The sequence below is a fragment of the Plutella xylostella genome, chromosome 14 (assembly GCF_932276165.1).
Source record: "Plutella xylostella chromosome 14, ilPluXylo3.1, whole genome shotgun sequence".
NCBI lineage: Eukaryota > Metazoa > Arthropoda > Insecta > Lepidoptera > Plutellidae > Plutella > Plutella xylostella.
Genome location: NC_063994.1, coordinates 2,998,834 through 3,064,171, shown reverse-complemented (window position 1 = coordinate 3,064,171; position 65,338 = coordinate 2,998,834). Strand labels below are relative to the sequence as shown.

General features: G+C 38.1%; 3 protein-coding genes and 1 long non-coding RNA gene across 4 annotated transcripts; 2 read left to right on the top strand and 2 right to left on the bottom strand.

Annotated features, from left to right (window-relative positions):
• Positions 1-9,731: 9,731 nt before the first annotated feature.
• Positions 9,732-19,903, bottom strand: LOC125489481. Its single transcript, XR_007267034.1, has 3 exons — positions 19,888-19,903; positions 16,671-16,675; positions 9,732-9,837 (listed from the first exon to the last, which is right to left on the bottom strand). It is a non-coding gene; the product is annotated as an uncharacterized LOC125489481 (long non-coding RNA).
• A 3,239-nt stretch (positions 19,904-23,142) lies between these two features.
• Positions 23,143-23,988, top strand: LOC119690774. Its single transcript, XM_038106509.2, has one exon. It carries the CDS (start codon positions 23,143-23,145, stop codon positions 23,986-23,988), a length of 846 nt encoding a protein of 281 aa, XP_037962437.2.
• Positions 23,989-39,920: 15,932 nt separating this feature from the next.
• Positions 39,921-44,688, top strand: LOC105391754. The gene is made up of 2 exons (XM_038110667.2): positions 39,921-41,354; positions 41,755-44,688. Exons 1-2 carry the CDS (start codon positions 40,317-40,319, stop codon positions 41,767-41,769), a joined length of 1,053 nt encoding a protein of 350 aa, XP_037966595.1. The 5' UTR covers positions 39,921-40,316; the 3' UTR covers positions 41,770-44,688.
• Positions 44,689-50,598: 5,910 nt separating this feature from the next.
• On the bottom strand, positions 50,599-51,639 carry LOC125489517. Its single transcript, XM_048625529.1, has one exon. It carries the CDS (start codon positions 51,637-51,639, stop codon positions 50,599-50,601), a length of 1,041 nt encoding a protein of 346 aa, XP_048481486.1.
• Between the last annotated feature and the right edge of the window lie 13,699 nt (positions 51,640-65,338).

Below are 65,338 nucleotides of genomic sequence, written 5' to 3'. Positions count from 1 at the left end.
ATTTTCAAGTAGTGATTTGAGGGTAAGTATAATTTTTAATTACACTGGTAAGCACCAGGAAAGAGTAGAAATTAATATGGGTGCCACTTTTCTCCATACTCGGAACCCGATTAGCTTTCTAAACAAATGTAGTATTTACTTACTTGTAGAAAGGTAACTACAGGTATTAAAGTGTAGATACTAAGGGTATACTAAGCCGAAAGGGGATGATTCAACTCAAAGGGTCATTCTGAACAACTTTTGTTCTACGAGATTGCAAATTCGCGAAAAAAAATATTCGTTTTCCATGGTAAAAAGTCACGTGTCATCAAAGTTTCTATGAAAAAGGTTTTTTTTTGTTAATTTTTAAAACTCGTAGAACAAAAGTTCAGAATGACCCCCTGTCTCACTTGTTTTTACCCGACTGCTGAAGGAGGAGGGTAATATTTTTCGATTGTATGTTTGTAAGTATATTTTTTGGTGGCAGAATAATATTTTTTCATATTTTTAGAGTTTCGTACCTCAAAAGGAAAAAAGCAACCGTTATAAGATCTCTTTGTTGTCCGTCTGTCTGACTGACTGTCTGTCACTGCCCTTTTTCTCAGAAACGGGTAAAGATATCAAGCTGATATTTCGCATAGATATGAGGAGTACCCAAAAAAAATTGGGGTACTCCCTCTCCCATACAAGTTAATTGGGGCTGATATTTTTTCCGGTTATTTTGATGGTGTAGGTAGGGTATCGCTGAATAGGTCTTTTAATATAATAGGTATAAAAAAGGTTAAAATATAATTATTTGGCTTTTACCCTTAAATTTGGGGACCACACCATAGACAAATCCTAATTTAAAAAATGATTTCAATAGATGGCGTGTTTTTATGTTGGGTAACTCAGAATAAGAAGTGATGATATCTCAGAATAATAATGGTTAATGGTGCTATTCCGCTAAGCATCGAAACTGGTGGGACGCTAATGAAAAGTGGTCATGGAAATGCACCAGGGTAGACCCTGCTCCTAGAACAAGGCATGAGTTTGTGATTTGTGTGCGTGAAAAGCGAGGATGGAAACTTTGAATATTTTCTTGATTTTTTTATTATTGATGCAATAACATATAATTAGTATTATTCTGAGTTACCCACCGAAGTCACCCCGTGGCAGGTTGACTAGATAGGTACTTTTGCAAATCACGCCATATATCGTTGTTGTTTTATTAGTGGCTACTGTCTATAGAAGAAATTCCGTCATTGACAATTTTACGTTACGAATGAATTTAGTAAACCCAGTAAACCTAACTAATCCAGAGAAAACCTAAAATATCTTTCTCTCTCTCTTTGAAAAACATACTTAATAGCCCAAACTCGATTCTATTCTATTCTCTGTGGGGGTGTAAGTACCTGCACCTGGCTCTCTCGAGTGGAACCTTTGTGCATATCCCCAAGGTCTAAACTGCGTTCCTAAGCTTGAACCATTTCCCACCACGCTGGTCCACTGCGGGTTGGTGGGTTCACATATCTAGATGTACTAAATCTAGATATGCAGGTTTCCTCACGATGTTTTCCTTCACCGTTAGAGCGATGGTATACATTGTACTTAAGTTAAAAGAACTCATTGGTACATGTCAGCGCCGTGATTCGAACCCGCATCTCTTGCGTGAGAAGCGGGCGCTTACCCGACTGAGCTACCACCGCGCCCAAACTCGATGCTTTTAGCTATTAAATCTTTGAAATAAAAGTCAGTCACCTCCGTGTTACTGCCCTCATCAGATCCTCACGAGACCATGCCTCAACCAGCACCATGAGACTGTGTTTTTGAATCCTAACCTAATCTTCCTACATATTGTCATCACTTAGATCCATTCACTATATTCCTGCTCCTCATCCCAGGGCCGTGGGGACCGGAGGCACGTCAGCTTTTTAAAGACATTAGAAGGGCTAGTACGGGGCGCATTTAAGACGTGACAAGAGTTTTGCATCGCGCTCACTCACATCGCGCTGCCTCAAGAGAGAGCGGGACGGAGAAATCTTGTCACGTCTTAATAGCGACCTGTGCTACAGGGCCAGCAGCAGACTAATAGAAGTCTCAAGGGACCCTAGGGCTGGCACTTACCTATCACAAAGGCTAAGCATCGCTATATAGCGGGGTAACGCGGCCAGCGTCTTGGGTACCCTACCCGACAGTGGCAGCGATCTGGCCAGCATCTTCTTTTTAGTTTAATTTTAATTTTATATTAGTTAGTTTTAGTTAGGCATTAATAATTATAATTTAATCAAGAAGTACCATGGACTTAACTAATAAAAACCGGCCAAGTGCGAGTCGGGCTCGCGCACAAAGGGTTCCGTAGCAGCAAATATAATATTACAGTTAAATCAACCTATCTCAAAAACTATAAGAGATACTTTGATCAAACCAAAAATCGTTGAAAGAGTTAATTAGCATGCATCACCTCTATTTTTTTTAGAATTTTATACCCCGTAGTTATAAAAATAGAGGGGGGGGACATACTTTTTACGACTTTGAGAGCTGATATCTCAAAAACCGTTCACTTTAAGAAAAATGTTTTTTAGAAAACTTTATATCATTTTAAAAGACCTTTCCATTGATACCCCACACGGGTATGTACATCGAAAAAAAAAATTTCATCCCTCAGTTACATGTATGGGGGGCCCCACCCCCAATTCTTTTTTTTACTATTTAGTGTCATATTTTTGTAGCGGTTCATACAACACATATTCCCATCAAATTTCATCACTGTAGTACTTATAGTTTCCGAGTAAATCGGCTGTGACAGACGGACAGACGGACAGACGGACAGACGGACATGAAGAAACTATAAGGGTTCCGTTTTTGCCATTTTGGCTACGGAACCCTAAAAAACATTATCATTTAATTTATTGAATATAGTATAAGAATTATGCTTCCTCAATTTCAAATCAAATTATGTTGGTGTCATAAAAGTTGAAAAAGTGCCATGACAACCAATGTGCAGTGATTTCGTGTCTGTACACAATTAGATCGCGAGCTGTCAGTGCCGCCTAAACCGACGTGACCCTTCTTTGGAGGCCAGCGGCCGACTGAGTCAAACGTCGCTTGTGTTTATGATTTTATAACACAGAAAGCCGCCATAGATATTTGTATGAAGATTTGAGGGAAAAAAATTGCTCAAGTTTGGGATTAATTTACACAAAATAGGTGTGTGTTTATTAAAAAACAAGGTATTTAGCGCCTAGTCCAAGCATTTATCTTTATAATTTGATAAGAATCATATGAAAATTCTTGATAATTACGACACAGTTGTTACAATACGGGAGTGTGATTTACTGGTTTTTCGTAATTAATTTAAAGTTATCCATAAGCATTTACTTAAATTCGAATGATTCAGCACCTAGCTAGACTCTTCGGCTACCTGTGTGATTTTTTTCAAGGCTGTAGAGCATCATTTACTACATAATTCTATGACAATGCCAACCCTCGATTGCCTATTGCTGACCCTTAATGTTTTTCGAAGTTCGAAGATGATTTGAAAGAATCTTGTATACAGCGATGTCGTGATTTACAGTGAGGTTTAAAAATTGTCGATGAAAATCTTTCCATTACTTCATTAGGTATACTAGCATTTCCGGGCCAGGATAAAAAGTGGCCAGGGAGTCAATTGTATATTTTACACAATTATATGTATACGTAGGTAATTTGTATCTATTTATGTAATAACAATAATAATATGTGGGGACATCTCACACACGGTTAGCCGAGCTCAATATAGGCAGAGACTGTAATATCGGTGTCGGACAGCTGATACACCAGATACATATTACAATTTTGGGGCATAGTTTACTGTTAGTTTAACTTATACTAGCATAACGTTAGAAGTGGATTCCGTAAACAAATTTGCTTAGATTTAGGGTTGTACGTTAAAATATTTCAACACTGCTCTCATCGCATAGACTATATCCTGAAGGCTATGCGGCTGCATCAGTAAAAAGCATGTCTTCCAGTATGCCCTATACTGCTACTGCTATAGCTTTCTACAGGGTGTTGCAAAATTGGTATACTAAGCCGAAACATACATGTGCAGCATGGTATATCTAAGCCCAAAACTAAAATCAGAATTTGAAAATTCGCGAAAAAAAAAATTCATTTTCCATAGAAACTTTGTTGGTCACGTGACTTTTACTATGGAAAAAAAAATTATACCCTTTTTGCAACACCCTGTATAGCTTTAGGGCGTATATATAACTATATATTTTTTCTATATAAAGGAAAAGCTGGTTACCAGCGCCGTTAGCTTTTTCTATGGATTATTTTCTTGTGCTTATCAACGCTGCCGCTGGTTCGTCAAATGTATAAAACTTACAGATCGGAGCATTAAGCTATTACACTCACGGGCAATGAAATGGTTCCACTGAGAAAAGCACCAAATTACTTATCAACTGAAAAGGCTAGCTTTATGACGCCTTCTGCAACATTCAAGTAGGTTCATTTAACAGGGCATCACGATATTACCAACTAAAAACGGTAATATTTTGTTCAAATTTTAAATTAAACGTTTAAAACCGGCCAAGTGCGAGTCGGGCTCGCGCACAAAGAGTTCCGTAGCAAATTACAGTTAAATCAACCTATCTCAAAAACTATAAGAGATACTTTGATCAAACCAAAAATCGTTGAAAGAGTTAATTAGCATGCATCACCTCTATTTTTTTTAGAATTTTATACCCCGTAGTTATAAAAATAGAGGGGGGGGACATACTTTTTACGACTTTGAGAGCTGATATCTCAAAAACCGTTCACTTTAAGAAAAATGTTTTTTAGAAAACTTTATATCATTTTAAAAGACCTTTCCATTGATACCCCACACGGGTATGTACATCGAAAAAAAAAATTTCATCCCTCAGTTACATGTATGGGGGGCCCCACCCACAATTCTTTTTTTTACTATTTAGTGTCATATTTTTGTAGCGGTTCATACAACACATATTCCCATCACACATATTCGACATCCCAGGGGTGTCGTGGTGTGTTTAGTAGCAGTACCTTTCCAGAATTGCCGGTCGGCTTGCTTTGCTTTGCTTTCCTTCTCTAGGCCTGCTTTGCTTTGTGAGTGGTAGTTGCTGACTGGGCTACAAACCTCCATAATCTCTTCACTAGTGGCTCCAAGTAGCTGTCGTGCACGCAGCGGCCACACCCTGGTAAACCGCGTCGACCCGCGGGCTAAACCTAGTGAAGGGGACTGTGCACACTCCGGTGGACGCAGTTATTTAGGGTGATCCCCCGATTAGTGCATGAAGACTATGTTGGTGTAGGAGGCGGGCACCGTCAGTATGACATACGTTCCGGCTGCTATGGCGATGTAGCGAAGCAACGTGATATGCTCAGGGCGCATGCTGGGATCTATTTAAGTGCATGCGGCCAATCACTGCAACCTCACCTTCCCATCAGTCGTATCGGCTCCCCGATCCACTGGTATCAGGAAGGTGAAGTCGAGAGAGGGGGTTTGCACCAGCGCAAATGCTTGCCCACTAAAAATGTTCACGCGCGGATGACTCTTGCAACACAAAGTGGATTACGAGACTAAAAGTCCTGCGGCGATCGGGTGCTGGTGGTGAGGTAAGGGCCTTGGTGGGTCAGTGCTTTAGCTGGCACTCGGCACGTAGGCGGTCAGACGAGAGTGGTCGCTCCCGAAATCGACTGAGGCGGGAGGACGGGTTCGGCAGCACGTCTGATGACAGAGCAGCCCTATTTAGGATCGCACTGCTCTCCCCAATCCGGGGAGGGGCCTAGAAAAGGTGGCCTATACATTGTCCGTCTCACCTCTGCTCAGATGTCATACCGCGGGCATCTGTCACCAACTCTTATGCGGTCGAAATAAGAAACATGGAAAACAACTAACAATCGGAGCATGGAATGTTCGGACACTCCTGGATAATGAATCCAACCTATGTCCAGAAAGGAAAACTGCTTTAATTGCAAGAGAGCTGTCCCGGTACAACATTGATATAGCTGCAATTAGTGAAACCCATCTTAACGAAAGTGGAGAGCTGCGCGAAGAACTGGGTGGATATACCTACTACTGGATCGGAAAACCATCTGGGGAGAAGGCAGCAAGTGGAGTAGGATTTGCTATCCGGAACCAGATTGCGAAGTCTCTAGTGGAAGTACCTAAGGGAATTAATCACCGCGTGATGACACTTCGTCTTCAAATCTCATCTTCGAAGCACATGCATCTTGTTAGCGCTTACGCTCCCACTCTCAAGGCCTCAGATGAAGATAAGATTAAATTCTACCAAGATCTACGCCACGTTCTAGAAAGAGTTCCACCACAGGACAAAATCATGCTGCTAGGTGATTTTAATGCTCGTGTCGGCACGGACTATGATGCATGGGAGGGGGTCCTCGGACGGCATGGGGTTGGGAATTGCAACACCAATGGGCTTGATCTCCTGACTCTGTGTATGGAGTTTGACCTCTGTCTCACCAATACATTTTTCCGGATGCAAGACAAATATAAGACAACGTGGATGCACCCTAGATCAAAGCACTGGCACCTCATAGATTATGTCATTGTTCGTAAAAAGGACCTTAAAGATGTTCTGATCACAAGAGCAATGAGAGGCGCACAGGGCTGGACAGATCATCGCCTAATTAGGTCAAAACTTAAACTGTCATACAAACCACCTCGAAGAGCAGCTCACAAAACACCAGCAAGACTAGCATTTACAAGACTCGTTCACAGCAAAGAACTTCAACAAGCGCTTGATACTGATTTCGGTGCCAAGGTGGTCGATATAAACTGCTCGTCTGTAAATGATGGTTGGTCTTCGCTAGCATCGAACCTTCATGGTAGTGCTACAAGAGTCATCGGTAAACCTGAACGGAAACACCAAGATTGGTTCGACAACTCCGACACAGAAATCCGAAAACTCGTGGAAGATTATAGAAAATCTCTCAATAACCGATCAAATAATAACGATCGTCAAGCGGTTCACCGCCAGCTCAAGGCAAAAGTGCGTCAGCTGAAAGATAAATGGTGGACAGATAAAGCCAACGAACTGCAGCATTTTGCTGATACAAACCAAACAGGTAAATTCTTCGAAGGCCTACAGACTGTCTTCGGTCCTAGATCAAAAAGGACAGCACCGATATTCTCGCAGGATAAGAGTTGCCGACTGACCGAACAAAAAGATATCCTAGCCCGCTGGGCGGAACACTTCAATGAGGTCTTGAACCCTATTGCGCAGACTACTGACATGTCTTATATAGATGCCCTCGAATGTCTACCAACGAGTGAAAATCTTGCTCATCCACCAACCTTTCAAGAGTTCCATCTGGCAACCAAACGTCTCAAAAACGCCAAAGCACCTGGAAATGACAGTCTACCTTCAGAAGTGTTTAAATATGGTGGCCCAAATATTAAAAACAAATTGTTTGAGCTCATAAAGAAAATCTGGCAGTCTGAAGTAGTGCCACAGGACTGGAAAGATGCCTCCATCTGTAAACTTTATAAAGGCAAGGGCGAAATATCTGACTGTGGCTCTTACAGAGGCATCTCCCTTCTCTGTACTGCTGGAAAGGTGCTAGCACATATAATTAATACCCGCCTTAGCAAACTCGCAGAAAAAATACTTCCAGAGACTCAGTGTGGCTTCCGCCCGTATAGGGGTACTGTAGACGGCATATTTGTAGTTAAACAAATACAGGAAAAAAGCCAAGAACAGAACCAACCCCTATATATGTGCTTCGTCGATTTGGAAAAAGCATTCGACCGTGTGCCGCGCAATGCTCTCTGGACCGTACTAAGGAAAGCTGGCTGTCCTGAGAAATTCATTAATATAATCAGACAGTTCCATGATAACATGAATGCCAAGGTCCAACATGAAGCCGAATTCTCAGATCCTTTTCCAGTGTCTAGCGGGGTTAAACAGGGTTGTGTTATGGCGCCAACACTATTTGCAATATATTTTGCGGCTGTTATGAACGATGCACTGAAACAATGCAATGACAAAATAGAACTCACTGTTAGGACAGACAAAAGCGTGTTTGATCTCTCTCGATTCAGGGCAAAAACTAAAATTCGCAAGCTCTCTGTCATGGAAGTCCTCTATGCCGACGATGTGTGCCTGATGACAGACTGTCTAGAATCGCTTCAGAGATGCATGGATTCTCTGCACAACTCTTGTTGTAAATTTGGCTTGGTCATAAGCGTATCAAAGACACAAGTCCTTAAACAACCACCTAGAGGTCTTGACGCCAACCGCTCGTCAGTACAACTGTGCGGAAAACCCCTAAAAGAAGTGACCAAATTTCAATACCTTGGTAGCCAAATCAGAGATGACAACAGCCTCGCGTCGGAAATACCTGGACGCATAGCTAAGGCAGCAGCCACTTTCGGCAAATTAAATAGTCGTGTTTGGAAGTCACATGACCTTAAACTGCAGACTAAACTTTTGGTGTACAAAGCGCTTATTCTTCCCATCTTACTGTACGCTGCAGAAACCTGGTGCCTCTACAAACCAGACATTAGAAAACTGGATACATTCCATATGAGATGTCTGCGCTGTATTCTGCGCATCAAGTGGCAAGACAAGATCCCGAATACCGACATTCTTCGTCGTACTAACATGCCTGGCATGGAGGCCATGTTGATGAAGAGCCAGCTCAGATGGTGTGGACACGTCAGGCGTATGGAAGACTGCAGACTACCTAAAGCCGTGCTCTACTCAGAGCTCAGTCGCGGGAAACGGAACCGTGGCGGGCAGTACCTGCGCTACAAAGACGTGCTCAAGCGTCACCTCGTTGCTTGTGGCATATCACCGGACAGTTGGGAGGAACTAGCTGAGATGAGGCCAGAGTGGCGTAACTCTGTCCACAAAGGCTTAGAAAATTTTGAAAAGTCTCGACTTCAAGACCTTGACGTGAAACGCCACTCTCGGAAGACACGCCCTAAGCCCTCCTACAACTATACATACAACAGGAGGGGACAGCTCTACTGTGCTCAGTGTGACAGGGTGTTCAAGACGAAGTTCGGACTTGCCAGCCACATAAGAGCACATAACAGAGTGTAGCAAGAGTCGCTGTTGTCGGATACGACGAAGAGGACATCATCATCATCATTCCCATCAAATTTCATCACTGTAGTACTTATAGTTTCCGAGTAAATCGGCTGTGACAGACGGACAGACGGACAGACGGACATGACGAAACTATAAGGGTTCCGTTTTTGCCATTTTGGCTACGGAAACCTAAAAATTGGGGTCGTTTGGTGTCGGCATTTTGTGAGTGAAACTTTTACATTGCCCGTGAGTGTATTACGTTATACAATTTTTTTTATTGTTCTTAGGGCCAAATTCACGGGTTGCATGGAAATCTAAGTTTTATTAAACTACGATTTCATTAATCACGATTGCCGATTTCATCTAACTGCGTTTAGAGTAACTTGAAATTCATCGGTGATATTTTAATCTCGTTTACGTCACCGGTGTTTCAGCTACAGACGAGCCAGCAACACTGAAATGCGTTTAGTTATTGCGTCGCGCCGTACATATTTTTTGCGTATTTTGATTTCGAGCAATGGAGTAATAAAACGTTTTGACACATTATAAAACAAAAAAATAATATATGTCGTTGTCAAAGCGTTGATACTTGCTCAGTGGTTCGTTTATGACGTTTGACAATTACAGCTTTCTATAACTGCGTTTAGCAACGCTAACTGGCCAATTTATAGCAGTTACAGCTGTAACTGCGTTTTGCTCTAATCTTGGTTAATATTGGTCGGTGAAAATCGAAATGAGCGTATAAGCTCGTTTAGAGCATAAACTGCGTTTTCGATCCTTCTAACGACGTTTAATTACTTCGGTGAATTTGGCCCTTAGCGTGCATAGCTTAGCTTCTGTGGACACCCAGCCTACAGTCGGCTAATAACATGTTACGAGTATAATTCCCCCGCATAGTTGGTTGCGGGCTTTTGCCAAGTATTTAAACATTGCGCTGCGTAAGTGATTTATGAGGACTATGCCGTATGCTCGCGCGGCAATGTACAGCTAACTTTGTTTTGCAACGGCATTATTGCGATGCGACTAAGTATGAAGTTAATAACCTACCTGAATAACCAATACCTAACTGTTTTTTTAATCTAAGTTAAGTTGTAAGTTAAGTAGCTTCCTTTATAAATGAAGCTGTAGGTAAATTATAAATAATGCACCAGCTCAAAACAAAGTATAAATTAAGTGAAGTAGAAGTCAGTGACATGATTAAAAGTTTAATTTAAACAAGATTTAAATGAACGAGTTCAGAAACTTGTTACTTTATAAAAACATAAACTAAATCTATGTTATACTACAGTGAGTCGGGCGCATTGCCACAGAATAAAGTTTTAAATAAAAATGTAAGTATTCTGAGGAAACTCTGAGCAAAGTTGCCGTTGAGTTTAATAAAACATGCCTGAATAAGATGAGCTTTGCGATTTTTATTCCAATCATGAAACTTCTTTCACGGCTCGCGCGTAATTTTCAACCTTCTTTGATCAAACTTTTTCTTTTTAATATCTTCAACATCTATGGTAACTTTCCCCTGTACCTGATTCACTGTGGAGCAAGGAACATACATAAGTACTTCTCTCTGTAGAGTACCTACGTTACCTTCTTATATATTTTTAGTAGGTAGGTACATAAATAATATTTGCTCTTGTCAATAATGGATAAAATAAGCATTAATGTTATGCCATTCTCTTACTTTCCAACTCTCTGCAAACATTAACAGTGCTGTGTATAGAGTGAAATTTTATCAGTGATTATGCAAAAGCGATTAAAAAGTTGTCAGTAGGTATGTCAAGTAATAAGGGTAACGACTATACCTATAACCATAGATTATAAGTAGTATTATATGCTATAACTAACGAATGTAGTTGCATAATATTTTACAGAAGACAATTTTTTTACCTACCCACATAGTACCTACTTACATCTATAACTAGTATCACGAAGCTCCAGTCAGCTACATTAATATTATTGCGCTATACGTATACTTTATTTAAAAGAAACTCAGCTCCATCGCCGTTAGGTCTCTCTCTTGAAAACTTTAATTAGTTGAAAGCAAACAGTCGGTCGAGTCGCTAAAGAAACGAAAACTGTGGAAGAAACGTTGTTACCAATTAATTACACTCCAACTTATTTATAAATACACACATTACGCTGCAAAATAGAGTGCATGAAGAGAGATGAGAAGTGTGACTTTATTCATTTAATAGTGTGCCTACGAATTCGGTGCACTTTTAGTGAACGCAGTGCTGGGTGCTGGAGGAGTCATGGAGTATTTGTCATAAATATTTATTTATTTATATAAGGCACATCAACAGTACATGTAACAATACACTTATAAAAGAAAGGCTAGAGAGGTACTTATCAATAACATGTACCAATTCAGACATGCTCAACACTTGTTAGGCACATAACAAAACATAAAAATAATCGCAATAAAAAATACAGTTTAGTATTCCAAAAAAAAGAAAAAAGAAAAAAAAAGAAAATATCATAATAATAATATGTGGGGACGTCTCACACACATCTATCTAGGCTAAAATTAGGCAAAGATTGTAATATGGGTATCGTACAGCTGATATTATACCTACCTGCATGGATGCATTGATATATATTAAAGCCCAAGACTCGGTTATAAATATCTGTCTTTAAACAAATAAGTATCTGCCCCAACGGGGAATCGTACCCGGGACCTTTGGTATAGCGGTCAGGGTCAGTAACCGGTACATCATACGGTTGTCATCATACTGTATGTACACACGGCAACGTCAAATGGTCGGCAGGGCACACTAACGTAGTGTATGTGTGCACACTAACGTTGTCTATGTGTGCATAAACGCAGAAATCGGTTTACACACCAGTAACAAACCACACACACACACAACAGCACAAACGAGTTCGCGCGTAGGCAAACGCCCGTATACCAGCTGTGACATAAAAATATCAACCGGTAGTGTTAGTGAAATAGTTATAAAATTGATGTGAAGCAAAATTTCACTACCTGTGTCTATACACTTCGTAGCTCATTGGTAGAATGTTAGACTAATGAAACATAGGTCGTGAGTTCGAGTCCACGGATGGTCATTTTTATTTAACTTAATTCAAATTTTGCGTTAATTTAAACGCTGTTGAGTATAAAATTAATATATTTGAAACTGACAAATGACTACAAGCTGCATAGCTGTCGACTATTTCTCTTCGCCAAAAATATATGATTCGTTCTTCATTTGAGAATTAAAACCATTCTACCCTCATACAATATGAATAAACGAAATTTGTTTTTAGTTTTAGTGACAATTCACCTCTGCGTCTGCAAAGTGATTCACTTTGTGATTTGTCAATTTAATTAATTACTCTTCGCAGTCAGTATGGAAAGTCACTTAACCATGTTCAAAAAGGCGGAGATAATCGTATTTATATGAACAAAACATTACAATTAGTGAAATCGCAAGACGTTTAACGGTAAGTAACATAGAATTGTAAATATTTTATTTGACTGTTAGAATATTTGTATTTGTATAAGCTAAGTATTTGTTTTTTTTTGTTTGCAGAGGAGAACTGTTCAATTATGGGTTCACCGATACGCAGATTCGGGACATGTCGACAGTAGTCGTCTATACGGATGCATCACCACGCCATCGAGATATCGTAGCTGCACATAGCGCTGATCCGTTCTGCAGCACCCGTTCTACGGCCACAACACATAATCTATCCCTACAAACCGTACGGGTTCACTTGCGTGCTGCTGGGTTGCGGTGTCGGAAGCCGACGAAGAAAATTGCTCTAACCGATCAGATCCGACGATGTCGAAACAGAGTGCGTTTTGCGACTGACTATTTTAAACTTTGATTGGTGCAACAATGTGGTGATATTTAGTGATGAAAAGTCCTTTAAATCAGACAAGGATGGACGTAAGACATTATGGCGAAAAAGTGGTGAAAATTATCATTATTGGGGTTAGCTCAGTAATTTTTATTTTTCCATTTGTATAAGATTTTAGTTATTTTGTTAAAGACTTATTATTATTTACAATTATGGGTAAGCCAATGTGTTAATGATGTTATTGTTACTGAGGTTGGAATAAGTTATCTTATTTCTAGCTAATTAACATGTTGATTCATATAACTAATGACTTGCCTATTTACTTTAGTAAAACAGCCAGTCCATCCTTTTCTGATGTTTGTTATGATTTAAAACTGCTATTTGAAAATTTTCCTTATTAATATAAACTACAACTATGTTTTAAAACGAAAAACAACAAAAACGTAACATCCTTAATGTTTATGTTACGGCAAGAATAAATTTGGTAATTTTAACAATTAATAACTTGTTTCATTTACTTTCTGTGTTGCTTTTATTCGTATATACTACAATACTATTATTAACCATCTTAAAAAATAAATTAAATCTATAAAAAAAAACAAAAAAGGAATATTGTAAGTTCAGTGGGATTTGAACCACCATACCTATTATTGTATTCTTGTGTCATACCAACTGAGCCATTCAATCTATTACAATGCCTTGCAAAATTTTGCTTCATATCATAAAAACAATGAATCACTGTCACTGGCACAACTACATGCTTACAATATCCGTGTGTGGGTTGCCCAGAACTAAATAATTACGTCGACGTCGCTGACACACACATACACTACCTACGTTAGTGTGCCCTGCCAACCATTTAACGTTGCCGTGTGTACCTATTAGATGGGAGTCAGCTTCCTACATAATATCAAAACAGCACTTCTCCCGTGAAAGAGGCAGAAACATACTCACAAACTTTACACTTATAATATTAGTAGCATGTAAAATGTAACATACCTTATACATAATAATATGTACCTAAACATATATGGTTATAATAGGAGCTATACGCTATAGGTATGTCTCATCAAACCCATTCCGGGGGACATCAAAACTGAACAACTCACACATCGGAAACACCTATTAGCTGTATGTGGGAAAGTTTCACCGAAACACAAAAGAAAGTAAACAGGGAATAGAGTTAGCTTGACCATTTTCGGCTGATCAGAGTTTCCGATCGGATCACATCTGAGTGATCAGATCTCACACGGCCATCCATACTATCAATGCCCAAAATTAAACGAATAGATAGGCCTTATACGTTTGATGTTACTCTACCCTATCTAGGTAATCGTCCACCTATTTGTATCGTTCGTATCGGACATAGCATGTATAGTGCGACAAACTTATCTGTTCCGGTGAGAGCTAACTAAATTGATTAATATCTCATTATTAAGTAATGAATTATGTATTGTTAAGGATTAGATGGGTTTTATAATACCGCAAGGGCGAATTACTACTATGAGCAATCTAAAAATCTTATAGAATGAAGAAATATTAGACATTTACGTGAGCTCTCACCGGAACAGATAAGTTTGTGGCACTATACAAGTATTGTTTGTGTAGAAATCTACACATAGAATAATTTACTGTATGTGATGCATCTGTTGCATACAATGCCGAAAGGTTGCTTATCTATTCGTTAACGATGAGTATTCATCCTTTTAACTTTCTGTCAGTATATAATTATTTTATTTATTTAATTATTTATTGCACAAATATATAATAAATGCACAAAAGGTGGCCTTAATGCCAATAGCATTTTCTACCAGCCAACGTACGGCTACGATTATCCGCTCCTCAAGCACTTAATGATGAACATGATCAGTTGGCACCTTATTTAGTTCGTTTAAAAGTTAGAAGGGATCACGTGGTTTCGGCCAGAATAGGGGCGCCGCACCGCACCCAACTAATATAACAAAGTTCCTCACCGACTTGTTATTTATCTAATTCCTGGCTGGACGCTTTGTTTTAGGACTATACACAACGAAATTTGTTCAACTAGCTCGCGGATAACGTGTTACATAGTTATAAGTTATAACTAGTGGCGCTTGAAGTTGGGTGGGAGACATTATTCGCCAAGTAAGTAGGTAATATGCAGTTTATTGTACTGCTTCTTCGTAGATAAGAACAGTTTCGTATATTTCCAAAAGAAATATGACTTTGCCATTCGTAGAATTTATATAAGTACCCTTTATTTAAAAAAAACCTGTAAGTATTAATTATATCACTGAAATCCGATAGCCGCGCGGCTCTGCACACTCCAACTATGTGTGAGAATTCATTAGACAGGTTAGTTCCCGATTTAGCCGTAAGACTTCAGTGGTGGTGGGGATTCTATATTTACAAGACCTTTTTTCGCAGCTACAGACACAAAGTAGTGAGACAAAAAGTACAGTACAGTAGTTAGAAATAGTTTTGGATTTTAATTCGTTCTTAATAATGTCCACCATCTCCCACTAGGCCAGCGTGGTGGACTTGGCCTAAACCCTTCCTTCATTGAAAGGAGATCCGTGCCCCAGCGCAGCAGTGGGGACGTGATGTGAATGATTATATGATAAGAGATAATTAAATCATCAAAAATTGGTGAGTTCTACCCCTTACAAACAAAAAATAGAAACGCAACCTGTGTGACCGACAACACACAAAAAAGTTGTGTCTCAAAAACAGATTTCCGAAAACTAGAACAAAAGCAAGAGTCACTTTACTACAGTCCGCTCACTATTAGTAATGAAATATGGAACTAACTAAAGACAAAAGAGTCGTACACTAGTTGCAGGTGGCGCCACTAGCAACTGTAGATTTATTTAATTTTAACTCTTTGGTGATTGGTGTATTAACTTCAAAATGCAATTCAACTTTGCCCTATCTTCCTGTCTGTGACATCTTCAGTAATTTTATTGTGTTCAGGTATAACAACTAGTTTTTTGTTTAGGTATTTTATAAACATAACACCAAAGTTTTTGATATAGGTTGAAATATTATACTAAGTATTCTATAAGATTCGTAGATATTGACTATTTGGGTTTTAGCTATCAATTCATTATCTTATTTTTCTGATCGCTGGTACTATTACAGTTTTATTAGATACTTAATTACTATTACATTTAATGAGCATTACACTAGCGAAATTTTCATTAGTTTTCATAGTTACTGGACACGTGTCAGTGCCCAGTCTATAGTCACCAATAACTCGCTTTGCAGGACGCACCGATAGCGTCTGTCACACTCACAATGGACGGAAAAATAAAAACACCACTTTTATCGAACAAATTGTAAAAGAGAGGCTTCCCTCTGTCATGCCTGGATATCGGCCGTCAAATGCTGCCCTGTAAAAGCAATGTTTAGGCTGAGGCTTTTTGGTGTTCGCACGAAACACATTTCTATGAGAATTATAAAAGTCTCACCGGGAACATTATAGGTTCATCTTTGAGCATTACATTACAACATGACTCCGACTGACAAGCAATTGCGTGTAATGTAAATTAGTATTATTACAAGGTGCGCATTTTAATGCTAGTTCATCATCCTTCACTTATGTAACGTTACATTAAGTGCCAATATCTCCATAGTGGGTTAGATCGTAACCAGGGAAAGGTTGATTAATTATACGTCATCTTCATATTAAATTCTTGACGGATGTGTCAAAAGTCAAGCAATAATCCCTGGTTATGCTCTAACCCACTATGGAGAAATGGACACCAAGTATACGCCAATGCTACCGGTGAGGGAGAGAAGAAATGCTTTACGACTTTTAGAACCTTACCTGCTTTAAGACCATTTAGTTTTCATAGTAAAAACCTTAACTATTTGTAATATTTTATTTATTATATGGGAAGCTTAATCAAATTATGGCAAGTTATAATTTACTGACAAATCATGTCTCGTTTAATGCAAAATAGATAAAACTTTATGCTGCAACTCCATTAAAAAATCATTATCCTATTGATTATAAACTTTGATGATGATGTAAAGATAAATAATGTCATGTATAGTGCAGTCATAGATTAATCACAGTGAACGTTTATTTAAGTCTGCCTACCTACACATAAATGTACGGTCATGCGCAGAGAAACCTGACCCCCCTCTCATAGTAACAATGTTTCTTAGAGTACCTACTGTACAAAACTATCATGATTCGGTATGAATACCTAAATTTTGATTGGTAGTTTATCATTTTGAAGTAAAGTAGGTACCTATGTAGAAAATTTAATCGTCAGGCCTTTACGAGAATAAATTGCTTTAAACATTGCTTCTGACGACCGAATGACGTAGTGGTTAGTGACCCTGACTACTGAGCCGAAGGTCCCGGGTTCGATTCCCGGCTGGGGCAGATATTTGTTTAAAGACATATATTTGTACTCGGGTCTTGGGTGTTGATATTTATATTTAGTATCTATCTATCTATGTATTTGTGTAAATATATCAGCTGTCCGACACCCATAACACAGGTTCTGCCTAGCTTGGGGTCGGATGGCCGTGTGTGAGATGTCCCCACATATTTATTTATTTTTCTATTGGTCACTCTTGGGTATAGACCTCCTTTAAAACTCAGTAAAGTAGGTATTTTTATTCCACACGTAGATTTATTCAGCGTCATGATCACAAATAAAAATACTAAATGAAACCCTATCCTGCCCACTACAAATATTTATTATTTTGTCAAGCGCCATTTTTATTCCGCCTAGCGCGCGGTTTATTCCCGTTTATTTTGCATCAACAAAGCAAGTGCTATCTAAAATTCGTTTCCCAATAGTTGTCTATTAATATTTAACACAAACAATCCGCGGAAACCGTCCGTACAGACAGACCGACAGTTTTGACATGTAAATAGCGCTTCTGCACGCGAATTTACGGTTCCTCTTTTTGAATGCTGTGTTGAAGTATTGAATTTTGTTAGAGTTTGTCGCCCGATTTTAATTCTGAGTGTCTGCGTTTTCTCAATTTTGCGATTGTGATGTGGCAACACACACACACTCACGCCTTGTACTAATGTACTCCCTTGCGGGGTAGGCAGAGGTGCATTGCTGCACCCACTTTTCGCCACAGTGTTATGTTAGTCCCAATGTAATAGGGGGCGGGCCTATTGCCATTTTACGGGCACATCCAAGACCCGAGAACAAATATCTGTGTTTAAACAAATGTGGCAAAAACTTACTTAAATTAAATTATACACTTATATGTTAAGTAGCCTGCATGTATGATATAGATACCTGCCATCAAATAAGAATTCAAGGACTGGAATGCTTTGCTATTCCATAATTATTACATACACAATTACACATGAAGTTAACAATTTACACCATTTCATCGGATCAACTGGGTAAGACCACGCTTTTTTTTCTGTGCCCGGATTCATGAAGGAGTACGAGAAACGTTTCACAACAAACCCTACCCTGATTCAGCGTCAACAATGGCATGGATCCTACCGATCCAGGCACACCAGACAGCAACGAGCGACCCGGCAGGCGCCCGATGCAAATCACTGAATAATCCCTTTGTTCGAATACAGTTAGTCCGGTAAGGACCGCGATTGTCGACGACTCCCACTAATTTACACTTCTGTTTCACAAAATGTACCGGAATAGAGAAAAATAAGTAAACAAATAATAATATGGTGAATACCGTTTCATGTATTATATTATACCTTATTCAAACAAAAACCAACAAGACAGCGACTAAAGTCCGTTTTTAATCTCAGATACTAAATTGACAGATTCTGAATGGTTCACCAACAGTCGACTGTCCCGCGATTAATCTTAAAAATATATTAATAAACCCGCATATTCGGAGAAAGAAATAGATGTTGGTTATGGAACATCGTGAAAATGGTTCAACTGTGTCGATGAACGATTTATCGTCGAACACTAATCCGTAAACAATTAAGTAGGTACCATTACCAGCTCACTAGTTCATAAGAGCTAACCACCTATAGGTACTCTTTACTTTATCAGAACTTCTCGATTGGTTCTGAAAGTTTTAGGCCACAAACTATAGGCTCACATATTTATTACAGCTCCATTACCGTATCTTGTGGGCTAGACCCTCCAACATCAGCGAACAATCGCCATTAGCCTCCAGATCACGAGTTATGAAGTAGCCCATTGCCATTGTAATAAGTTAGTGTATTAATGTGGAGAGATCTAACCGATGCACGCGCAATACGCTACTGAAAAATTATAGGCTTTTTGACAGATATTTAGGCTGGTCAACCAATAGGGTTGCAGAAAACCACGGTGTTGTTTTTATTGCTGATTTTTTCCATTGCTCGTCGCTTCCGCTCCGCTTTAGTAGACGGGCAGCCTTATGTAACTATGGTATCTACATGATAATATTATATAAGTACTTAGTAATTTTCCTAGCCATGTAAAAACCTACTTCCGGTATATTTATTTATAAGTCCTGTATAAGACAGTTTTATAGAGACTTTGATAAGATCAATCTCGCGCTCCAAACATACCTACAATGCACTATGGCGCTCCTAGACTCTAGACACGTAGTTAAGTATGTTAACAAACCCCCAGATAGCCAACTATGTACGCGGCGCAGCGAAAGTTTGACCGTAAAATTAGGTATAACCCCGCGAAGATCACTCAAGTTCAGAAAGGAATTTATGTTTTATGAGGAAAAATTGCCGGCAGTCCGGACTCACTCCTGGCATACGAAAGCAGGTAGACTGAGGTCAAGTTAGATGTGGTGAAATAATTTTGTACAAAAATATTTTAAATTGCGGAGGAGCGCAATCGTTGGACAAAATATAAGGAGGATACCTATATTTATATTAATTGTATGTGCATACCGGTAGCTGCATCGCTTCCTGTATTCTATGTATAGAAATTTACACAAATCCGTCCACTTCATCGGCATTGCTGAAACCGTTTCTTCATACACTTTGCGATACGTACCTACAGTATGAGAATTGCCACGGCATTTCATTGTATGTCTACTTAACACTCGCACTATAAACAGTGTGTGGATCAGGTTCCAGTTCCCGTTATAAATGTCAATAAGTACCTACTTATATTTATCATAATCAATTTCTAATTAGATTTGATTAAACGGCGGTGTTAAATCTATTTCCACCGGTATGCGGTATGTGATAGAATGCGAGAATAAATTTATTCAACCCCAGTTCGAGCGCAGATTAGCGTGCGGAGTGCGAGTTTTTACTCCGTTCGAGTAGTGACGTACATTGGCTTTCTAATCTGTGGTGGCGAGTAAACTAGTATGGTGCGGGAGAGTCGCCACCACGGTTCACGCGCTGCCCTAGCTCCGCGCCTTATAAATTGAAGTCGATTTTCACTGCTCGATCGGTAATGAACAACCTACACTAGGCTCTCCGACGTCAGTAGTGCAGGATATATTCTACCGGAGCATAGGAATGCAGTTTGTTCCTGGGCACATTCAATGCATAGAATCCGGACCTCTCCTCTCAGGTATCGTGGTTACTCTCAGAGGAGCCAGATTTCTTTGGCCCAAATTGTACAGCCAAGAACAAATCTCTACCATCCTATAAAATATGTACGATACATCCCCTGGTAAATAAACTCTTTGCATTTTTCATAAATGTGTATTTTTTGTTTATGGTATTTGCAACCACATAGCATTAAGGGTTCATATTATGCTTACGTTATTTAATAAATTAAAATTAGTAACTAATAGTTTGAAACTATCCTACACTGATCATAAAAAGATTCATAATCATTTAAGTTATGATTATGAACCTCTAAACTTCGTTAAATTCGTTCGTTGTCAAACGGCCAAATAAAACAAGAAAGAGGTTTGAACTTCACAAATCCACCACAGAGTTCCATTAAGCCTCCATTGATTAACTCGCCCGACCATAGAGCCGGACCCCAACCTTTTTCTACTCTTTGTTTATCTTTAAGAAAGTTGGAAACAAGTTCTGGCACCCCTGTTAGTACATGTAGGTAGTTCGATTGCTTTTTCACAGCAAATGTTGGTAAATTAAGTGTAAAGTTTAGAATGCTTGCCCTGTTTATCAATTTACATAATAACATTAATAAGTGTAGGTAGTAAAAATTAATTAAGTACTCGATGTTGAGTATGACCCTAATCTAAAAGACATTAGGGGTCAACATCCAGGTTGCCTCAATATCTTAAAACAATCTGAGTAGTATCTTGATGACGACTATTATACCCCATTTACACTCTCGCCTCGGCCCTCGCCTCCTCGCTCGCCTCGTCACTCGTGCGGAGGCGCGAATGTAAACACCCACTCGCGTGTGACGCGAGTGGGTGTTTACACTCTCGTGCAGAGTTCAGTTGTCTTTGAGCTAGCAACGATGGAGGACGTCGAAGTTTTAGCAGCAACAATAAAGAATTTATGTATGATCACCGATTACTTCGCCGTTTATGGACCGATTTTGAAAATTCTTTTTTTTATGTATTGGGTTGAGATCCCATGTGGTCCTATTTTTTTCAAATTTTGATTCCACCTCCAAGGGTGGGTAAAGGGTTAAAAACAGGCTATGAATTTCCATTTTGGGTACCTATTAACCGATTGTAGTTAATGAAATTTAGAAAGTACATAGGTACTTACCTATATTTTTAACATTAAAAAAAATATGATGTTGACCTTGAGCTGATCTGATGATAGAAACGGAAGGGAACTCCTCAACGGTAGGTATATAGCAACTACTTCGTGTTTACTACTGACTAGTAGGACTTATAGGTATCATTTGCTTCTTAATTTTGATTGTCAATTATTGCAAATAAACTAAGTATAAATAAGTAATAAAATAAAATAATGATAAAAAAACGACTTCAAAAAACCACTAAAACGTAAGAAATAATTTAAGGTTTAGACATGGTTTAGACCTATTCTATGTGACAGTACTAATATATCTAAGCAGGTAAGTACTGCTTTTATTTCTTACGTTTTAGTGTTTTTTTATTATTATTATTTATTGAAATATTTACTTATATGAAATTTAATGTTTCATCTTGCGACCAATCCATTATACCACTGAGGAAAAAATACTACGTTATAATTATACGACGACGAACACAACCTGCGCGGCACGATGTAGAAGCCAGAATGAAGCGGACGCGCGAGTGTAAACACTCACTCGCGTGCGACGCGAGCTCGACGCGAGCTCCTTTGACTCGTGCCCCAAAAACCGCTCCGGACGCGAGCGCCGCGAGTGGCGAGGCGAGCGAGGAGGCGAGCCACGAGCGTCTGTTCACACTCGCGCCTCGCCCCTCGCCTTGTCGCTCGCCTCGCCACTCGTGCGCGAGTGTAAATGGGGTATAATACCATGAATATAATGAATAGAATCAAAATGTTTTTTTATCGCCATGCACTGTTTTAAAATATTATACTTTTAGGGGAAGAGAAGGCCGGGCCGCCCACGTACCACCTGGAGGCGGTCAGTTGAGGCGGAGGCTGCATCAACTGGTCTCGGCTGGGACGACCTGGAAGCGGCCGCGCAGGATCGGGAGAAGTGGAAATCCTTTCTTCGAGCCCTATGTCCCTGATGAGGGATAAGAGGATTTCATCATCATACTTTTAAGTAAGTAAGTACCTACATATTTATCCACACAGATTTATTTATTTATTTATTTCTTGGAAAACAAACAGCATGCTTAATACATAATGTTACTTATCAAATTAATAGTACATATGCCAGTAAAGTTTTCACAAACAATAATTTGGTACTTTCGTTGTTACAGAGAAAAAGCTATAATTACTTAATACATTTTAACATATTATTAGAACTTAAATATCTCAGTTATATTAATCTACTTAGTTGTAAGTTATTAATTTGTTTTATAGATTTGAATAACATATCATATATAATTTATATACTTACATATATACCTTATAGTATAGTATTTATGAATACATACATAAATAATATATATATATATATATATAGGTACAGTAATACTATAAAATATTAATTTTAATTTTACCTGTTAATGTTAATGTTATTACCCTCTTGTTTTGAAAGCAATCTCTTAAAACAGTTTAGGCTTGTATTAAACAAGTCCAGTTTATTATTCAGTCTGCGTTTCGCAATCATCGCGAGCGGTCCTATCCTCATACGTGTACGCGAGTCGCCGGACCGGTTCTTTAAGCGGAATTATTCGCTATCGCTAGCGTTGGATTTTGAACCGTACCATCTAGAAATTAACAATGATTTGCTCCAAATGTAAAGATGTTGTGACCGATGCTGTGGTGTGTGGGGTATGTCATGGTACTCTGCATTTCAACTGTGCCGGGGTTGCGGAGACCAGTTATCGAAGAATGGGTGCTGAGAAGAAGGCTGCGTGGCGCTGCATAGCGTGTCGCAGTGCGCCGGCGCAGCCAGCTACGTCTACCCTCGCGGAGATGCCGGCCATCACGGAACTTATTAGCGAGATAAAAGCGTTTAGAGCTGAATTCACCGCCGTGAAAGCCGACATTTCTAGTGCGTCGATAGGTATTCAGAATCTCAACACCAAATGGAACGAGATGGAGTCACGATTTTCAAACCTGGAGGATCGCTTAGTCATTATGGAAACAAAAATGGCTACTGTTTCTAAGCTGGAACTAGATTTGAAGACGGCCAACGAAACGATAAACAAACTCCAAATCGAAAATAACAGTCGTGACCAGTATGCCCGAATGAATAACCTAGAAATATCAGGAGTCCCTGTTAACAAAGGGGAAAACCTAATTAATATTCTGCATTCCATTTGTGCCAAGGTCGGCATAACAATGCAGGATAGTGACCTGGACTCCATACATCGTGTTCGTCGTTTCCCGAGCGGCGGTGCTGCAGGTGGAGCGGAGCGTCCCGACGCGCGGCCCCCGTCCATCATCGTGAGGTTCACGCGGCGCCGCGCCAAGGACCAGCTGCTGGCGGGCGTGCGCGCGCGCCGCGGCCTCTCCAGCGCCGACCTGGGCCTGCCCGGGCCCGCCGCCCAGCTGTACGTGAGTGACCACCTCACTCCAGCCAACAAACTGTTGTTGAAGCGTGCCAGGGAACTTAAGTCGGAGTTAAACTTTACCTACCTGTGGGTAAGGGACTGTAAAATTTATATGAGAAAAAGTGACAATGCAAAAGTTGTAGTGATTAACAATGAATGCGATTTGAAAAAACTGAAGTGACTCTGCAACATATTTTTTCTACATGCAACTCATTGCTATGGCTATAAAGTTATTGGTTTTTGCTATAGGCTTAGCTTACTGCACTGTTTTACGCTCACATCGTTTTTAATTATTGCGAGTTATGTTGTACTCTATGCACATTGGCTTACAGTTTATAATTGCATTTTTCATCAAAACATACCTATTTATTTTACTCCGCTTATCACGTCTACGAGTGTTATAATAGATCTAAGATGCTTTTATTTAACCGATTACATAGATGTCTACAAAGATATTTAGCGGTTATTACCAAAATGTGCGGGGTCTTCGAACTAAATCTCATGGCTTTTATTCACAAGTGGCTAAATCAAACTACGACTTTATTTGTATATCAGAAAGCTGGCTTCTGTCTAATTTCTACGATCGAGAGTATTTTGATAGTAGGTATGTAGTGTACCGCTGCGACCGCTCCGAAGCTGCCAGTGGGCGGGAGCGTGGCGGCGGCGTGGCCATCGCCGTGCACAGCGCGCTGCGGCCGCTGCGCCGGGACTGGCCGTGCCCGCCCCCCGCGGCGGCCGAGTGTGTCTACGTCTCCGTACCACTTCACGACTCACCACAGGATGAAGTTACGTATTTACATATAGCCTGTGTTTATATTCCGCGCGGTCCATTATTTATATCTGCTTTGACCTCATTTATAAACATTGCCGAAAAAATCATTATTGATAGACCAAATGACACATTTTTGATTACTGGTGACTTTAATATTTCCGAAGCAGAGTGGTTAGATCCTCACACTGGACAGTTTAATTTATTACCTAGTAGTAATAACGTTGTTAATCTTCTGTCCGAATTTATTTCTTTGACCAACTTGAAACAGTGCAACACTATCCATAACAAAAATAACAATATACTTGATCTAATTTTATGCAGTGTGGATTGTAACGTCTCATGGAGTGATGACCCATTAACAGCTGAAGATATTACTCATCACAATGCCCTTTCTATTGATCTAAAATTAAAATATATCTTACCCCTTCAACAAGCCAGAACCTTTGTGCGTAGTTTCAGATTAGGCAAATATATAGAAATTAACAATGAACTTAGTAGTATTAATTGGCACTCAACATTTGCTTCACTTAACTTAGAGGAATGTATAACTGAGTTTTATAAAATACTTAATGGTCTGATTGTGCAATTTATCCCCGGCCGCGTGATGCGTGCTTCCAATTCATTTCCAGTGTGGCATAGTAAATCGCTAAGGAAAGTATTAAAAGAAAAATGTAAATATCACAAGCGTTGAAAAAATTACGGGAATCCATTAGATTATATATATATATAGATATAAAATTTTAAGAAAAAGATTGAACAAATTGGAATTGGCTTGCTATAGAAGCTTTATTAATTATTCAGAATCTAAAATCAATAATGATCCTAAATTCTTCTGGACATTTGTAAAATCTATTCTTGCAAAAAATGGGTTACCACAAACCATGTACTATAGAGGAACATCTGCCACTGAAGGGAAACAAATCTGTAACTTATTTAGCGACCATTTTTACTCCGTTTTTGAAAAACCCAAATCGGTACCTCTAAATATAGATAACCTGGAGCCCCCTTCTGATACTGTTATCGATTTAAGCTCGATGGAAATATCGCAATCGCTTGTCTACAAACATCTAAAATCAGTAAATATTAATAAAGGTGCAGGACCAGATGGGATTCATCCAATTTTCATAAATAAATGTGCATCCAGCCTTGCTCTGCCAGTCACTTTAATTTATATTAAATCTTTACAGGAAGGATGTGTCCCTAATATTTGGAAAGAGGCATGGGTGACCCCCATACCTAAAGGAAATGTTAGTGAAGACATAGAAAAATATCGACCCATTTCAAAATTATGTGTACTCGGTAAAATACAAGAAAAAATTGTCACTGATAAATTGTCCTCTGTTGTTTATCGTTATATTGACCCTAATCAACACGGTTTTTATAAAAATCGGTCCGTTGAAACCAACATGCTAACATATACTGAAACCATACTTAATTCCATGGGTGAAAACTGTCAGGTGGATGCTGTGTATACTGATTTTGCTAAGGCATTTGATAAAATATGTCACAATACACTTTTGCTTAAGTTATGGAAGCTCGGTATACACGGCGATCTCTTTAGATGGATAAAATCATACATTGAAAACAGAACTCAGGCAGTTGTTGTAAGCGGTTACTCATCGGAGCTTAAGTTTATTTGCTCAGGAATTCCGCAGGGTTCTCATTTGGGCCCTTTGTTGTTTATTTTGTATATAAATGATATAACTAAAAATATTATTAATTCCCATGCTTTATTATACGCTGATGATACCAAAATTTTCAGAGTCATACGTGATAGCAATGACTGCATATTATTGCAAAATGATTTAAGAAACTTTGAATTCTTTTGTAGCAGTAACAACTTATTCTTAAATACTGATAAATGTTGTGTTATTAGTTTCACTAGAAAGAAAAAACCCTTACATTATAATTACATGCTTAACAACAAGGGCCTAACTAGAGTTAATGAAATTCGCGATTTAGGTATTATTATGGACTCGAAATTAAGTTTTATACCTCATATTGACAATATGTTAAATAAAGCATACAAACAAATGGGTTTTGTCTTACGCGTTGCTAAGCCATTTAAAAAGGCTTCTACATACCGGCTTCTATATAATAGTTATGTCCGCAGTCGTTTAGAGTTTGCGTGTCCTGTCTGGCACCCGTTCTATGCAAAACATATCGATAGGATTGAACGATTACAAAAGAAATTCGTTAAGTCACTTGATTACAGAATGGGTAATAACTATACAGATTACGAATCATCAGCTCAACGATACAAGCTAGAATTATTGAAACACCGCCGGGACTATATTGATGCCATTTTTCTTTTTAAAATCATTAACTCCAAAGTCGATGCCCCCGCACTATTACAAAATATAAACATTCGTGTACCTCGAAGGCGTGAGCGCACATGTTGTAAAAAACATTTATTCAAAATAAGTAAGTGTAAAACCTGTTATGTACAAAATAGTTTTATAAGACGCTCGTGCAAATTTTATAACGATGTGTTATCTGATGTAGATATTTTTTCAGCCTCTTTATCTAAGTACAAAAAACTTGTTTCCACTAAAATTAATAAGATGCCGAATGTAACTGATTAAAGCCTAACTTAAACACTAACTTTTCGATCTTAGCTTATTATTGTTATAAATACTTTATTTATGGGACTATAGGTCTAAAATATACTACCTAGTTATGTTTACAGATAAATTGTATGACTGTTTGTCTCTAAGTAAATAAATAAATAAATAAATAAATAAATAAATTATATGTGGTATTATATTTGTTGCACGCTCTTATTATGAAACGGTTTTCGGTGTAGTTCCGTTTACACACAGGCGTGGAGAACAGTCTACCCGCGGACCGAGACAAGAAGCGCGGGCACCGGAGGGACAGCCTGCTCACCAGGTAGGGCGAGTCAATATGATTGTTAAGTAGCTTAAACAAAAATAATTGGTCACGGTGCTCCCTTCGAGTTTCTAAGGATATACAACTGGCATTATATTCTGTAAACTTGTAATGTATACTCTAATTTTTAATTCCGCGGAATTCTGACATTTCATTAGTGATACCACTAAAAAAGCTCTTCACCGAAAAAAAGGTATTATTTGGATTTATTTAAGGGCAATATTTTTTTTAATGTTTTCATAGAAAAAAATAAATTTAAATATTTACTTGCTCAAGTGAAGTAGGTAATACAAAAATAACAAATATTTCAATACTAGCTGTTGCCACGAGCCTCGCTTCAACTTAATTAGTTTTCCCGTGGGAATTCCGCGATAAAAAGGCTATTTTTTATCGCGAAATTCCCTGGATTAACACATAAGCTTTCATGTGTTAATCCAGGGTGTCAGCTAACTCCATTCCAAATTTCATTAAAATCGGTTCAGTTGTTTTGACGTGAAGAAGTAACAAAGGTACACACATACATACATACACACATACTCACAAACTTTCGCATTTATAGCCCCATCCATACGCTTGCTGTTTGTCACAAACACGGCAAACAGCAAACAAAGTCCCAAACACCAACCACAATCACCGAACACAAACAGCCATCCACATGCTCGGCGAACGCTCATAACATTCCGAACCGGCAAACACGGCGGACGACGAGCTATTATTGTGGGTTGACATATTTTTATTATATAAATTAAAGCAAGAGAAAGAAAAAAGGAAAATAAGAAGAAAGCAAAGACGATGGTGGGATAATAATAATAATAATTAAAAAAAAAACTGACTACTTCTTTTTAATTAATATTTTATTTTATAGTTTTTAGTTTATTTGCAATAATTTTTAATTAAAAGTAAGATGCAAATGATACCAAAAACTCCTACTAATCAATACGAATCATTCAAGCCTAAACACGAGGTAGTTGCTATATACCGTTGAGGAGTTCCCTTGACTGCCTTCTGTTTCCATCATCAGATCAGCTCAAGGTCACCATCATATTTTTTTGTTACAAGAACTATATTTATGTTTTTAATTTCATTAGAATCGGTTAATATGTGTCCAAAATGGAAATTCATACCCTGTTTTTACCCCCTTAGGGGTGAGATAAAATTCTGAAAAAAAATGGGACCACCTGGGAGCTCAACGAAATACAAAAAAAAAAGAATTTTTAAAATCGGTTCATAAACGGCGGAGTAATCGGTGAACATACATTAAAAAAAATGCGCGCCAACGAAAAAGTGTAGCAAGTTGATACGTCCGCCTCCCGCAATGCTAGCGCGCATACTGATCGCTGCCAGACGTGTGGATACGTAGCGAACTGTTTGCCGAACATCCTTTGATCTGGCAAGAAAAACCGACACCGATGCCGAACACTGGCGAACACAAACACAAACAGGCAAACAACGACAAACACCCATCCACACGTCAGTGTTTGCTGTTTGCTGTTTGCTGTTTGCCATTGTTCGCCGAGCGTGTGGATGGGGTATATAATATTAAGTAAAATCACGACTCACGACCATTGTATCGAATTAATTTTAATAACTTTATTTTATTCTTTAGCATGGCATCACTTGCTACTAAATTCAGGGATAACAAACCTTTTTAATCGATTTCAAATAAAAGATTCTCAATTCGGTAAGTACATAATATGTTCGGTATATAGGTACCTATGTAAGATTATTGGAACTGCACCATATAAACATATGACAATCCATTAAGCCTAATAAACAAATATGAAAATTTTTATTGTATAAGTATGTTTATATGTTTGTTGGCATGTATATCTCGGAAACGATTGATCCGATTGTTACTATTCTTTTTTAGAGTTCCGTACCTGAAAAGGAAAAAAGGAACACTTATTGTTGTCCGTCTGTATGTCACCACCCTTTTTCTCAGAAACGGTTAAAGATATCAAGCTAATATTTCATATAGATGTACATAATTATGAAATTAAAAGGAAAAATATCTCAGGTAAGTAGACTTGTACGGAACCCTCAGTGCGCGAGTCCAACTGGCACTTGGCCGGTTTCTTATCGTTGACCATTCGCGTTGTGATAGTTTGTTGATTTTTATAAACGTTATGGAGCCACAACCTGGCCCTTCCCAGGAAGCGGCCCCATCTGACAGCGCACAAGAGTCAGACTTTCTCTCTCCCAGAAAGAAGCGTCCTCGTGGTTCTTTTGCGCCTAACCTAAAGACCATCATTCTAAATATTTAAAAATATAATATAGAAAATTGTCCGGATACAACTGATGTTCAGACTCGTATTGAAAAAAGTACCCAACCAAAAAAGGTTTGTGATCTCTGACATGTCAAAAATTGATAACTGTCAGAATTCCGTAAGATTAAAGATTAGAGATTAGACGTTTAATAAATTTATTCTGAATTCGTTCAATTGAATCAATGTGACATTGATACTGGGGATTCCAAACAGTTGAAGCGTATTCTAATATGGATCTTACAAAGCAATTATAAAGTGTTATTAGTGTTAGTGGATTATTAAAGTCGTGACCAATTCTAAATATAAAACCTAGCATCTTATAAGCTCTGGCTGTTATATTATTGACATGATTTACAAAAGACAACTTATGGTCCAGGAGCACACCTAGGTCTCTCACTTCAAAAACTCTAAGTAACGGTTGATCGGATATTTTATAAGTATAATCAATTATGTTTAGTTTTCTTGAAAAAGTAATAATGCAGCATTTTTTTACGTTAAGATATAGTTTGTTTTGTAAGCAAAACTCTGATACCCGGTCTAGGTCACTTTGCAGTTTGAGACAATCGTGAATAGAAGTGATTTTATCAAATATTTTAGTATCATCGGCATAAAGAAGTGGAAAAGAACTATTGAAACATTTAATGACATCATTAATAAAAATGTTAAACAATAGAGGACCAAGGTGGGATCCTTGAGGAACTCCAGAAGTGATAGGTACAAAACTAGAGACGTAACCCTTGACAGCTACTGCTTGAGTCCTGTCGCGAAGATAAGACTCCAGCCACCGTAGCAGATCGCCGTGCACACCGAACAATTCCAGTTTTTTTTATTAAAGTATTATGACATATTTTATCAAAGGCTTTGGAATAGTCGGTGTACACTGCATCTACTTGGTGGCCTTTGTCCATAGCATCGAGAACAATATCTATATATTCGCAAAGGTTACTCTCCGTGGACCGTTTGTCAATGAAACCATGTTGGTTTATTATTAAATAAGGTCTGACAGCAGGAAAAAGCGCGTCGTAAATAATCTTTTCAAAGATTTTAGGTATTATACACAGTTTAGATATACCTCGATAATCTTTCGCATTATGCTTATTGCCGCTTTTGAAAATTGGTGTTATTAAAGATTGCTTCCACCTAGCTGGAAGATTACCAGTGTCAAGTGACATACGGAACAATACTGTTAGAGGAGTGGCAAGTTGCTCACAACACTGCTTTACAAACAAAGGATGTATGTCATCAGGACCACAACCCTTGTTTACATCAATATTCTTCAGATACTTCAATACTAAGTCGATGGTTATATTAGTGGTACTTATGAGGACAGTGTTACTTTCTTCTGTGTTACCCGTGACATTAATTTGACATTGACTGGGTTCAAAAACAGATGTGAAAAATTCATTAAACAAGTTACATATTCCTTGGCCGTCCGACGCTGTGCGTTTATCTAGGTTTATCGTATCCGGTATATCATTACAGCTTTTTTTGGATTTAACAAAGGACCAAAAATGACGAGAGTTACGACAAATATTATTTTCAGCATTGCAAATGTAGGTATTATAGCATGAAACTTCAAGACGTTTTTGATCTCGACGGAGTGAACAAAACGTTTCATAGTCCTGAAGTCTACCATAAATTTTCCACTTTTTGTGAGCTTTTAATTTTTTATTAATTAATTTTATGAGAGGGCGTGTATACCATACAGGGTGTTTTTGACTTGGGATATGTACTTTGACAGGAACATGTTCCTCGATAACTTTGTAAATGACAGAATTAAAGTTATCCACGGCAGTTTCTATATCATCAACAGACAAGTTGGAATCCCAGTCAATTTTGGCTAGCGATTCATTGATTGCGAGATAGTCGGCAGCATGATACCTACGCGCAGTCCGCGGCGCCTCGGGCAGGCTCGCGGGCGGGGACGGGAACCGGACAGTTAGTCTCAGAGCGGGGTGGTGGTCGTCTTCACGAACAAACGGCTCGGCCTTACTTACCTCACACTCACAACTCGAAATCACCAGGTCTAGCATTTTATTGTTTTTATTTAATATGTGGTTGTACTGGCCAAGACCGGTCAGGGACAATAAAGCCGACATATTATAAGTAAGCCCGTCAGCTTGTGGGTTAACAAGTACATGACAGCCAGAGTGTGAAGAGCTCAGAGTCCACAGGCCATTTGAAATATTAAAATCCCCCAGTATTAAAATAAGATCATTTGGGTAGTCCATAGCTATATTTAAAATATAATCACAAAAAGTAGCCTCAGAAGACATTTGATGGCGATTGTGTGGAAAGTAGCAAGAGTAGATCCTTAGTGAATTGGTTGTAGTTGAATTCCCAAGTCGGAGGTTGACGGACGTGATGTCGGCGTCAGGCAGAACCGGGGGCGGTCGCGAGGCTCGCGAGTCTACGGAGAGGTTGCGTCTCACGGCTATGAGTGTCCCGCCCCCCAGCGTCGTCCCCGTGCCCTTATAATCACGATCCGTACGATACAAGTTATACCTACCATCGAAGATCTCAGCATCAAAAATACTATCCAACAACCAAGTCTCGGAGATACAGATTATATCGTAGTCACTGTTCAGGACGCTCCTAAAAAATACATTTGTTTTCGTTCGTAAACCACGAACGTTTTGATAAAAAACGCTAAGCATTATTAGTTAAAATGTTGGAGTGGCATTACTTAGGTATGTATATATAAGTAGAATGTAATAGAACAAGTAGTAGGTACTTAATTTGTTGGAATACTTATGTATACTCACAAGTAAATTCATCACTTTAATTCTATTCAGCAACAAAGTAAAGAAACCTGCCATAAAGGTATTTTTAACAAAAGCGTCAGAAAACACCGACAGTACATTTATTACAATATGAAAATAATTACTCAAAAGATCAGAATGATAAATAGGTAATTCATAAGAAGTTAATTCCTTATCTCTAAAAAGTGAACACCGCATACCAAATAGGGCAGAAAATATGATATTATGCAGGCGCGGATCCAGACCTCAAAATAGGTGATGGGCAAGTCAAAAAAGGTGGTTTTGCCTCGCCTTGAAGTACTGATAGCAGATTTTTTTGTATGTTGGTAGTGATTATTTTATGGTTATAAATGCTAAATAAAGTTTTTCCTCCTCTAAATCCCTCTGGAACTCTGGATCATCATTGTGAATAACCTAGGTACTTAATTAAAAACTGAAAAAAACGGTAATATTTTTTTTTACTGATAAAATTCTGTGTTCAGGCAAAAGTTAATAAGAGTAACTAAGACTAAATTCTCATTTAATTGATGCTAATTTTATCTTGATTGGCCAAATAGTTGTACATAACTACAGTTATTTAAAATAAAGCCTTTTTTGACAAAACAAATGTTTCACATTCCTCAATTTCGAATACATAATTATTTATGCATTATAAAGGCAAAAGTTTCTAAGTTTGGAAGTATGTTTCTTAATCATTCACGAGAAAGCAAATGTAGATAACTGACAACCTGAACCTAAATTCAGGCTAATTTTGTATTGGGTAATTCCCAAGGGATATCCCAATAATAAAGCATAGCAAGCGGGAATAGTTAGTGACTAACTTAAGAAAAATACAGTTAGTAGGTATATCTAAATAGCAATTATTGCGATATCGCTGCATTTTTAGGGTTCCGTAGTGTACTAGGAAACCTTATAGTTTCGTCATGTCTGTCCGTCCGTCCGGCAACGAATTTTGGTGGAGAGATACGTATGTTGTTGTTGTTGTCGTCCTAAGGTACCCCAGTGGTACAGAGGGCCTTCACGAGAGTGCGCCACGCCGTCCTGTCCTCAGCAACCGCTCTGGCCTCCGTCCAGCTCAGGCCTTGCGCTCGCAGCTCGCCGTCCACTGTGCGCCGCCATTTATACACAGGGCGACCGCGTCTCCAATGGCCTCCTAGCGGTTTCCACTCAAAAGCGATGCTTGCCATGTTATATCGGCTCCCCTTCTTATAGTGTGATCGATCCATCTCCATTTTCGCAATGCGATTTCTTGCTCCATGGGCGACTGTTTGCACACCTTCCATAGGTAAACGTTCGGGATTGTGTTCGGCCAGAAGATGCGGAGGATCGACCTCAGGGATTTGTTGACGAACACTTGTATTTGGTTCAATCCCTTCAATCCCTTAGTCACTCTCCACGTTTCACAACCGAACATCACGGAGCACCGACCGACTTCACCACGGACTTGAAGAGGGAGATTTTCACGCGACGCTTGAGCACATGGAGTCCCACACAGATCTTAATTGTGCGAAGGCAGCTTTCCCCTTATTTATTCTGGCTGCGACGTCTTCATCTGCCCCACCCTGGCTTGTGATCGTACTGCCAAGATACACAAAGCGAGGAACAGACTGTAGGCTCTCGTTATCCAGTACAAGTGGATCGGTCTCGGTCGATTTTACGCGCATGTCCACAGTTTTTTGTCGGTTGATTCGAAAGCCCATCAGGCCAGCAACAGTTCGCAGTTTCTCTAGCTTTCCTTCCAACTGGGCTAGTGTTGGCGATATCAACACTATGTAATCCGCGCGTATACCTACTGATAATCCAAAAAGTGGTTTTTAAAATTATCGAAAAATAACCCTTGTTGTTTTTTACCCTCTTTCCCATACAGTAAAAAGATAAGATATCTTTAAATATAACAAAAATTGCCTTGAAACCATGTGGATCAAACCCTCCAGTCTCGAGATATATTAATACATAGTTTAAATTAGAGCGTCCCCCCCTCTTAATTTTTGGAATATTACAATAATTCTGAAAAAAATGTGCTATACCTATACTTCTAAGTAAGTACCTAATTTCAACGAAAACTATAGCGGAATCTGTATCATACATAGTTATTTTTATACAACTCGACCAACTTATGACGTGCAGATGCCCTAACTAAATGGTAATGTATGGATTTTATGGCTACGGAGCCCTTTCATGTGCGTGTCCGACACGCTCTTAGTCGGTTTTTGATAATTAGGTATGTTGTATGGGATCCTTCTCATAGTATAATTCAAATTTTGCGTCACTTTTAAATGACCACGCGATTACTATAAGTATACATATATTTTTAAATACCTACCCATATAAGGTAGGATAGCTTTCTTATCTGAGCCTGCCAGCTAATATGGCTTTTTTAGATAAAACAAAAAATATTTTTAACATGCTAGTTTTTTGGTCATATTATGCACGATTATTTAAAAGTGCTGCAAAATTTGAATTCTAATATGTGATGGATCCGTTAGGATCCTTTATCTATAAATAGTAACAAATTATCAATTTTTTTAAAACATTTTTGAAATCGATCAAAACCTTCATGATTTTTTAAAATAACTGTATATCATAAAAACTATTTGGTTTATTGAGATCAAACTAGTCTCGTTGTATACTTCAATAATGACTTTTGCTGTAAGCCGAAACTCAAACTCTTGGCACGACCGAAAATTTTATAGTTTTAGAATTATTTAACAACTATCTGGAGGGCTTTCGAGATGGAAAAAAAATATTAGCATAACCCGAAATCATCACCACCAACATAATTACAAAAAATACCAAATAAGAAAGTGATAAAATAACAAAATTATTATATTGAAATCCCGTGGTGTGATATGGCAAGTCATTTAGGTGATGGGCATGCCCATCTTGCCCATATGGGTGGATCCGCGCCTGATATTATGTAGTCTGAGCCTATCTGAAACCTAGTTAAACATTGTGAGATATGGCGTTTCGACTTTCTCCGTGTTCGGCATCATAAGGGTCACAGTGACAGTTAAATAAAGTCCATTTTTCTCTCCACCTTTAGTTTGCAAGGTGCGGGTGCCTATATAAATAGAGTGAGTCGCCCGCGCGCCTCAGTTGGTTTTTGATTTTTGAAGTGAACACTTCGGCAAAATGGCTCAATGTAGCCACGGTTCTCGTCGGCTTCGCTCCGAACGGGGAAAAATATAATATTGAATTTGCGGAGTCCTCACTGCCGGGAGCAGCGTGATGCGGACCAGGCGGCGCGGGGCGCGGCCACCGCGACACGTGGCGTCGGGGAGCGAGGCCTGCCGGCTGCTGCGCACGCAGCCATTGCTGAGGATTTCGCAACGAAGGTTTGAGCTGATAAGCCGTGAGTAAAATGCTATTAATTACTGCTTTTAAAAGCTCAGCCACTGGTCATAATGCTCCGGCGCTTGGGGTTTTTATCCCACGCAGTAGGGTCCGATTCAATAGTAGTAGTGATGATTGATCACATATTCCGGTCCTACTAGTGGCGCTTGAGCTAGATACTTACATTAATGACCGCTTTAAGTAAAGCATAATGTTTATTTTATACAGGAAAAAATAATAAAAATATAGGTATTTTTCTACCCTCAATTTCTAATATTTTTAGAAAACAGTTGATAAAGACTTTGCTATTACAATAATGCACTTTATTATAGCTTATGTAAGGCTTTACAAACAGGAGCTTTCCAGGACCGTCATAGGATTTTTTACAGGAAGCACGTGGCTCCGAGTTTCAGTATGTTGGGACATTGTGGCATGTGCGGTGAGTAATGTGATCGCGCCGGTACCTACCCGCTGAAGGGTAGGCAGGCCGATTCGGTGAAATTGAAGTTTCGTGTAACCTGCACTCGGCCCTGTGCTCCTGCGCTGGCCGCCGTCTCGTGCCACCTGCATCGCAGCGTACACCCGGCCCTGCGCTCCTGCCCTGGCCACCGGTTTGTGCCACCTGCATCGCAGCATACACCCGGCCCTGTGCTCCTGCGCTGGCCGCCGTCTCTTGCCACCTGCATCGCAGCGTACACCCGGTCCTGGCCCTGGCCACCGGTTTTTACTACCTGCACCGCTGCATAGACCCAGCCATGCGCTCCTGCCCTGGCGGCTGTACACCCGGTCCTGGCCCTGGCCACCGGTTTGTGCTACCTGCATCGCTGCATAGACCCAGCCATGCACTCCTGCCCTGGCGGCTGTGTTGTCCCACCTGCATCGCTGCGCACACCTGGCACTCCTGTTCTGGTTGCCAGATCCAAACGCCCCCTGTCTGGGAAGAGATTTTATGCTCAGCGGAACCGCCTGCACTATTGCTAGCACGGTCATCATCATCATCATCAGCCATCATTGTTAGTGACTTCTTTAGAAGGTATCGTGCGCTATTCATCAGTGATTATGGCATATGCGGACGAACGTTTACTGCCAAGGTTGGTCATGTTAGCCATACAAGGGCACACCAACGAAGCCTGAGTACCCACCTGCAGTCGCCGTAGCCGCATCGGCATGGATGACGACAAATCGGCTAACGTGCACCGCTTCTACAAGTGTTATAGCACTTCAATTTGATGCCTCCGCTGAGGTAGGGTATTCTGTTAAAGCAGCTTTCTTCTGAACTGCCCAAAGTGACCTGTAGACTGCTCCTGGGGATAGTTGTGCAAGAATTTTTTATTTTTATTTCGATGTCTGCTGAAGAAACTGTCTAATGCAGCTTTTGTTCTAAACTGCCTAAAGATCATTGGACTGCTCATGGGAATGGCGACGCACGGTAAGTACAGAAGCGTTACTCTAAACTGATGAGAAACGAACGAACGAGAGCTGTCGTGCAATCGGCACGTTTAATACATACAAACAGATAGCTCGCGCTGCAGTGCACTGAAAGTTCGTTTTTCGTCATATAAAGTGACCCCCCAGACACTATCTTTAAGTGTCATGACACATCGGCAGATTCCAGCTTTGAGTCTTTTCTTTTCTCGGCTGTGAGCAAAGTGAATCCTACCGGCGAGTGTTCAACCTGAAAGCACTGAGCTAATTCCTGATTTCGTGAAAGTCGCTGTTGCTATACCATACCGCTTCACAAGTTACCGAATTTATTATGATTCTACTGTCGGGTGATCATGATCAGAGTGTCATCGCGGTTTCTGAGTGACACCATATTAGCTGTCTTCCTTATGTCCCAGTGGATTGTGAGTGTGTGTCCGAGCTCTTTGTTGAAAAATGCGTGAACCTCCTACGCAGCAGCTGTCTACTAGTTGTGTATCGAATAAATCGAGTAACGGTGCTCTTGCACGAGACGACTACCTTTTGGTAAAATTATAATTTCCACTATTCTGGGAACATGCATATACCTACTGTGTACTGTGTATCACATCACGTGTAGCCGTAGCCCAACTCAATTTACTGGGCTAGATAATAAACAATGGCAGTCGTCATTAAATTTCTATGAATTTCGAAGGTCATCAGTTGGAGCACAATTCAAAGAGTGCAAGTACCTATTCTTGCCTAAACGGCTTCTCTAATGAAAATGTATTTTTAATTCGATTCTGGGTCAAACGTTTCATAACAATTTTTCAACACTGTATCTGTTGAAACTACTTAGACTGACTGGTTAAGATGCAGACGTGCTGTTTTCACAATTCCATTTTGGTTAAGTTTTGTGACGACCGAATGGCGTAGTGGTTAGTGACCCTGACTACTGAGCCGAAGGTCCCGGGTTCGATTCCCGGCGGTCTTGGATGTGCCCGTAAAATGGCAATAGGCCCGCCCCCTACATTGGGACTAACATAACACTCTGGCGAAAAGTGGGTGCAGCAATGCACCTCTGCCTACCCCGCAAGGGAGTACATTAGTACAAGGCGTGAGAGAACTGCAATACCAGGTCGCTGAAGTAGGTAACCTTCCTTAGCTGCCTTCTTGGGTATAGCTAACTACCTAAGTTTACCTATAGATAGCCGCAAGCTATCTGCTGTTGGCGAACTGTCAATTAAAAGTCTGATTGATAAGTCAGGCTCGAGGTGGCTCGTCCAACTGTCCATGTTCCCGCCACCATGATTGTTGCTTCCACAGATTAGAGAGTCTATCTATGTTGGCTGTCGTTGCATCAGGTCTGATCAGGTACAACTAACATCTTTACGTACCATCTTTATTTAATCGAGCTATTTTATTTTGTTTTGTCTTGGTTGACTTAATGGTTTTAAAATCGAACCGACCAGAAAGCTTTGTGTATTCTACTTAACACGCTTCAACATTCATAACCTACAACAATGTAAGTAGGTACCTACGTACCTTTGAAGTTGCAACAAGGCGAAGCCTAAATTAAGGTTTTGGCCGGGACCTGCCCTTAGTATTGACGAACATACCTAAAGGTGACCTTGTTAATGTTTTTCATATGAAGTACTGAACATTTTACTTATCCTGGGGGCATGACTCCCCCCCCCCCCGCGCACCGTCGATCTGATCGGACGTGTTTACGTTTTGCTCTCATTCAATCTAAGATTAAAAATATTTATCAGTAGTGTTGCACTTAAACCTTTTTGTTATCAAAGTATATTACTAATGTGCTACTAAACACAAGTGTAGTGACTGTGATTAAGAACTCTGAAGCTTTGTAAGTAAAAACATTTGCTAAAACCGAAATCGAGTGCTCAGTCCTACCCTACAGTAAATCACTGCATATTGGGTGCTTATCAAGCGCCTTACACTTTGGGAATAGCAACAATTGTCACAACTTCAATCTCAGGATCTACCTGGCTACCAATTTACACCAAGAACAACGAGTGCAAAAATGCCTATCAATCACTCACCAACACGGGAACTAACACCAAAACCAATTCAAATAGTATCCAATCTGCAGCACTGTTCCTCTGAACCATCATTAAGTGATTCGCCGACTTCGAAAATGGCACCAGCTTCTCGCATAAAGCGAAAAAGATCGGAGAGCGAAGGAATAGATGCTTTCATGAATGAAATGCGCACGCTCTTTAAGGAGCTCAAAAATAGCCAATCTGAAAAAATAGATAAGTTAGTCACGGCTGTGGAAGAGATTAAGTCCCAAAACTTAGAAATTCGTGCCTCTATGGAGTTCATTTCACTGAAGTATGACGAATTTAAACTCCAAATAGAGAAACTAGAACATGACCACACAAAAACCCTGGAATACGTTCAAACTCTCGAAGAAAAAATAGAATCTCAAGAACGAGCACAGCGTTCCACATGCGTGGAAATAAGGAATATACCCGTCGGCAAACCGGAAAATAAAGAAATCCTCATTAAAACTGTAGCGGAAATTGGCCGACAAATTAACGTTCAAATTGACTCAAAGGAGATTAAGGACATCTTCAGAACCAAAAACAAAGACCCCAGAAAGTCTACTGTAATTCTAGACCTAACTACCGTCCTAACTAAAGAGAAGGTCATTCAGATGTTTAAAAAATATAACTGTGGTATATTTGCTAATTTCTGAACGCAGCTCTTGCTGTCCTGCTCACTCGTCCTCTCTCGCTTTTTCCTTCTTCTTTGCTTAGCGGCCATTAACGCATATAGTGTTTTGTTTAAATAAATAGTAATTAATTAATTTACTGGTTTTACTCAAGACACGACAAGTTGGCGACGAGACGAAAGTGCCCAGTAAAGTGTGCAATAAAGGATATCGCTGAAATTAAAGTGATTTCTTCTGAAAAAGCAAAAACTAATTCACCGGCGCACGCTTCAGTGTGAAGTTGGCCGAAAAAGAAAAATAATTGCAAACGCATTCCAAAGTCGGACATTTTGTGTTGTGACTAAGTTCACGTTTGTTTTGGACGATAAAGAAAACAAATGTCAAATGAATCAAAACGAAACTTTTACAACTTCTTGGATTTACAAGCTGAACAAGACTGAACTGCAGGAAAAATTAACCGAATACGGATTACAATTCGATGATAATCTTAAGGTGGATGATCTCAGAAAATTACTTAGTGACTATTGCAAACTAAAAAGTCGAAAACAAATAATGGCCAATAATTACAACTTACACTCTTTCGATGGTGAGAATTGGGAATCATTCGAACAGCAACTGGAATGTATCATAGCATTAAATGAAGTACCAGATTCTAAGAAAGTGCCATTATTGCTAACGAAAATCAGCCCAAAAGTGTTTGAAACACTAAGTTGTATTTGTGCTCCAGAGAAACCATTAAAATTAACCTACATCGAGTTATGTAATAAATTGAGAACCAAATACACGCCCTTGCAATCGTCAACCTTGGATCGGGCCTCATTTCGAAGCAGAAACCAGTTTCAAACAGAAACTATTGAAGAATATGTACTAGCTTTAAGAAAACTAGCTGGGACGTGTAAATTTAAGGACTTGGATGACCAAATAAAAGAGAAGCTCATTGATGGTGTCTACTCAAAACTGATTAAATTTGAATTATTAAAAGGCAGTCCAGATGCTACTTTGGATGAAACAGTAGTGTTGGCTAAGACTGTTGAAGCGGCATTAGCACAAACCAAAAGCAAAAATGGGACGGAGGTCTCGGATATGTTTCAGTACCAACAGGAGCAAAGAACTCCTTCTAAAAATCTTTCTAAAAGAAACAAATTCAATAATTCCAAGTCCCAAGGTAACAAAGGAGTAAATAAACCACAAATAACATGTTACTGCTGCGGGAATAATAATCACATGAAAGCGGAATGCAGATTAATACATAAATATTGTTCTGAGTGTGGGAAACAGGGACACCTATATAAAGTATGCCCCAAGAATTCGCGAACTAATCAAATATATACCATGGAAACTGATGACCAAGGAAGCGACCAATCACAAATCCAGGATGGTGTCGAAGATTCAATTGGAGGTCTATTTGATGAACATATAGAGGTATATTCTGTCAATGTAAGAAAGATACCGCCACACTATATTAGGCTCCATGTAGAAGGCAAAGATCTTGATTTTCAACTAGACACCGGTTCAGATGTATCAGTGATTCCATTAAAAGATAAGAATCTTTTCTTTAGTAAATTCAACATACTTGATTGTAATGTTAGATTTAGGAACTTTGACCAAACAATTTCACAACCAGTTGGCATAATGAAAGATTTAACAGTAAATTATGAGAATAAATCTATGAAATTAAATGTTTTTATAGCTCATGATGATGTACCAAGGATAATTGGCCGTGATTGGTTGGATGCTTTTGATCTGTGGCCTCCAAAATTTATGGACACTCATATTATTGGTGAGGAAATAAATTATAACCTAAATGTAAAATCTGTTTCAGAGGCTGAACATGTAATTAAGGAAAAGTTTGCAGAAGTATTCAGTTCCGGTTGGGGTGATTTCAAAGGGGAGGCAATTAAATTAAAATTAAAATCAGATGCCAAGCCCAAATGCCTTCCAGCGCGTCGGGTGCCGTATGCGATGAAGGATAAGGTAAAAAATGAAATTTCTAGATTACTTGAAAATGATAGAATCACTCCTGTGGAATACAGTCAGTGGGGTACACCGGTTGTTCCTATATTGAAACCAGATGGATCAGTCCGCTTATGTGGTGACTATAAAGTTACTTTGAACCCACACTTGGAAGTTGACCAATATCCATTGCCCCATATTAATGACATCTTTAATACATTGAAAGACGGAAAATACTTCTGCGAACTTGACTTGAAGGAGGCATATTTACAGGCAAAATTAGATGTAGATTCACAGGAATTAACAACTATTGTCACAGAGGAAGGAACATTTAAATATAAGTACTTACCCTATGGTGTAAGCACTGGTCCAGGATCATTCCAGCGTCTCATGAGTAGTAAGCTTGCTAACATACCTAAAACTATTGTCTTCATTGATAACATTTATATTGCTGGAAAGGACCTTAATGAAACCCTAAATACATTGTATACAGTACTGTGCAGATTACAGGAATGTCAGTTTAAATTAAAACTAGAAAAATGTAAGTTTTTCCAAACATATATTGATGTTTTTGGGTTCAGAATCACCAGGAATGACATAAGCATTATAAAATCAAATATTGAACCATTATTACAAGCCAAAGCACCAACAAATATTACAATGCTTAGGTCATTTCTCGGAAAAATTAATTACTATAATCGTTTTTTGAAGGATATGGCATCTACTCTTGCACCTTTGTATGAGTGTACCAAGAAAAATAAATTTCAGTGGACCAAAGATTGTGATAAGGCTTTTAACGACATAAAAATTAAGTTGTCATCAGTAGATAGCCTCAGACATTTTGATCTGAACTTGCCCTTAATTCTAACATGTGATGCATCAAGCACAGGGCTGGCTGCTGTTTTGTCAAACAGAGATGTTGATGGTACAGTAAGACCCATCGCTTATGCTAGTAAAAAAATTGAATTCAGTGGAACAGAGGTACTCTGCTATTGACAAAGAAGCGATGGCCATCATATTTGGTGTTACTAAGTTCTATAACTACACTTATGGTCGTATGTTTGAGTTAGAGACAGATAACTCAGCCTTAGTCAGGATCTTTGGTCCAAACAAAGGCATTCCTAAAATGGCAGCGAAAAGATTGCAGCACTATGCAATTTTCCTCTCAGCTTTTAACTATAAGATACGACACATCAAAACTAATGTAAATCCTGCCGATTTCTTATCACGTTCATGGGTAGAGACTGGATCTAACAATTTAGACTTTAATTGTATATATTTTCAAGAAACAGATAATAGTATGTGTGTTTATACAAACAGTTCCAATTTAAAAAATGTTGACTGGAAAGTTATCCAGCACGAGACACAAAAAGATGTGATTCTATCAAAAATAGTAAGATATACAATGGATGGTTGGCCTGAAAAAAAATTAATTGATACTGAACTATTTGTTTTTTACAACCGAAAGATGAAATAAGTATGGATAGAGGTTGTTTATTTTGGGGGCATAGGATTATAATACCCACAGTATTAAGAGAATCTGTCACTGAGGAACTACATCAAAGTCACTTTGGAATAGTACGGATGAAGCAAATGGCACGTTCATATTTTTGGTGGCCTAATTTAGACTCCGAAATAGATATGATAACAAAAAATTGTATAATATGTTTAAATAACCATAAAAACCCACCAAAGACACCTTTGAAACCATGGCCGGTACCACCCTCCCCATGGTATAGGTTACATGCTGATTTCCTAGGTCCATTTCACAATAAAATGTACTTAGTAATTGTAGATAGTTACTCAAAATGGCCTGAGGCATTTGAAATGTCAAATATAGGTGCTGCTCGTACAGTTGAAATACTAAAAGCTTTATTCTGTCGGTATGGATTTCCAGTTCACCTGGTGACCGACAATGGTCCTACCTTCACTAGTGCAGAATTCAATAAGTTTTGCCAAACTTTGAATATAAAACATACTTTTACCCCCCCATATCATCCCGCCACCAATGGTGCGGCTGAAAGATTTGTTGAGACTTTTAAATCACATGTAACAAAAATAAAGGAAAGTGGAATTCCCATTGCCTCTGCTATAAACTTATTCCTCTTTGATTATAGAAATCTTCCTCACAGTACCACCGGAGTCACACCAGCAAAACTTATGCTAGGAAGGGAGATGCGGAATCGTTTTTCTCTATTACGGCCCCCACCAGTATCAGATAAGGCCTATGAAATGTTAGAGAAGCAGCGAAAATACACATCAGGTCATAGAGATGTATCATTCATGATAGGTGAGAAGGTCATGGTCAGGGACTATCGAGGGGGTCATAAACCATGGATTCAGGGTAATATTGTAGGTGAATCAACACCAGGTGTAACATATATTATCGATGTGGATGGAAATAACTGGAAAAGACATGTAAACCAAATTTTAAAATGTAATAGTAGTTTATTAGAATAGTTATTGTAATAATAGTTATTGTAGTAGTACCTTAAGAATACCACTGTTTAATACTACTGTTATAATTTATAAGTTATTTAGAACTATACTTAGTTATAATTGAGATTGTTGTTTGTTTTAAAATGTAAGTGATAGAAGGTAGAGAGAGCTATTCAAACAAATATTTTATTCATTATTGAAAGAAACATTCATATTAGGTGGTGGAGGGTGTGGTATATTTGCTAATTTCTGAACGCAGCTCTTGCTGTCCTGCTCACTCGTCCTCTCTCGCTTTTTCCTTCTTCTTTGCTTAGCGGCCATTAACGCATATAGTGTTTTGTTTAAATAAATAGTAATTAATTAATTTACTGGTTTTACTCAAGACACGACAATAACAAAGAGAGGCCAAGGTTATCCACTGAAGATCTGAAACTTCCAGGTCCTTGCCAACCGATATTTATATCAGAAAATCTGTCTGCAAGAATGAAAAGAATATTTTTCCTAGCCCGTGACTTTGCCAAAATGAACAGTTTTAAGTTCTGTTGGACTTCCAGTGGCAAAGTGTTTCTCAGAAAGACGGAAGGAGATGGACCTGTTCTAATCAGATGTGAAAATGATCTCACAAGGCTGAAATCAAATCTAGTATGACTAGTGAAAACAGATATAAAGTTCTTCATTTATTTTATTTGCATGCTTAGTCTCAATATTTGCCTGTATCATTTTGTATTATTTAATTTTGCTCTAAAATCATTAAAAATTACTAACCTACTCAAAGTACATACACACCACTGTCACAAACAAAACCATCACAAAATTATAAAATTAGTGTTAAAAACTCTCTATAACAACAAAATTACTTCTACTGAAAGCAACTTTTACCCTATCAAACTGCCAAATAAATATACTGTGAAAAACTATGACCATGTTGTTTATGAGCTTATTGTTCTTTTATTTCTTATTTATGTCTGAACAAGCAATCATAGATGATATCGAAAACATTTCTGTATCTGACTCTTTTATAAGTTCACCAGAAAAAATAGTTCAATATGTAACTAACAGTAAAGATTCCTACAAAATACTACATGTTAATATCCGAAGTATTAACTGCAATTTTGATAGTCTTCTGATTTTATTAAAAAGAATTAATATACAATTAGATATTATTATTTTGACCGAATGCTGGTTAAGCAAATGCCCACTTGCGCCGACTTTACCTGGTTATATATCATTCAGGTCAAATTATTCAAACCAAAATGAAGGTGTAATTGTATACTTAAGAGACTGCCTTGAACTTACTGTTGTAGAGCCCGTATTCGTTGATGCAAATTGTTTACTAATAAAACATTCGTCAAAATTGTGCATTGTATCCTTATATCGATCCCCAACTTACAAAAATACAAGTAATTTCATGGCTTCTCTCGATTCAGTACTTAATTCTTTAAATGACTTCCGTTCTATTATCATCATGGGTGATATAAATATAAATATAAAACCTGACAGTTCGGACCAAAATAGTGATGATTACCTTAATTTACTAGCTTCACATGGAATACTGCCCGGGCATATTTTCGCTACTAGGGAAAAAAGTTGCTTAGATCATGTCATGTTAAGAGGTGACCAAAAGTCTACGACCATTGTGTTTGAATCGCCTTTAACTGACCACCATCCAGTGTTCCTTTGCACTTCATTAAAGCCTGTAGCTGCAAAGGGCAAACACACTTTAAAACGAGTTAACGAAGAGGCTGTCATTGGTGAGCTGGAAAATACTGACTTTGCATACCTATTGAGTTACACAGATCCAAATATAACTGCTGAAAGTATTGTGAATACCTTATCGAACATAATCAAGAGTTATACAGAGACAGTTAATATATCTTCTAAGAATAAAATCATTAAGCCCTGGATGACCCCTGGTCTTCTCCGATGTACCGTAACCGTAACCGAGACAAACTTTACCTCAAATCCACCAAATCTCCACAAAACCAAATACTTAAAACAACTTTCATAAGGTATAAAAATTACTGTAATAATCTATTAAAAAAGGTTAAGAAAACGTTTGAACAAAATGAGCTGGAGAGGGCAAAGGGTAATCCTAAGAAAATGTGGCATACAATTAAGAGAATAGCTAATATAAGCCGTCAACCGTCAGCAACAAATGAGCTTTTAAAATTATCCGACAGTGCTCTAAATTCAGTGAATATTGTAAATAAATTCTTCGCTCAAGTAGGAAGTAATTTAGCCAGTAGGATAGGCACTCTGAACAATAATGTTGAAGGCCCCGCTTTTGAAACAGATAGGAACCCAAGCATCAACTCTATGGCTTTGCTAGAGGTAGATTGTATGGAGGTGGAAGAGATTATTCTAGGTCTTAAAAACTCCAGCGCTGTAGGCTGGGATGGTATCTCTACCTCTATAATAAAGAAAAGTCGCCATATTCTGGTGCCTATACTATGTCATTTATTCAATCTGTGTATTTCTAATGGGTCATTTCCAAAGATTTTTAAAAAAGGACTAGTTCATCCAATACATAAGGGTGGGGAGGAGAGCAGTGTAAACAACTATAGACCTATTTCTGTTCTTACCGTGCTGTCTAAAATATTGGAGAAAATATTGAATAGGAAACTAGTAAACCATTTAGATAAAAATAATATTATTTCAGAGAACCAATTTGGGTTCCGAAGTGGGAGATCCACTGAGGATGCCGTCCATACCCTGACTGATCACATTGCTAAAGGCTTGGATAGTGGTCTTAAAACGGTTGGTATCTTTCTGGACTTGTGTAAAGCGTTTGACACTGTCTCTATCCCCCTCCTTCTATATAAAATGGAACGCTGTGGTATTCGTGGGATAGCGCTTGACTTATTCACTGATTATCTTCAAGATCGGACTCAGAGAGTAGTCATTGGTGAACATATAAGCGACGAACAACCCATAAGCTTTGGTGTTCCTCAGGGTAGTGTCCTTGGACCTACCTTGTTCCTTATATACATAAACGAGCTATGTGACTTCAACATAAAAAATAGTAAAATTATTACATATGCTGATGACACTGTCTTACTCGTTCAAGCTAAATCTTGGGATGAGATTCATTACTTTGCTGAATGTTCTCTACATAGTATAATGATCTGGCTGTCCAAAAATCTCCTTACCCTAAATATTGAAAAAACCAAATATATAACATTTTCCATTAGACGCTTTGCCCAACCACCCCCATCTTTTGAAATAAGGGCACACGTGTGTGACATAAAAAATACAAGTAGTCCATGTTCTTGTAACAACATTATAAGAACAGATCATATCCGTTACCTAGGTATAATAATTGATAGTCTGTTAGGCTGGAACCAGCATTGTAATCAACTCATCTCGCGAGTACGTAAACTGATAGTGGTGTTTAAAAGATTACGAATAGCTGCAAACTCTGATACCTTGAAGTTAGTTTATCATGCCCTTGCACAGTCTATCATCAGTTACTGCATTGTTGCCTGGGGAGGATGCTGCAAAACCCGCCTTATCAGAGTTGAGAGAGCCCAAAGATGCATATTGAAGGTGATGGCATTTAAACCTACTCTATTTTCTACCTCAGAAATTTATTCGTATTGGAGAGTCTTGTCTGTGAGGAAGTTATTTTATATGGCCGTTATTTTACGTAAACATACAAACACTATTTTTCATCCAAATTACATGACAACTAAGCGCAGGCATGATATCGTCTGTTCATTGGTAAAGCACAAAACGGTATTTGCTGGTCGTTTTTACTACTGTATCAGTCCTATCTTATACAACCGGCTCAATAAAATTCTTGATATATACCACATGACACTCCGAGAATGTAAGCTCACAACTGTCACATGGTTGCTTTCCCTTTCTTATGAAGATACTGAGAGTCTTAGCGCAGTAAATAAATAATAAATAAATTTTTTTTTTTACACAACACTACATAAGTACCTACAACTTTCAACTACTAACAATTTGTAGCTATCTATTAAAGACCCCAATATTGTTTGGTTTTGTAAATTTAATATTTTTTTAAAATATTTTGTAAAGATAATTTAAGTAAGTTAGGTTAAGTTTTGTAATAATTTTATACCTATATTCTGTCCGATCAGGAAACTGTTATAATTAGTTATTAAGGTGGGCGTTAATGGCTGCGCCACAGTGTTTCACTATTGCAGTTGTTAACGTTTTAAATTGTCTATTGACCTACTGTTCTTGATCAAAATAAAGATTTTTATTATTATTATTATTATGACTGATCATTTACTTACGCAGTTAAGACATTTTAGCCGGTTTTCATTTATCAACTATTATAATTGTTATTGTTGTGTTAATCAATCTTTATTAATTGATGTCATCTACCAAGGAATGCTGCCAGAGCTCATAATATTCACACATGATGATACAGAATGATAGTAGCCAACAAAATCGGTGCAAAGGCTTATAAAATAACTTTCCTTCCTAGTAGGACTGCACAGGAACTCGTTAACCGCCGAGTTAGTTAGAAAACAAAATTAGACTGTGTGTTACTTGTCAATCTAGAATATGAATATGGTGACCTGCATCATGTTTTGAAAAACTGCATACTTAGTTATCCGCCAGTGTCACAGCCTTCATCTAATCTTTTCCAGTAGCTGATGAGGCTGTGATATTTAGTAAAATTATCTTCCCTTCAAGCACCACTCATCGTTCCAAGGACTAGATGCCGCGCCAGGTGTTGCAGGCCGTGTCGTCGTACGGGGCTGACTGAGCAGGTCCACGAGGCTCCAGGGTCGGCGGCTGCATTTCTGAGGTCAGTCCAGAATTACATACCCTAGTCAGCATGTGCTGGCCTGAGCCCCAGCGGCCTGGATCGATATTCTACATTTTACAGCTTTTAGATATTGTTGCAAAGTATTTCACTGGTTCCATCCATTCGGCTAGTGTATGTTAAAAATATTGCCTTTACAATAACAAGATTTTGATTAATAATTACATACTTATAAGTATTGCTTTCGAAGAGGCACTGTGTGTATCCAGATGCTGGAGGTGTTGGAGCATCCCCATGCAAAGGGAGGATCCTCCGACCAGGCCGGGTGGTGTGGCCTGGCGGGCAGCTGCCCAACGGTTAGCGTTGGGGATTTCTATATATTGCAGAGTAGGTGAGAAACTGCGAATGCGCGATGTAGGATTTTCATAGTAATTTGCGTAGTTCCCATACATCTTCTCTGTATTGCGTTCCGAGCGCCATCTGTTGATCTTCGTCTGAACTAGTGGCTAGGAGTCCGCCACAGTATAATACCTACCTATATGTATAGGTACATACCTTCCATAACTTTCTGACAAGTCACGAATAATAAGGAAGTACTTAAGTCTTATGTATACTTATACCTTTCTTTTTAGTATATCTACTACCTAGAAATCTATGCATTATAAATTTATAGATTCAAATATTTATCTACTGATATACTCATCAGTAGCTTATGGGTCACAGTTGGTTTTCTCTCCACCATGCGATAATAAACACATCTCACAATGTTTAACTAGGTTTCAGATAGGCTCAGACTACATAATAGACGCATTTTTCCTGAAATAAAAATGACATATTATGTATCTAGCCTATCTGAAACCTAGTCATTTCTGCATGGTGATATTACAACTGAGGCGCGCGGGCGACTCACTCTATTTATATAGGCACCCGCACCTTGCAAACTAAAGGTGGAGAGAAAAATGGACTTTATTTAACTGTCACTGTGACCCTTATGATGCCGAACACGGAGAAAGTCGAAACGCCATATCTCACAATGTTTAACTAGGTTTCAGATAGGCTAGATACATAATATGTCATTTTTATTTCAGGAAAAATGCGTCTATTACCCACAACGCTATCCATAATATTGTAATAATAAAGTAATTGCCAGTGGTGTACATCGCTTGGATCGTCATGCATTGACGCAGCTATAGCAATGAAAGCGTATATGTTTTCTTGAAAGCAAGCAATGTATGTTCAACTTATTATTTTGTTCAAGACAGTGATTCCTATAATGCAAGCGAGAGGGATACATTATACTGCGATGACAGAGAGCGAGCGAGATGCATGACCAAGTGACCAGCTCAGGGGCTCTCAACATTTTGGTACAGGTTTGGTGAAATAGAATGTAATCATAGTTTAATGATAGGTAAATATGAAATGAATACATATAAAATATAATAAATACGATAATAATATTTTTTAAGTATAATACATAGACTAAATTACGCATTAGAGATATTTTACGTGACGTTATTATATAGATCGTACTCATACAATTTTGTTTAACGAGTCGATAGTGCTTACGTGTATAACCGGAGAAGTAGCGTCTCGGCGCACCATAACTGTGCAGTTACGCACCCAGCAGTAGGTATATCCTTTCTGTTTCGACTTGAGCTTGGCTTGTTGAAGCAGGAACTTATTATGAGCTGATAGGTGGTCATTAATATAAATCCTGTTGTCCGAGTCCAAGATTCCGATATCACTTGCTTTGAGTGTTTTCAGTTTCTGCAGTGCCGCCATGAAATCATCCTTTTTATATCTGGCTTGCATTTTCAGGATAATCGGTTTGGGTTGTTTCTGATCAGCATCCTTCCGAACAGCGACCCGCGTAACGAAGTCAATATCGGTCTCCGCATTGAGTGTAAATCCGCTGACTGCTGCAAGTTTTTTCACCACATTAATCAGGTTCTCATTACTCTTCTGCGGGACGCCGTTAATTTGAATATTGGATCTACGAACCCATTGATCATTTCTTCTGTTATCTTCAGATATCTCATTTAAAGTTTTTTTCAGCTCGCAGACTTCTCCTTGAAGTTGTTCCAGAGTAGATACTCGACCATCTAGTTCGCTAACTTTTGTTGTGAGTTCATCCATATTGGCTTTGAAGGTAGTTTTCATGTCGCTTATATCGCTTTTCAGCTCCTTAATGTCGCTTTGAATGGACGTCATTACAGATAGCTTCGACAGAATATCCGATATTTGGCCAGAAATCAATTCTAGGGTGGCTTCTTTTTGATTCGCTGTGGACGACGCCGACGTCTTTTTGGTTCCGACCTGCTGTTTCACCAAGCTTTGCGGTTTATCCGGCATCCGTGACTGAGCGTCATCCTCGGTGAGAGATTTAGTAGGAGTCCCTCGGCACTGAGGGCACAACCAAGCTGCACGGCCGACGGCTCCAAGTCTCTCGAAACCCCTTTCAGTGATGGTGCCACATTTAAAATGGAATTTCTTGCTGCAAGCACTGCACTGAGGTCCACAGCCAACATTCTCGGCACAGTGAGCGCATGATGTTGGTGTATGAGTTGACATGGTTGGGAAGCACTGACTATGACTCACTGTACGGCGGAGATTGGTAACACGACTGTACCCAGCAAGGAATTGGGCGAGAATGAAAATAAACATACATTTTATCCCCTAGACTCAGCAGACGTCGCTGGGGGCATATGGTTATGTAATTTATTGTACACACACTGTATAACCCGTTTAAATCGAGTTAGACATTCGTAGTGTGATGTCAACTGCCTCTGTGGCCTAGTGGTAGAAGCTATTCTTTAACATCCATAGGTCCCGGGTTCGATCAGCAAGTGGGACCATCAATTTATGTTACTAAATTGTGGACACTGGTCAACTTCAGGAGATAAGTTAGGTCCTAGGAAAGCTACCAGAATTTGTCGCTTTTTCTTAGAACTCGCTCTAAAATTCGTTAACGTTGGGGTTACAAACTGTACGCTAATTCGATACGAACTTATGTGTAAGCCACTGCCGCTTGGATATGAATTTCTATGAAGAATTTGATAAAAGAGCATCTCACTAACTAAAACAACCTAAGTACAACGAGTTGCCAACAGATGGCGCTACATGTCCACCTCGGCAAACACTCACTGAACTTGCAATACCCGAATGCAAATTTCAGGCCTGTCTCGGTTCTTCCAGTTTTGAGTAAAATATTTGAGAGGGTCATACTCAGTCAGATGCTTTTGCATTTCAATGATGCTCGATTGTTTCATAGCCAGCAGTATGGTTTTACAAAAGGCAAATCAACAGCCGATGCCGGTACTGCGTTGATTAAGCACATATTTGACGCCTGGGAAGACCATCACGATGCTATTGGAGTCTTCTGTGATCTGTCGAAGGCGTTTGATTGTGTAGACCATCAGACTTTAATTTCGAAACTTAGATACTATGGAATAGGAGGAAAGGCTTTAGATTTGATATCTTCATATTTAGACAAGAGACAACAAAGGGTCGATATTAACAATACTAAATCACAGGGGGCTCATGTAAAAATAGGCGTCCCTCAAGGATCTATTCTAGGACCATTTTTATTCCTCATTTATATTAATGACTTGCCTTTTATGGTTGAAAAATTGACTAATATAGTTTTATTTGCTGACGATACTTCTTTGCTTTTTAAAGTTAAAAGAAGAGAAAATAATTTTAATGAAATTAATTCAATTCTATCTGACATACACGATTGGTTTACCGTTAATAATCTTCTATTGAATTCTAAGAAAACGAAATGTATTAAATTTACACTGCCGAATGTTAGACAATGCGATACTAACATTATTCTAGATGGGAATAAATTGGACCTAGTTAATGATACTGTCTTTCTTGGGATGACTATAGATTCAAAGTTACAGTGGGGACCTCACATTGAAAAATTGTCTGGAAGGTTGAGCTCCGCAGCTTTTGCTGTACGGAAAATTAGACAGCTGACCGACGTTGAAACCGCCAGATTAGTTTACTTTAGTTATTTCCACAGCTTATTATCGTATGGCATTTTGCTTTGGGGTAGAGCAGCTGATATTGAAACTATATTTGTATTACAGAAAAGAGCCATCCGCTCTATATACAAACTTGGCTCCAGGGATTCATTGAGAGAACTATTTAAAGAAATTAACATCCTTACAGTTCCATGTCAGTTCATTTTTTCCAATTTAATGTATGTACGAAAGAATATTTCAACTTTTGATACAATTGGCAGTAATCATGACATTAATACTAGGAACAAGCATAAGCTGGCTTTTCCAGCGATGCGTCTGGCGAAAGTTAATAAATCGTTTTTAGGGTACTGTATTAGATTTTATAATAAGCTTCCAGCAGAAGTTGCTCAAATGCCAGAGAATAAGTTTAAGTGTTACATTAAAGAGAAACTCATTAAAAAAGCTTATTATAAAATTGATGATTACTTAGAGGACGTTAATGCATGGCTGTGATAAGTAGTTAGCTCTGCTCATATTATTATAATAATAATTATTAAGCTTATATGTATTGTATACCAACTAGTTTTAAGTCTTTTTTTGAAAAGATGGCTCAGGAGTTTCTTGCCTCCGTTCTTCTCCTTAGACAGAAAGAGCCCCCCCTTATCCGAACGGAGAGTAATTTGTAAAAATTGACGTTCATCAGAAAATTTTATATTTGTACGATGAATAAAAAAATTTGAGAGTTTGAGTTTGAATGTGTATCTTAAAATCGCGTCACTCGAGCACTATTTGTCATACCCTAAGTGGTTTCCCTGATACAAGGATTGCTGAGTCACGCCGCACCCGCGCCGCTGCGTCGCTTGACAGACGGAAGCGGTACGGTGGACTACATAAATAGAGGGTGGGGTTTTATCAGTGACCTTCAGGTGCGTGTATACAGGGTGTTGCAAAAAGGGTATAGGTACTAAGGCGAAACCAGCATGTGCAGCATAAATTTTTAAATTCTGATTTCAGTTTCGGGCTTAGATATAACATGCTGCACAAGCTGGTTTCGGCTTAGTCCCTTTTTGCAACACCCTGTAGAGCTGCTGTTTTTTTACTGTTTTCTGCAGTTGCTCAGTATGGCTATGGTACTGTCATCTGCCAATGGGAACGTCTATGGTTACCTTCCGACAACGCAACTTCAAGACAGAGACATTTGTTTTGTTTGTTCGGCAACAGTTTATTAGTGCCACAATCTTATCTGTTCCGGTGGTCAAAATGTGCAACAACGAGACGTCATTGTCAAACGTCATTTCATACTCTGTGCGTTATTTGAGTTGTCAATTTCTGTGAAGAGTCATTTAATTTGTTTTGTGATTTTCTGGGTGAAATAATGCCAAGAGCACTGTAATGTGATGCGAGAAAAGTAGTACTATATATATTGGCTTTTATGCAGGAAGAATAACATATTCAGGCGCCTTTAATTCCGTTTGAAAAATTGGAAGAACGAGTTGCAGCGGCTACAGGTTAGTGTTGCCAAATATGACGAATAATTTTACCCATATACTCCATGTATGTAATTTTATTAAATATTTTCCCGAGAGGCCCGTGCCCCAGCAGTGGTGACGGGATGGGTCGTGATACTCGTGATGAAAAGTATATAATCTTTATTTTTCTTTGATTACAGGTGTGAGGACATGACATGATACTTTAAATCTCAGGCAGTATACCAAGAAGAATTTCGCGCACCTACAGCGATTTTAGACGAAATAATGATGATTTATGACATGTCATTGTTTTCCCAACCTATCAAGAGTTGGCTGAAAGAAATTGCTTTTTGGCAATTAGCCTTTGGAAGGAGACCCGTGCCCCAGCAGTGGGGACGTGATGGGTTGTGATGATGATGATGATGAATTAGCCTTTGCACACTGTCTGAATTTCTTTTAATTATATGCTCTTGTTTCTTGTTACTTTAGAAAATGTAAAATAAAGTGTTCAAAAATAATAATTAATAGTTTTTTTAACCCGATATTCCCACGACCCACATAATTATATTACCTACACCATTGTAATCTAGATTTAATCTCTTATATCAGAACATAATCAGAACTAAGTAATTTTATTTCTGTTCGCCGTGGACAAATTTTCCATACAACAAATGTAGTTTGATATATTATATCCTCTTTCATTTACTATCGATCGACCCTATATTTTGATTTATCTATACTTATGAATGTACCTAATTATAACAATAGGTAATAGCAGAAATCGCATTGTCGTTTAAACCAGAAATAGGCAAAATTTAATCGAAAGCAACACTGGATTCGATCACAGCGATGTCGCCACCGGAACAGATAAGATTGTGGCACATATGTGATTTCTGAAACTGAACTTGTGACTTTTTCTTCTTCATTCAGGGATACCAGTTAAAGAAAACTTAAATTTTACCTTAGTTTCAAAGTTATAGCACGTATAATATATATAATTTCCGACTTTACAGCCACACTTAAAAAACCGCCAAAGATGGAATTGATGGTAAATTATTTTGACAAGGTACAAAGTGTATAAATATTGTGGAGGCGACTGTACTCGTTCAAGTAAGTAGTATATATAGTAGCTGTAACATTCACTTTGCCAGTCTCTGACAGTTACTTTGGTTTGCCGAAGGCTTTTTCCTCTTGTTCGCGAGATTTTATCACTAAATTTTCATCTACTGAATACTGAATTTACATGAAGGGACGAGTATGAGTGATATGTTTGTATTTAAAAAAAATACTTATATATATTACACCTTAATGCCAGATAAATAAAGAAATGTAATTTACTGCAGCTGCCATTCATTAGTTTATTGAATTAATATATGAATATAAAAAAAATACAATAAGGTAATAAATACATACAGGGTGTAAAACTGATGCTCCTGAAGAATGATCTGACCAAACATACCGACATAAACATATACATACTTACCAATCTTACAACACCCACATTTTTAAACCGGAGTTGTAAAATACAATTTATACATCAATACTGCGTTTCGTTTCCCAGCGCCTAATATTTCGGCAAAGATAATATTTCACCTGTAATACCGGAAGCTTGTGTACGACACGGCGGCATTACGAATAACATTAAATTCAGGCAGTTCAATAGTAACATGGCACCACAAATCATTTAGCACTTGTACTTGTACGGACAAGAATGTATGAGCGACCGCAGCCGCCCTCCATCGCTGGGTGGCCAGGTGTAGTCAAAATAATTCCTTTTTCAAAGGTACATATTTTTGCATTTTTAGTCAATGATCGATAATGTTGTTTAGTTTAAGTACATCTCTGAATGCAGTTTCAGATGTAAATGTCCCCACTGCTGGGGCACGGGTCTCCTTCCAATTAAGGAAGGGTTTAGGCCTAGTCCACCACGCTGGCCTTGTGCGGGTTGGTGGACCCCAACACAAGCTTGTGCTGAGAGATTTGTCGGGTAAGTGGGCAACCCGAAGGCCTCTGACAAGGCTTAACGACTGCCGAAGCAGCAACCGGGACCCACGGCTTAACGTGCCGTCCAAAGCCCGGAAGCGTTCAGAAAAGAACTACTTGAAATCGGTCACCCATCCAATGGCTGACCGTGCCAGTTGTTGCTTAACCTCAGTGATCGGTGACGCTTCAATCAATTTGTGATTAGCGTTATTATATAGCAATAGCACACTGCATTCAATACTTAAGTTCTCTAGACTTTCTCAGGTGTGAAATTTACAGTAATTCACAAATTCACATTCCAAAGTTTACTTCTAGGTATTTATTAATTTACCCCAAAAACACATACCGTCCCAATTCTGGCAACCCCACCATGTCGATAGAGGCAATTACAATAATTCAGGCGCCGCAAACAATACAAGGCCTGACCTATCTCGGAGGCTGCATCCATTTGTTAGCATCCACCCTGTATATAGCCAGCTATTGACTCTTATTACATGACTCGTTAGGACTCGAATTGTTTTGTATATTTTGAATACACTTGTTGTTATGTTTTATTGTCAGCCTTGAAATATCAGAGTATTAAAAGTACTTACCTAACTACCATCTTGTGCCGGCGGTATGGCATAATTATCGACGTGGTTAAACGTCTCTATATTGCAATGTATTGACAGCGATATATTGACAGTAAAAGAAATATAATACCTAAAATCAATTTCAATTTAGCGGGGTGAGATCTTGTACCAACATGATTTTACACGACTCGCGACTGAAAATCGTTATTTTTCACTTAAACGCTCCACCTATCTTATCTAAGTCACCATTTTGGTCCGCTACACGCGAGTATGTCTTTAGAAGGGCCATAAGGAAACATCATAAGCGCTTATGTGAATAAATAAACCAAAAGTTTTGGTAAAAAATGGAAATGGGCTAAGACTAAAATAAGTCACAAAAAATCGTGATATTACATAGGTGCATTGCTGCTTAGTCCCCGTGGCAAGATTTATCGCGGTTCGACGTAAATATAGTGATTGGTGGAACGCGCACTAAACGAGTATATCGACGTGGATAAGGGAACCGTGCCGCGAGGCCAGTTTCTCTTATTAATTTAATGATGTAAGTAAAAAGGGGTGTCAATTTTGGCATAACATATCCTATAGTCGTAAGACTACTTATTTCATTACTTTTTATTCCGAACTTCCCACAGAAAAAGGCTTTATCCATTCAAATATACCTAAAACTCCAAGTCTACCTACGTCTATGCATTCCATCTCTCACGAACCAAAATTCTCACACTTATTAAAGTCCAGAAACAGGGGAATTAAATTAAAAGCCAGATACGGCAGCGCGGTTCACAAGTTGAGGTTATCAGTTGGCGCGGAGCCATACCACCACGGAACTTGAAATCATCTGCAAAGTGCTACTTTTCCATACTTACCTAGATAGTACATACTCACGTAGGAATGAAGTTTTGAAGAAATACCTACTTAGGTAGATGCTGTTTTGTTTTTGTCCACCAAAAACGAGAGTTTTTTTTACTTACTGTAGATTCTGGGATGTTATTGTTTGTCTGCACTCTCGGTTGATGTAAACAAATAATAGTTCAAATTAAGAGATTTTTTAAATGTTAGAGTAGTTATACTCCAATATAAATCTACATAATAGAATACAAGCTTACATATCAACTGTTACAACACTTACAACAGACAAGTAATTAACAGTGCTTTTAGTAAATCTGCAGGATTTAGTCGGCAATTAGAAGCATAAAGGAAGGTCTAAGCCAAACCTTATGTTTGGAGCGCACCATGCGAGAGATATCCAATAAAAATATAATGTTATACTACCAGTGAAAAGTTGTAATGTCTTCCTATTGCTTACTTTAATATCTAACTGCATTGTTATAGGTATTAGTCGCTAGTTAGTGAATAGAAATAAATAAATCATGGACTGCTTGTTAATGGCGGGACCTTCGACATATCAGTCGGGGTCACTAACCACTACACCATTCGACCGTCAATTAAAATACTGTAGGTGTTTAAAATCATAATTAAACTTCCAAATAAAATGTAAAAACACTTATTTATAACCAGATTAGCTTATGTTTTTTTTATTTTTTTATTTATCAAATATGGAACACCAGCAGTTTACACAACACACACTGATAACATATTCCTCGTTACAAATTTCGTTGCGAAAACCATTTATAGGCGTACACGTCATTATCAAAGAATCTTATCTTAAAAACAACATAATATTAAAGTAGGAGTTTAAACATATTTAAAATATAACGAACACTAACATTATTAGCTAAACAAATTATTAAAATTATGTGTAACAAAAACAAAATATTAAAATTACTTGTAACAAAACAAATTATTTGCAACAAAAAATATTTGAATGAATGTAAAAATTATATTTATTACAGGCATATTTTTTTCTTAAAGATATTGAAGGAATCGTGAAAGATGTCAATATTTAATTTATGATTATACATATTATAAAGGTCACATAACCTATTAATTGGAGAGTGGGATCCAAGATTCGTACGAGATTGAGGTCCACTGAGTAGTTTTTTTATGGGATGTCTCAGAAGGTGATGCGGGATTGGGAAAGAGATTGACCTTTAGTTTTAGTTTTAGTTTTTAAGTTAGTATTAAGAACTGGGCAGTCTGAAAACCAGCGCAGTGTGTTGCCGCATGCAATACGCAGCATTAGCTGAGGCTGTCCTTTTGCCATCTTTGTATTTATAAGTAAGCTTTAAAATTGTATTTTCTGTTTGTGGCAATAAACTATTTTTCTTTCTTTCTTTCTTTCAAAGATAGATGCAACAATGTCAGGACAGTCCAATAAATTATTTAGAGTTTTATAGAGAAATATTAAGTCATGCGTTTCGCGTCTTTTTCGTAAAGAAGTCATTTTGAAAAACTTAAGCCGGTGCTCATAAGGAGATCTGTGGGAAATATTACGGGAATTAAAGGCTAGATGGCGAGTGAAGGATCTTTGTATGCTTTCAATTCGTTGAGAATGTATTGAATAAGACGGGCTCCAAGCAGAAGAAGAGAATTCCAGGTGACTCCGCACAAGTGAATTAAATAGTAACATTTTGGTCTCGGGCTTAAATATGCTTATGATTATATGCTTATGATAATAATTATATTCATTTATTCAAGTAACAATACTCAGATTTTTTTAGTAGACACGATTTAAATTAGCAACATTAGAATAAAATATAACAACAAACAACAGATCTATAGAGCACAAAAATATAGTTCAACCTTGATTATGTACGGTGGCCTGCGCCTAAAAGTATACAGGCGGAGTTTTTAAAATAGCGATCCCTGATGATGAAGGGACCAGCTACATCTGTTATAAATCCGGGGACGTGTTATGTGTGATGTGTGTAGCAGTGGCGTTTATGTGGATGTGCTTGAGCAGCATGTGAGCTTGAGATCGCTATTTTAAAAACTCCGCCTGTATACTTTTAGGCGCAGGCCACCGTACATACATGAGTCATCCCCGCCTTACTCCACCAGATGTTTTGCAAAAATGACGCACGTACGGACAGTCTAGTCGACTCGCAATCATGCCCAGGATGCTGTTGGTACTGGCGCAAGAAGAACTACAGAATCGCGACAGTCTCAACAACATCTTGAACGCATTATTACATTGCACGCGGAGCACACTGTACGTGTACGCCCTTCTTGTGCTTATGCCTTACTTTTTATCTGGGGGCACGGCAGTGCCCCCACCAAGTCGAGCAAAAAAGCGGCACGGCCGTACCATCCTTTTCTCGAAGCAATTCAGGCCATTTTCGACCCCCTGTAACTTCGTTGTGGATAAAACTAGAAGACTGAATTTTCAATAACCATGCAGGCATTGTAAAGACACGGTATTATTTAAAATTTCATTAAATTTGAAACAGTAGTTTAAGAATTATAACGGGTCAAAGTTTCTTAATTTTGTCACTGACTCACTCACTCACTCACTCACTCACTCACTCACTCACCGATCATAAAAATTCTAAGGCACTTCTAGCAGACCTAGAAGCTTCAAATTTGGAATATAAGTAGTGTTTAACAAAAGTGTGGTGTAGTGTAAAATTTTTCAATTTTGGTCCAGTTTTCTAGCAGACCTAGAAGCTTCAAATTTGGAATATAAGTAGTGTTTAACAAAAGTGTAGTGTAGTGTAAAATTTTTCAATTTTGGTCCAGTTTTCTAGATAGGTACATAACTGCATAAATAATTTCATAATCACTTATCTGGGGTTAGGTTAGGGCAGTGCCCCACCAGGATCAGGATTTTTATTTCCTTGTACATCTTAAAAACATGTAGTATTTAAATCATGTCCTACATTATAGTCAAAGACGCCTTGTCCCATTTGTCTGATACTCTCGATAAGTGAAAACCACAAAATAATAGAACGAGATGATTATGTCTCTGAAGACAGTTTTGTACTTAGGTATAGATAGACACATTTTTATTACTACTAGATTACAGTTAGTTTATGCCATAGAAAACAATGTTACTACAAAATTGAACTTTTTTTCTAGTATGTTTATATTGTGTCTGTCTGTCTGTCTGTTACTCTTTCACGCCAAAAGTACTGAACGGATTTGAATGAAATTTGGTATACATATGGTCTAGACCCTGAGAAAGAACATAGGCTACTTTTTATCCCGGAATTCCCACGGGAAAACTTTTTAGTTCGCGAGAACTGCTAGTTATGTGATAAAAGAGCTGAAATCTGGAGTTTAATAATAATATGGACTTAGTACCTGTACTTAGTACCTAATTTGTGTTTATTTCAAGTGCAGCGGACGATTACACTTTCGAATGAAATACCTAGGTATTTGTTCATAACTAGATCTGATTATTTCTTACTAAGTTTGATTTTGTAAAATACTCCTTCACAATTTCCAAAAGTTGTTGTAATTCATGTCCTAAATCAATTTTCAAAGTAATAAGTGTCCCATTTGTCTTATATTCTTGATAAGCCCCTGAAAACCACAAATAGGTACATTGGACATTTTGTCAATTAGGTCTGTGAAAAAAGTTTTATTTCTATTTCTTTTCTTCGGTTGTTCTTGTCAATAGCACTCATATCTACTCAAGGGCAGCGAGAATGGTAGTCGTGATAGTAAATGTATCGCACTTAACGAGTCATACGTAGCAGAGTGTGCGAAAAAATTTCTATTGTTAACACCTTATGTTTCGTTGCTTTCTTGCCTTACAGCATTTGTCGTCCATCTAGGTCCAAGGACAATAATTAATAGATTAACTGCGTTTTTATGTTACATCCCTAATACTTACTTATCAGTGTTGTAATTAGTTCAACAAGCGTTTTAGCCGTTTTATCTATTTTAGTAGCATCTTTAAATATCGCTCTCGTTTCTTCTGCGGCTCCATCGGAAACTACTTTATAATCCGAAAATTGCGGTAAAGCTTGTGTCTGCATTGCCAAAGCTACCAACTGCAAGGTAGTAATTAGAACAATACACATCACAAGAATAATATTAAAGGCTGTAAAAATTCTAACATTATCGTGTCTGTATATATCTATGAGGTAGCGTTGTATGTTAAACTTAATAGACATCAGTTTAAGTCGTTTAAGAGTCGCCGATGTCAGAACCGTGTGGCAGCAGAGCCTAGAAAGTCGGCTCTTTACAGTAAAAGTATATTAGGAATGGCACCAAAAATCTATAATAGCCTTCCAGAACAGATTCGAACAATTGACGAAATTAATATATTTAAAAAAACCTTGAAGCGATTCCTTGTCTCGAGGACATATTATTCGGTACACGAATTATTCATGGAAATAAACAAAAATAAATGTAACTTAGAATAAAATTATAACTGTTAATTTAGATTGTCTATGTGTCACAACCGAGTTGCCAAATTAGATTTTAAGTGTAGGTATTTTTTAATTGTTTCATGACATATAGTTTATTTTAGGACATAACATTGCATGATTTAAGTATTTTATAATTATATAACTTTGTACGCCCAAGGGCAGGCCATAGTAGCAATAAAATTAAGAGGACTTTGTTAATAACTGCCTAAACCTATGTGTCACAATAAATATATTTTGATTTTGATTTTTGATTTTGTAATTTGAGATTTTATGTAACTATTTTACGGGATAACCATGAACCAATTTCATCGAAATTGTTACGTAGGTAACAAACAACCTGGAAAAACACTATCTACTTTTTATTCCCAGAATAACCCCGGAAAATCTCGAAATTATTAAACCAAAAAGAACGACCGTTTTGTTAATTTGCCTCCTTTCAACATTCAATCAATTCTGATGGACAAGGTGTTGCAAAAAGGGTATACTAAGCCGAAACCTACATTGTCCAGATAATATCTAATCCCAAAAATGAAAGCAGAATTTCAAAATTCTCGAAAAAGATATATTGTTTTCCGTAGAAACTACGTTGGTCGCGTGACTGTTTACTATTTTTTTCACGAATTTTGAAATTCTGATTTTATTTTCCGGCTTAGATATACTATGCTGCATACTATGTAGTTTTCGGCTTAGTAAACCCTTCTTGGAACACCCTGTCTATATCTATAAAAAATATTCGTAAAATAATATAATACAATTAACAAATTTTTCGAGAAATACATACCGCGATTAATAAGACACTACAAAACCTTAGCATTTTGTTGTTGCGATAATAATTAAAAATTGGTCTCGAAAATAGTTTCACAAACAACCTATTTGATGTAATATTTTTACTGCAAGTAGTCACAGTGCATAATGAGTATAAAACTTTGAATTTTTTCGGTAATAAAGTAACATAATAAAAACATGCCATGAAATTGGATCAATTTTCCAGTAATCTTATGAATTAAACCGTAGCATGCAATCCAATATTGCTATGTGTGTGTTGGAAGATTGAGATTCCTATCCTTACAATTCTACACGTGTATAAAGGTGGTTTTTTACCTGCTTGAAAAATAATGAAATAATATATTTTTTTGAAAATTAAAAAACTATATTTGAAAGATGGGCTAAGAGGGTTTACAGTTTAAGGAGATTGCGGCACCCATGCTGTATATAGTTGGAACCTTGGCCATATAAAAGTTGTCAATATGTAACTGAACCATTTATTATATGCCATACCTATGTTATGACAGTTACCGAGACCAGTGGCTCAAACACACACCTAGGTGTATATGAGTTTTAAAATTAAAAAATATTAATGATATAGTTTTTCCGTTTTACTGGTTCACTTGCGTTGGACGTCGTCCACACTGCAGACGCCTTCTCGGCGACTGTTAGCACATAACGCAATGTCTTAATGAGGCAGCCGTACTTATTAATAGTTTCTCGCTATACCATTATGTACGTTATATTTGCTTAATAAAGCAGACTTGAAAAATAGGAATAATTGCCGGGTTCACAAATGAGAAGTAAAGTAAAAATTAAAAACGTTTAGTAACAAATTACAAAATATGTATTTTAAATAACTAGTCTAGGTATGACATAACATTGTTGGGCACTCGTATTAAGTAAAAAATACCTGTGTTAGAAGACCCCGCTCTTCCTGGACCACTATGTATGTATTTTTTAAAAATCAGGAGTTTAATAATAGAACACTTAGGTATTTGTGTTTACATCAAGTGTTACGGGTTAATTAGGGTTCGAACGATACTTTCGATACCGAGTAAGTATCGATACTTTCGTTCGCGATACCCGATACTGAGTACTCGATACTTTTGGGCCGATACTTTTTCGGTATCGATACCCTCGTCTCGATACACAAATCGCTGGTATCGAGTACTTTGTCGTCACATTATAATATGATAGGCCTTCATAAAAGATCTTAAAACTAAATCAATCCGTTAAAACCTCAGAGTCTTGCATTTTTTTTATGTTTATTTGCTATTATCACCAAAACTTTTTTTTTAAATGCAATGGAAATGTAGATTTTTATGCTGGTGAAGGTACGAAACTTAACTATTTCGCAAGTACTCGATACTGAGTAGTATCGATACTTTTGGACCGATACTTTTTCGGTATCGATACCCTCGTCTCGATACCACATGAGTACTCGGTATCGATACCGGACGCCGATACTTCGAACCCTAGGGTTAATAAATGAATTACGTACAGTAGGTGCTCAAAATCACAATTAAACTTTCAAATAAAATAAGCAAACACTTATTTATAACCATTAGATTTTATTTTTATTACAAAACATGTAGTATTTAAATCATGTCCTCGTATATTATTGACACTGATATTCTCGATAAGTCCCTGAAAACTATAAAATAATTTAACGAGTTTAGATGATTTGGAGAATAGTTTGGAGAAAGATGGGATCGGAATTTGCTACTCAACAAACTGTAGAAAGGGAAAATTAGATCCGGCATTAAGTGCCTATATCACCCAGAGAAGCCTGGTCAGCGAGGGTGATCATGACTATCCTTGCTCGCAGCCTGTGAGCGAGAGGCCACTGTCCTCTGGAAGGACTAAGAACAGATAATCTCTCAATTTTTATATTATTTCAAGATTATTATTGTTTTTTAAACTTATGAGAGTAATTATGTACCTATTAATTTACATGTGAATTTTTTATTTTTTTATGTAAAATTAATAATTAATTAATAGACATTAAAGTCATATTATTTTTTAATCTATTAATTTGAATGCTATTATAATATATAATTTTTATGATATAATTTAATTAGTAATTTGTAATGAAATGAAAAAAATGTATAAATTATTATATTATGATTTCTGTTAATGTATATGCATGTAAATTGTAAAAAACGAGTTAAATAAATGGCTATCTTATCTTATCTTAGATGATTATGTCTCTGAATATTGTTTTGTGCTTAAAG

Bases quoted from the DNA above. Each gene is read 5' to 3' on its own strand.
- LOC119690774 (XM_038106509.2), top strand. From the start codon at position 23,143: ATGGGTGCTGAGAAGAAGGCTGCGTGGCGCTGCATAGCGTGTCGCAGT.
- LOC105391754 (XM_038110667.2), top strand. From the start codon at position 40,317: ATGAATCAAAACGAAACTTTTACAACTTCTTGGATTTACAAGCTGAAC.
- LOC125489517 (XM_048625529.1), bottom strand. From the start codon at position 51,639: ATGTCAACTCATACACCAACATCATGCGCTCACTGTGCCGAGAATGTT.